The sequence below is a fragment of the Salvia splendens genome, chromosome 18 (genome assembly GCF_004379255.2).
Source record: "Salvia splendens isolate huo1 chromosome 18, SspV2, whole genome shotgun sequence".
NCBI classification, from domain to species: Eukaryota; Viridiplantae; Streptophyta; class Magnoliopsida; order Lamiales; family Lamiaceae; genus Salvia; species Salvia splendens.
In genome coordinates this window covers 8,378,135-8,448,123 of record NC_056049.1, presented here as the reverse complement: position 1 = coordinate 8,448,123, position 69,989 = coordinate 8,378,135, and the positions used below count along the sequence as shown (strand labels likewise).

Sequence of the window (69,989 nt, the reverse complement as noted above, 5' to 3'; positions counted from 1 at the left end):
ATGTTAACATATTATAAATATAATTAATTTTCATTATTATGTATTGAATTGATCGCATATTAATTTTATCGGTAGTAACTCGATTAGCTCGTTGGGTTACCTCAAAACCTGAACCTTTAGGGTTAGAGTTGAACTTTTATAACCCAATAAAAATACAACTCGATTAGCCCGCACCTGATTAACCTGAAACCTGAGTATGGTTGGTTAGAAATCCATTAAACTGACCCAATTGACATCCCTACTATATGATATTATACCAAAAATAATCAACTATGCATGTAAGGTAAGATTTATTTGGAGATTTATATAGGTATGATAGTTTTCAATGAATAATCCTAGATTTATGAAAACTTTTCATAATTTTATAAGGTAAGGCAAGAATTATGAAAACTTTTCATAATTCTAGGATTGGTTGTTAATTGATTATATATATATATATATATATATCTAAATTAACATAAAGACATCTATTAGTCAAGACTTAAAATATAAATAATGGGAAAAATAAAGTCGGATACAAGTTACAACAATATCAACTTTTAAAAAATATGACTAATATGGTATAAAGACATTATGTTAAATAATAATTATTTTTTATTTGCGTTACAACTTTATTGCGACGCAAATAGTCGAATTTTCTCGTATTCTTACATGAAACTTAAATGAAATTTTGGCTTAAACGTGAGATTTATCTCTTTCTTTGCTTTCCCAAATTTCAGTGGAAGTCATTTTCTTAATTTCTTTTGCTTTATTAGGTGAAAATTGTGTCCACTTATCTCTTGCCTTTAACTTGAACTTCGACTTTTTTTTCCTTCTAAAATTTACACATTATATTGAGACCCGCAAATTAGTGAGTTCTGAAAAATATCTAAGTAAAAAACAGGACTTATGATATAATTATGATTGATAAATCTTGAGTAAGAGTGTCCACAATGGGGGAGCCGCGGCCCGCAGCTCGGTGCGCGGCCCCCCATTGCAGAGAGCCGAGAGGCGGGGCGCAGGGCCAAGAGCCGAAGGCGAGCCTTCGGCTCTAATTCGTAAATTTGACTCTAATTCGTAACTTTATTAAATTTTGTTTATTTCCCAAATTATTAGTCTACCAAAATTTGACTCTAGTTAAATTAAAAATAACAATAAAAAAAAGAAAACAAATTAATTTTTTTAGAGGGCCACATTTGGTGGCCTAGTTATTTTTGTTAATTTTGTTACTTTTACCATTGCGGAGGGCCACATAAGAGCCACGAATGGTGATCGGGCCACATTTGGTGGCCTTCAAGGGCTACCATTGTGGGCACCCTAATTACCTTCCAGTGGCTTCCACTGTGGATATTTGAAATTTGGATTAAAAACTAGAATATTGACCAATTTCTAACTAATTAGTAATTATAAATAAAAATCAAATTTTAGCCATTAAATTAGAGGATCTAGTTTTGAAATAATGCCACCTAAATTATATTTTAAATTAAAATAATTATTAAATAAATTTAAAGGGTATTAATGCCAATTCTCTCTCATCAAAATCATCTCAAAACTTTAAATTTACATAACTCTCTCGATTTCAATTATTTTTTCGCAAAAAATATATCAATTAAAGATAATTTTGTAAGGATTGCAACGAGATCTCAATTGCATATGTTCCGACGATGTTCGGATGATGAAATTTGATAAATTATATTTCAATTTTCGTACGTGTTGATAAGCAGATTTTGTCAACAAATACAAAAAAATTATCAATATAGTGTAGGTAAAATATCAACAAAACTGTGTTGATATTTTCTTTTACTTGTGTTGATATTCTCATGTCATATTATTGATATTTGTAATATACACTATGTTGATATAAAAAAACACCCACTAAAATTATCATATCATAACATAATGACGATATTACCCCTTTGTTGATATTTTGTCTACTATTTATTTAAATTTGTGAGCTTTAATCTCATACGCTCATTTTAAAATCTAATGGTGTAGATCTAGTCTTAGTTTTGGATTATGGTATTATAAGTAGTTGACTATATACACAAAAATTTGCGATGTAATTAACAAATATTATTATTTTTATTTGTCAGTAAAATCAACTCATAAAATTCTCAAGATCTGGGATCAAAATCTCACTGCAATTTATTAAAAATAAATAAAAATACGCGGAAATATGTTAAAGGGCTCCATCATCCCAAAAACAAAAAGAACTATAAAAAAGCATTTGCTCCAATAAAGTGTAAAGTTAACTTGTTTGTCAATGAGTTGACAATAATTTACTTAAATTTTTTTGTATGGAATGTGAATTAATAAAAATCACTTCCTTCAGTATGATTTACTTGCAGCGTGGAGAAAAGAAGATTAACCATTGATCAAAATAAGCTTGAAAGCGTGTTTTTTAATGTAATATCACTCGCGAAATTCAAAATATAGTTATATACTTATATAAAGAACGAATTAAATATGTATAATTTAATAATATCAACAAAGAGTGAGGAATAATATTTAAAAATCACCTAATATTGACCTTAAAAATATTATGATGATGAGATAAAACTACTACGATAGATTTCCCCAAGAGTAAAACTAGTAGTAATAGATTTTTCTTTTCTCTTTTTACAAAAGCCAACCAAATGATGAGATTCCATTTCCATGTTAACGGGATCATTCACGACTTTTAAAAAAGTACTCTATTAAGACAACATAAAAGAACCAACTTCTAGGAAAAAATTATGAGAGAAAATATTTATTTTTGGGAGGCAAAATGGTGTTTAGGGAAAAGTGTGGCTTGCACATTTATTGTCATTTAAAATCAAAATAAAAAGTGGATGAGGTCGGTGGACTAAGTGGAATGGCTTTTAGCAGCCTATTTGCATATGGGAATCTACTAAAGTTGGTTAATTTATTTCAAGAGTCAAAAGAGGGAAAAGATATACAATTGAATTCTCAAGCAAAGGTGCATACTAAATCATTATCGTGAAAGAACCAAGTTTCGGATTATCACAAAGTCATAATCAAGTTCTCGTATTTAATTAATTCAAAAGATCAACGTAGTATAATGTGATTTGTTGCCCAGTTTTCATACTGAACACTTTCATCATCATTACATAACGCAGCTCAGTTGGAGATACTTAATTATTTATAATTACTTTATTAATACATACTAATTAATTAGTACATTATTAATACATACATACTAATTAAAAATTGGTGAACTTTGGCTAGATTATATAATTTCGAAAAAAAGGATCAACCCTACATTTGACTCTACCCAATATTTTAGAGGGCCTATTTTGTTTTATATTTATAATATTTTCCTTTGCTAATTTACTTCATGAACTAACCTCTATAGACCTAATCTTTGTACGGGTGATGCTCACAAAATAATAAAAAATCTATGAAAGAGCCACATTAAAGTAAGATACTCCATATACTAGTTTACGAAACAATACCAGTAATTTTTAACTTTGTGGTTAATTTTGAAAAATATGACAATATTTAATACTATCTATCTAATTATAAGTAAAATGGAGTAAAAAAAATAACCTTACTAAACTCAGCGTATTAACCGATTTATATTTAGTAAGAATGAATTACTTAATACATTTTGCTATATTTTGAGAAAAAAAATTATAGTATATAAAAAATATTTAAATATCGTATCAGATACACATAACAAAATATAAAAACAAATAAGATATCAAGCTATTACATAAAGCCTGAAACACACATAGAGGTTTGAGGCCATTTTGGTCCTGAAAAGGAAAAAATATTGAAAAAAATTCTCAAATGTGGTTATACCAAAGTTTAAGGACTAATGATGCTAATTATTTTTCCAAAGGACTGTATATTTGTATGTATGAGAACTCAACAGAAGGGGTATTTATGTAGCTCAAAATGACAGATATCCAAATTGTTATAGCCCACTCTGCATGCAATATGCCACTATCAAACTGTGATGAATATAAACTGATCAGAATGATAGTAACAAATTAATAACCAGAGAGTTACATCCACATCAAAAATTAATATAATAGGAGTATAAATTTTGTATTAAGAGAGAGTTTATGATTTGGGCCACCGGCCACTTGTTGGGCTATGTCTTGTTAGCTCTATTTTAAATTTACTTTTTTTTAATATATAAATAAAAATGCTCAAGCTTGGCGCAAGCTAGAATGTGATATAAAGAACATAAAAAGGAATGACAAAAGCAAGAAAACAAATAGCTAATGCAAAACCTAACTACAAAACAAAAACAATGCAACCCAAGAAAGGTCCCAACAAAAACCCATAAAAAACAAACTACCAAGAGTCCAAGACAACATCAACACAAAAACAAAATACTCACTCAAAGACAAAGCTGCCAAACCTAATAACCATTACTCAGTTTGTCTGAACAACCAAACAAGCCCTCAGAACGTCACAACGAACGTCGAACTATGGTTCCTTCTTTTGTTTTGTCCACCTCCTTAAATCGTTTGTTTTTAAGAGCTTGTTCTGGAGAGAAAGGAAAATCATGGCACCAACATCGAGTCCACGTGCCAAGCTTCTAGAAACGTTTCCTTTTTCAAAATCTCAATTCCGGTTCAAGTCTTGTAAGACCACCTATTCTAGATATTCCAAATGGACCATGTAATGACATAGAACAGTGACATCCAAATCTTCAAACTTTATGAATGGCGCCACGTTTCAAGTGAGTAGACTTGCCTTTGCTTGGTTTGGTAGACATCAAGAGAAGTTCCATTCATGACAACATTAGTACCACAAGCTACTGGAGAATCTACATTTAAAAAAGTAATGATCGATTGTTTCACTTTTGTCCATGCAAAGTGTGCACCTGTCATCACCAATCCCTTGTGCTCCATGATAGAATAATTTTTTCTTTTTGTTGATTATTTCTTGAAGCAAAAACCACACGTACAATTGCGCTTATAGCGGAACAATTTTTCTCCAAGCCAACCTTCTATCTTCCAAAGAAAGGTCTCTTGACTTTATTTGGCGATTGACATGCAAAATAAATTTAGAGACCACAATGGAAAGTGCATTGTCGAAACCCCACACCCTCGCATCCTTTGAGATTTCTCTCTCCCTACGACGATCCATGACAAGCTAAAGATCTCCAACTACGTCCTATTCCCAAGTAAAAAGCTTCCTGCTCCACTGCAACCTCCATGTCCATTCTCCTCGTTTCCATTTTAGCAAGTTAACAATAACCTCCACCTTTTGGGTAGATAAGCCAAACAGCTTAGGGAATATGAACATGACAGTCTTCCCCGACCCAAAGGTCCGTCCCTAACCTTGCTTGTACCTCGTTTCCCACCTTTACTCGGATTCCTTTTCATGCGACTTCTTGTGTCCCTTTGCTAAAATTCTCAGAGTTAGCGATTTGACACTGAAGACTGCTCATCCTCGTGTGGTTTATAGTCTGGAGTTGATGATTTCCTCCCATAACGGTTTTTGCTCGTCCGCGAACTTTCACCACCACTTGAAGAGCTCCATAATGAATGAAACTGTAACCAAACATAGTATGATATATAGGCTTTATAAACATGTACAAATTATAGCAAAAATCACGCACACACACAGCTGTACAAAGCCACGAACATGGCAGCCTCAGTGCCTCACTGTTTTTTCGACTCTTTTACAACAAGAGAAAACAACGTCTATCTTCAAATGAAAGCATGTACACATGATCAAAAGACATTCATAACATTAAGAGGAAGATTTCTTACTGCAAATAGGTAGAAAATATCGAGTCAGAGGAGGAAAAACAACTTCTATACTTAGGCCAAAAGAGTGGGTGAGGGTCACACTTGAGCTTAAAAAATCGTGTGGTTCAAGGTTATGAACACTTCAAATACTAAACAAAGATGAAAGAGGAAGTGACATACCTATTTAAGATCAAATGGAACGAATTAGGTGAGCTCCCGTTTCCAAATGAACTTGTGAAATGAAGACATGAGAGAGTGTTTAATGAGAGTTGAGGGCTACTTTAGATGCATGGCTACAAGGGGGTGGTTTCGTGGTCTCGAGATGATGCCCTAGTCGGCCGGAAGAGTTGCCCAAATAGAGGCTGTCACACACTTTTGGTGCAGGTCTGAAAAGGGTGGTCAAGTAGGCTTATTTGGACCAACACCACGTCTCTTGTTAGCCGAACCACAGAACGATACCAGGTATGCTCGGTATCCGAAGGAAAGGTCCGGTTCCATGAGGTGGATCAGCCAACTTTGAATGCTCACAAGGCGTGACAAGATTACAACTCCATTTTATTTTCAAAATATTTTCTTAAAAATCGATATACTCAATATACTCAAAAATATAAATGTGACCTAAAAATAATTTAACTAATTTATTTAACACTTTAGGATAAATCACATATTTTCAGATAGAATTATACATTAGAATTTGCACACCTGATGAAAAAAATATCACAAAATCACCCAATATAACAAATGTTCTTGCGAATAAAAATTTCACAGTTAAATACTCACATTTATAAATCACAAATGCACACAAATAAAAAAATTCGGTTCGACGTAACACCAAATAGCAAAATTTATTACCACAAAATTACCTCAAAATTTTGGGGTGTCATGACCTCTATTGTATTATTACCAAATAAATTGAGATATAAGTTAATTTAAACTTAATAGAATATTTTTTAGACCAATTAGAAGATAACATTGATTACACGCCTTAGACCAAAATTACCCAATAATCTATTTAACTTCCTCTTTCAGTTAATTATTTCTTGCGTATAAAATATAAATATTAATTAATTAATTATATTTGCTACAAAATTTGATTAATTAATACTCCCTCAGCCTAACATTACTTTTCTATATTATTCTTCAGGATTAATGGGTTATGAAAAACTTGCAGAGTCAAAGTAATAATATACAATTAATATTGTATGCTCAATAATATCTAAAAGGACTAAAAAATACCCCTTCCATCCCTTAAGAGTCCACTTTTGGTTGGACACGAATTTTAAAACATCTATAAATATCTAAGGTCATCCACAATGCTGTCACTAAACCGTCCCTTAAATTACTATTCGCGGGCCCCACTGTACTTTTTTACTCCATCCCTTAACTAAAGGACGGAACCTGCAACTCTCCGTCCCTTAACCGTCCCTTAAATTACTATTCATTCAATTTCATTTTTTATTTTTATTTCCAACCAAATTCAATTAAAAAAAACACACTTCATTAAAAATAAAATAAAATTACAACATAAAATAAAAATACAACTTAAAATAAAAAAAAGACATAATTAAAATCCCAAAAAAATGACATAATTTAAAATATAATTTTATAGAAAATAAAAAAAACTACTCCACCGGCGAATCATCCCCCGAAGGCGGTGGAGGTGCACTGAAGCCGTGAGGAGGCGGAATGCCAAGTTGTGCTGCCATAAACGTAATTCCGTTAATCCAGGTTTGGCATTGGGCGGGCGTCATGCGGGAAGTGTCCGCCATTGTGGCGGTCATGTACATGGCCATAAGGGAGTTGGGGGGTCCCCCCGAGCCCGAGCCCGCCTGGCTTGATTCAGCTCGGCCCCTCCTCCCTCTAGCCGCCTTCGCCGCATTTCTCCCTTACGGCCGACGGCGCCCACGGGAGGACCCCCCGGTATCGTCTGCCGGGGTCTCAACCTCGTGCGAGGCAAACTCTTGTGGCCCGCTGCCCGAACCGCCCTCACCAGACGAGTATTGGCCACTCGCCGTGTGCTTCGTGCGCTTCGAGGTCTAGCCCGTGCTGGACCGCACACCGCCGACCCACCTTTCCTCGTCCTTGACGACCTCCCAAACATCGACATATTTGAATTGTTTGTCAGTGTCGTCGAAGTAGACTTGTAAAGCCGACCTCAGAATGTCGGCTCCCGTGGTTCCGCTTTGGTAATGAGCCACTTCATTCTTGTGGATGGCACAAAATCGTTTGACCTCTCTGTCGACTGGGTCAAAGTGAGTGCGGAGCATCTTATATGTGCGGCGGCGGGACCCCTTCGGCTTAATCTGGTGGTAGGCCTCGATAACCTTTTCCCAGAAGCACTTCCGGGGTTGTTGATTCCCAACGATGGGATCGTACGAGACGCTGATCCAGGCGTTGTACCCCGCCAGCATTTCTTTAGGGCCGTACGGATGCCGGCCTAGATCCTCCTCCTCGTCCGCCTCCGCCCTAGAGCTTCCACCGCCTCGGCCTTCTTCCGGAGTGGGTTCAACGGAATAATCCTCCTGAATCTGGGATAATCCCTGTGAATACCGCGGGGCGGAGGGACGGACGTATGCATCCACGTCAAAATTGGGTGGTTGGTACCCCCCCGGCATCGAAGAACCCTGGGTGCCCGGCGTCGACGAACCGGAACCACCCAATGTGTTGTACATGCTCTCCCAGTCGTCGAATGCGTTGAGATCCCACCCGCCGGAGTCGCCACCGCTGGAGTTTCCATCGCCGGACATTTTGTGATGAGATGTTAGATGAAAATTGGAGAGGAAATAGAGATGATTTGGGAAGAATAGATGTGTAGTTGTGTGTGAAATGAGGATGAATTAGGAGTATTTATAGAGTAAAAAAAATAGAAACCGGCTATAAACGGTAATATTACCGTTTTCCACTTTTTAATTTTTTTTTTATTCGATTTTTTTTAAAAAATGATTTATTGCGTCAGCATGACGATGCCCCCTCGCGGGCCGGCGAGTGGGCGTGAAGCATGGCGCCGGGGCGCGCCACGTCACCTCGGCGAGTGGCGAGACGTCTCGCCATTCGTCACGCCGTGACGGAACACGGAACGGGCTGGGGACGAGACGGGGCGCCGCAATGCGTTACGCCGCTGTCTCCTTTCTTCGTGACGGAATACGGGCCACCCGCGTGACGCGTTGCGGGTGGCCTAATGGGGCAATTGTGAAACTTGCCCAGAAATTACTATTTTATCCTTTTTGTAGGGAAAGTGGCACATGTCATGTATTTACATTTTTTTATCGATGTTGTATTGTTGCTCAAAAAATATTGGGTGAATAATGGTCCAATGGAATGAAGGCTTCTTATGAAAGCTTCTCATCGAGCAGATAATAAAGCACATGAGTATTATAAGGCCACTCGCAACGCGTTATGCGGGTTTCACGAGTCCCGTCCCTCCATGACGGGGGGCGCGAGACGTCTCGCAATCTCGCCACGCGCTCCCGCGACGTGGCGCGCTCTGGGGCCATGCATGACGCCCACTCACCGGCCCGCAAGCGGGTTTCGTCAGCTAACGCAATAATTCATTTTTTTAAAATTTGAATTTAATAAAAAAAATTAAAAATTCGAAAACGGTAATATTACCGTTTTCGACCGTTTTATTTTTTTATTATTTTTTATTTTTTTACTCTATAAATACTCCTATTTCATCCTCATTTCACACACCAACACACATCTAATCCTCTCAAATCATCTCTCTTTCCTCTCCAATTTTTATCGGAAATCATCTCTTTTGTTCTTCCTCCAAATTTAAATGATCTAATGGATCCATATGAGCAAATGCGTCGAATAATGGAAGAATCACTTGATGAAGATCGACGCCGGGAGGCGGAGGAAGCCGCACCGCCCCAAAGACGCTCCCGGACTTACATCCATCGTAACCGGGAGGAAGCCGCTGCAAGGTTAGTCCGCGTCTACTTTTGCGATAACCCGGTGTGGGAGATACCTACTTCCGTCGCCGTTTCCGCATGCGGCGACCGCTATTTCTCCACATCGCAAATACATTGGCAGCCCGGGAAGAGTTCTTCCAAGAAAGGTTCGACGCCGTCGAAGACGTGCACCAGGCTTGTGAACGCAAAGCAGACTCTTTTTGTGCAGAAGCAGGAAGCTGCTCTTTTGGTTCTTATTTTGATTAGTTTTATTATGAATATTTAATCAGTACGTGAAAATATATGGCCCGTGCATAGCGCAGGTTGTGATACTAGTAATTGGTAAAGTTTGAGAGAAATAGAAAAAAAAATTAAATTTGTTAGTGGACTACCTATAGATAGGAGAAAGTTTTCAAAATTAGAAAATGTATACTTTTGTGGGACAGACTAAAAGGAAAGAGTGCATACTCTTATAAAACGAATGGAGTACTAACAATTTTTGAAACTTTCTCCTTATGTACATAGCAACAAATACTAATCTCATCGTTAGATCTACTTAGCGTTATACTTCACCATTGTTTGTTAGTTTCACAAAGTAAGAAAACTTTCGGATTAATATTGCAATCTTTCGAAATACTCTCTCCATCCAATAAAATTAGCTCCTTTCTATTTTTTGTAAGTTTTTTTTCTTTTTTATAAGATGAGCCACATTCTCCACTAACAAAATTTGTTTCTGTCGTGTAGTTGCTTCCATATCTCAGGCACAAGTGTGAGGCCTTGGGAGATGGGCTTCTGGCAGCTAATGGGTTAAGGCATCCCCCTTAACGGGCTACTGCGTACCCTGATTTAACCTCCTCACATGATGTCGGGCCGGAGTGAGGGGGCCGCCAAGATGATAGAATCGCCTTTTTGCTGCAATAATCCAATCACTTTTCTTTCTACCTCTCTCTTACTTTACCAATTCGTATTAAAACTTATATCACCCCCAAAGTTCCTATTTTTATGGGATGGAGGAAGTAGGTAGCAAAGCCTATCCAACGTCCACTAATATATGGGGAGTTTTGACCCGACATAAGTATTAAGAAATATACTAGAAAGCTGATTGAAAAAGTTAGTAAAAGGTGGTCCTGCTTTTATATATATGTTTTATAATAAAAATGTGAATGAGATAAAGTTAGTGGAATATGTAGTCTATTACCAAATGAAAAATTTATTGGTGAAATATGAAAGGGACGAAATGTTGATTGACGGAGCCACGGTGGGAGTACCCTATTATATGTATAGATGTGTGGTAGGGTTAAAGTTAATCCAACTCCAACTTTCATATCAAAACTAATGCCAAATATGGTTCATGAGATTAAAAGTGAATGGTGTTAATCTAAGTTCTTTCGTGTTCATTATATATACACGAATATAACGAGCACACGATCGAATAAAGCATTGGGGGATATAAAATAGTTCGATTGGCAATCGTATTAAATATGCATATACAATTCGAAAATACATAAATTCATTCTCTGTACAGATGCCAACAAGATTTCATTAGAATACTCGTAAGATTAATTTTAATTTGATAGTATAAAGTATACGATATAGTAAAAAATATTTTTAATCGAGAAGTTTATGTTCTCTCTATTCCATGATTGATTCTTTTCGACTGTGATTTTGAAAAAATGATAATAAATAGATTATTTTCTATATTATTTTCTATTACTTACTCTCTCTCCACTTTAGCTATGGGAAAATGATAATAAATAGGAGTACTTCTATATTATTATCTCTTTACTTTACTTTTCCTCATTTTAACTATTTATTACTAATATCATTTTCTCAAATTAAAGGCCAAAAAGAATTCAATCCTATATAATGGACGAAGGGAGTATAAAATTGAAGTATTCTTGAAAATTTTTAAGATTAACATCGTTGATATTAAAGATCCGAAAAATCAACCTTATAAACAAAGTATTAAATTCACAATCTATATTTATTAATCAAATAAATTCACATCAGCGTCGATTATTACACAATTAAAAAAAAAATTGATTCCATATTTTACCTTTATATACAAAATAGATCTTGTAAATCAGTCTCATAAGAATATACTTATTTTAATTTGTTCTATTTCCTATTCATGTCTCGTTTATTGATCAAATAAAATCGCAACAGAAACAAAAATTTACACCACTTTTATCGTGTTTTTTCCATCCAATAAACATAGCAATATAGGAATATACTCCATCATACTCTTAATTTCATTCCCACATAAATCTCAAAAAAACCCTAGTAAAATATTATTGAACGGAAACTATATACTATGCTACAAATTGAGCTCAACGGCTCCATCCAAATCCATTCACCGATTAAAAAGAAAAAAAGAAAAAAAAAATCACCACAACAGAGATTTCTTTCCACTTGAACGCATCATCAGCTTATTCCAAAACCCTCCCGTCTTCTTTTTATTCACATTAACACTCACGCCGCCGTCCCTCGCCGCCGCATAATTCACCATCGACCTACTCTTCTTCAATCCGGCAAACGCCACATAAATCGAATCCATCACATCCGACGCCACCCTCATGTGTCGCCGCCCGCTGCGTCCCCGACCCGGCGAAGATCCGGCGGAGGAAGAGGCGTAGTAATAAACCGGAGAAGCCGAAGACGGAATAAAGCTATCGTAATTGGTGGAGTATTTACCGATTATTCTGGAAAGCCTCTCTCGCAGACAAGAGGGGCAGATTCCTGGCTGTGGAATTTCGTCTGGATGATTTGCGCAGACGATTTCGGCTTCGGACCAACCCATCTCTCTCTCTCTCTCGATTGATTGATTGAATTTGTGTGTAGTTGTGGAAATATTGGGGAACTGCGTGTGTGTATATATATACATATATATATATATATATATGCGTGTGTGGTGTGAGAGATGGGAAAAGGGCGGAGACAGCGCACGTGCGGGTTTTTGGTCGTATGCTTTGAATTTTGAGGGTTGAATTGTGTGAAACGAGGAATTTGTTTTCGGACAAACGTAGAGGGTCACAACCGACTTTCTATGTTTTAAAGCGTTATTCACTCTCACAATAAATACACATGTACAATTTAATACCCAATTCTAAAATATTAAATATTAATTTCTAATTCTTAAATTTAGTCTCTAGTTAAAAATGGTAAATTGACGCTTAAAGTTTGATTAAATTTTGTTCAATCCAATAAATTTTAAATTACCCAAATGTGTCATAAGTTTGCTAGTTTTTCAATAGTCTCGTGCAAAAGAGTCTCTCACGCTACTTTTTTTTTTAAGTGAAGTCGTTTGAGGAGCAGAACATTTTTTCCGCGTAATATTTCCATCAAATCATACATAATTTCACCACAATCATAGATTATGGGACAAAATTTGGAAAAAGTGTCAAAATTATGATATAAATGACATTAAAGATCCAATTTGACCGGGATTTGACTGAATTAATTATTTTGGTGATTCAATAAAAAATAAAAAATAATAATTTTTAATTAAATTGAGCGTGTGCGTAGGGTTGTGGGGGCCGGGCCGGTTTTGTATATAGTGAGCTTTTATTTGAGCATTTATTGGTTAAACATTGAAATCTTTGATTCTGTATTACGATCTTAATTAACTATTATAAGAATTATTTTTATTTAACAGGGACTTGTATTGTTTACTCCAAACAATAAAATATGGAGTATATAATAAAATTCCAAACACGGACTGAAATACGCGGTGTGCGTGTGTGTGAGGGGACAGAGTTGGGAGGGGCCGAAGGGGTTGACTTGACGACGCTTGTACAAATATTACTTATAAATTAAGTTCATTCCCCATTTTAAAATAATTAATTTTAAAGTTATGTTTATTAACAGTTTAATTGAATTTAACAGAATTTTTGGTGAGTACGATTCTTGATTCTGGCATCATACATTTGCATTATTATTCTATTGATTTTTGTTGAATCCGCCACAATAAAATATTGGAATGTTAAGAGAATTCAAAGTCAAAATACTAGTAGAAATAAGAAATTTGTATTTTGCTTATGTAAGACAATATTAGTGGGAGATCGTGACCGTATTTTCTAATAGAATCTAACCAAATCTATCCATTCAATAATCTTCAAATATATTCCTTATGTACTATAATAAAGTTACATTTTATCTGTTTCAGTATGTCTTGTAATAAGAGTCATATTTTATTGTTTTAGTCTATACCACAATATAAATCATATTTAACTTTTATCATAAATTGTAATTAAATTTCACATTCCACTAACTCACTTCACTTACATTCTATTATAAAATCAATATAGAAAGTGGACTTCATATTCCATTAATTTTTTCTGTCTCACTATTTTTTTACATTTCGTAAAACCCGTGCTCACACCAAATATGTTTCCTATTATAGAACGGATGGAGATATTCTAATATTTAATTAATGTACTTCAATTATACGAATATAATTTTTATACTTCATATTATATTATTATCTAACCAAAATCTATCCTCCGTATATAGGAATATTTTATATGGCTTTGGCTAATGGCCCTCCCCGCTGACACTACGATCTCCGCTGCAGTAATTTTAATTTTTAGAATATTTTATTATGTATTCCCTCCGTTTAAAAAATATAAATTTTATAGATGATAATAATTTTAATGTATTATTAGTAAAGTAAGATAAGTATAAAAAATAATTGAAATATTGTTAGTGCAGAATGTGACCAACCTAATTTGAGAGCAACGAGTTACCAAAAATAGAAGTGTGTTATTTTTATGGGATGAACGAAAATAAAAAGAGCTTCTATTATGGATTGAGGGAGTAGTTTTACTATGATTATGAGTTGTGTAATTTTTAATTTTTAAGAGTTTTAATTATGTAATCTTCAGGTTATTAAGTAAGTAACTTAATTGTATTTTTAAAATAAAGAAATGAAGTAGTGAAATGTTATGAATAGTTAAAGAAAAAGATGGTGTATTAAGAAATGAGATAAAAAAGTATTTTGCGATTTATAAATGTACTGTAATGAAAATAAAAGAATACCAAGGGAAGGCAAAGTGTATGGGGTTTGTATTTCGAAACTTAATGCGACGTTGGATATTGTTATTATATATGCACGTGCGACCAACACCTAACTCGACTTAATGAATTTAACTTTATGCATGAAGCTTCTCATCATTTTCCAAGCTTATTTTATTTGGCCATGCACAATTTTATTATTTCCTACTGCGTGAAATATTATCCAGTTTTTCTATTTTGATCTGTCCATGAAAAGTTATCCACTTTACTTTTATTTCTATTTTTGGTAAATGTACGTTACTTTCCACCAACTTTTTACACTCACATTCTATTATAAAAATAATATATAAATGTGTGACCGTAATCCCACTAACATTTTTAACTCACATTTCTTAAAACTTGTGGTGAGTCAAATTTGGACAATATTTCATGGACGGAGGGAGTATTTATTTAGCAACAGTTGATTGAGAAATTCGATCAGAAATGTACATGTTCAGGCTAATATAGTAAAATCCAATAGATTAATATCATATATTTAGGTAGGTGCAATTAATTCATATGATGTTAACTCCTATAAATAAGTTATAACAAGGCATTTTCTTCTTTCCTGAAGAATGATACATTCTTATTATTTTTGGAGAAATTTGTAGGTTAATGATGTGGGAGTTCGACTTATTGTAATGAAATTGAGAAAGGATTATTAGGTCTATGTAGTAAATGACAAAAGATGATTAGGTCTATGAAAATGACCAAAGATTTATTTAGAGATATATTGATATGTTGGACTTCCTGATTGGATTTGTATTTCTATATGATTAGATGAATTATCTAAGTCTAATAGTGTGTAATTAATTATTATATAAGTTATGACTAACGTAATACAAATAAAAATAATTTATTTTAGAATAAATGGTTGGATGAATTCTGACTATGCATGCATGTATATTATTATTGAAGGCTGTGATAAACATATCGCGAATATCCTCCTCGTTTTCGGCCATAAATCCTATGGCTCGTAGCTCTATGAGTTTCAAGAGAGTCTATAATTATAATTCATCCACCCACGACAATATGCACTCTTTCCTTTTTAGTCTGTCCCATAAGAATATGCAATTTCCAATTTTAGAAACTCTTTTCACTCTAAGAGGTGGGGCCCACTATCCACCAACAATACTTTAATTACTTTTTCTTTCTACGTCTCTCTTACTTTCCCAACTTTGCATTAAAACTCATGCCGAACCCAAAGTGCATATTCTTTGGGGACGAAAGGAGTAACACATACTAATATATATTCTCTTCGTCCCACTATCAATGAGTTTATTTTGAGCATGAAATTTAAGAAAATAGTCCATTTGTCCGCGAATAGAAATCTCATTTTATCATTTCGACCGGTCTGTGAATAAGAATCTCGGTTGATTATTACTATAAATGATAATAGACTTCACATTCCACTACCTCATTATAATTGCATTTTATTTAAAGGTAATACTCCCCCGTCCCAAAGAATATGCACTTTGGGTTTGACATGAGTTTTAATACAAAATTGGTAAAGTAAGAGAGATTCAGAAAGAAAAAGTAATTAAAGTATTGTTAAGGTAGAATGGATCCCACCTCATTAGAGAGAAAAGACTTTTAAATATTTGGAAAATACATATTCTTGTGGGACGGAGGGAGTATATACAAGTGGGGTGCATATACCACTAACTTTTTCCACCCGTTTTTCTTAACTGAAAGTCTCTTATTTCCGTGTTCTTTCTCTTGATTGTGTTGAGATGATGTTTCTCTCTTCTGCACAAGCTGAGTCGTGAGTTGATCGTCCTGATTGATCAAGTTGAGGTCCCTGACTGATCCAGTTGGGTGATGTCTTCTTTTGCCTGCGGGCGCCTGTGAACCGGTCCAGTGGCAAACCTAACTGATCAAGTCGACTCAATACAACCTACTCATGTGTCTTTGGGTGCACGGATAGAAATCATGGCCTTCAAAACCTTAACCCACAATACTATGACTTAATAAAGGGAAGTAAGGGTCGAATCTCATAGAGATTATGTGTTTTGCATTTGCCGTGGACAATTTGGAAATGACTGCTGCCTCGCATTCAGAGTGGGTTAAGTTAAACTACTTGACGGGATAAACTGTGAACTAGACTAACTAAACGGATCCATTCGCTAAACTTAACTAAGACCTACAAACTCTAACTGATCAACTGGTTCGGATTGAAGAACTCGTACTGCGATTTCCTGAAATAGCCAAACAACATCGAAAGTAAATGGGTGTCAGTCCCCTGCAAAATGTACGGTAAAGCAATCTTTAATAACAACTTCATCTTCCTCAAGTGATCAGTGCAGAAACAAGGCATATACCAGATTCTCGAACATTGCCAAATTAGCGAACAACTTGTACCAACATGGACTCAACATAATGAACTCGAAACCATAGAGCTACGCTAAGGGATCAACTAAAATTACGTAGAAAGAGTGACTAAGCCATAACTATGCAGAAACAGAAAAGGAAACCCCAGATCTACGACACGAAAATTCAATTAGACTCGAATCTACTATCATTCATTGCAATCACACTCAGATCTGCTGCACCACGTTTCAACAAGTTAGATCTAAACATCTTAACATCTTCCATCCAACAAATTCTCCATAATCAATCAGTAGTCACAGACCAACAACTCAGATCCAAAACAGAATTTACTACAACGGAATTTGAATAAACTAAACACTGTCCAACGATGCTCACAATTCAAAGACATAATAAAATTAGCAAGATCATTCACAAACAAACATAACATTCCAACCAAAGTCGAAGTCACAGCTTCAAGTTTGCTTCCAGCAATAATCAATTCGGAAATACAGCAGAAAACTTAAATGAAATTGTAGGAAAACATAAATTAAAGAGATTGTATCTTCACCCCCACTTAGGGTGGCGTTACACAACCTGAAATATGAATAAAACAACCACCCAACCAACAGCTAAACCCCTGAACCAAGTGTGTATTGAACGGAAATGAAGAACTGGAGTGTAGTGAGCTTCCCGATCCTCTCTAGGAGAGAGCAGAATAATGAGAGTTGTCCTCTTCTTCCTTCTCACCTCTATTTATAAGAAGGTTTGAGGCTCTGATCCCTAGGGCAACCTTCCTCTTGAAAAGTCCGTTGTGCCCTTCGCCGTGGCATCTTTAAGTTGTGCTCCATCTCCTATTCGGGTGCCGCTGCCTCCACTTGATTTAGCTTGATCCACTGGCGAAGTAAAAAGCTCCATTCCTCTTGATCGGTTCGTTCGCCCAACTGTTTCATGCACTTCTCGATCATGGCAGACTTTACACACACCTGGCTCACAATTGCACGTTAGTTTATGGAAATGGGTGTAGTTTTATCATAGAACAAATGCATGAAACGGGCCTTATCATTAACATTTCTTAAAACTCGTGCAGAATAGAAACATGACTCCTATTCACGAACGGATGGAGTAATATTTACTGAGTAGAGTGAAGAGAATAAAGTATGAGAGAAGAAAAAGTAAGAGAGATAAAGACAGAATAAAGTAAGGAAGAGAGAATAAAGTAAGAGAGAATGAATAAAGTAAAATAGATAAAGGTATTGCTTTTGCCGAAAAAGAAATCAATCACTTAAATTGGAACAAATAAAGTGGAATGTTGATCACTTATATTGGGTCGGAGGGAGTAAAAGTTTGTAATATTTTTAACTGATCAAAGTTTATAGTTTAGAGATCAATATCTCCAAAAATATACTCTCTCTGTCCCACAATAAAGAGCTTATTTCACTTTTACTATAATTGGTAAGTAGGTCATATATTATACTAACTCAAATCACTCACGTTTTATTATAAAATTAAATAAAAAAATGTGGGCACCGTATATTATTAACTTTTCCAACCCACTATTTTTCCTTTTTTTAAAAACGTTGCACATACTAAATATGACTTCTACTGTAAGAATTGGGACGAAGGGAGTAATTTGTAAATCGAAGATTTTTTAATAAAAATATATATGCCCTCACAGTTATTATATCTGGTTAAGTCTGAAAATAGTATATTAAATAATATATCCCACTTTACTGTTAATTGAATGATGTAGTGCATAGCTATGTAAAATAATGAGAGAAATGAATAGTTTCTTCTTAAGGGGGAAATTAAAAGCTTTTCAAAAGATTATACTTAGGTGGTTGGAGTTATATATGAGGAATAAAGCCATTTGCCTTTTTTTTGTTTTCGGTCAATTTGAATAGATAAAATATGAATTATTAGTCTGTTTCATAAAATTATGATCATTATATTTTTGGAATTTTTTTTTCATGAGATGAGAGTCATTCTCCAATAACTATATGTCAATACTTTTATTTTATTTTATCTTTTTTACTTTATTAATTGTGAATTAAAACTCATACCCTTTCAAAAGTTTATAATTTTTAAGGGATGCAGGGGATAGTTTAATTTTTTTGTTGGAGAAATTCATATAGCTCATTTTGATACATATTATTGCATGTAGCTTAAATATTGTATTTCAGAAATCGTAGTGGAATAATATGACGAGTTATTATTTAAGACTCAGATTATGCAATAAGATTATTACTCTTTTGGTGACATAAAAATAATATATTTGACTAATTTTTTTTATTTTTTATTTTTTTAAAAGTTTAATTTTATGGGATGGATGGTGTAGTATTTTGTTTCTTTTATTTTGTATTTTAACGCTTGTCCAACATTTGGTAGCCCATCTGCATATATGGGCTGCTATTTCACGATTAAAGATTTACGAATTTGCCAATTTATTTTAATATATTGGGGCAGGCCTGTGCGGTTGGATTGGGTATACATTACGATCTCGGAATAATTTAATCACTTTATTATGTAACAATCAATAGCCAAAATTATACTCTTGTTTCATAACTAAATCCTCAACTAACATAAACCGACCACATACAAATTTCTATAATATGTAGGAGTATTTTTTTATAGGGTTATTTGTCTCTAAATTATAAAATTTTCTCTAAATTCAGATTTTGCATACTAGTTTCAAAATTTATTTATATATATTAAATTATTGATTTGTTCTGATTTTAAACATTAATTTGTTCTACATTTCAATATTAACATATCTAGATAACTTATTTACGTAGTTTCATTGGATGTCAACCAAAACACCACCATATTTTAAGCAGCGAAACAACATTGTATTATAGTAAATTAAATAATTTTATTTGTTTAATAGTAGTAGTATTTATACTAATAGAGTCAAAATTTTGATTGGTTACAAAAATTGAATTGGCTACAAAATCAGAATAAATTAATAGTTTGATAATTCAAATATATTTTAAAGCAGATATACAAAACTAGAATCTGGCAAAAGTTTAGGAATTTAAAGGCAAATGCCCTTTTTTTTTACCATGATTTCTTAATAATCTCTCTTCTAAAACTTTTCCTTATTTATAATGTCCAATGACACCATATGACCTTACTCGAGCGATATCTATTCTATAGAATTGTACTTTTAAAACCCTTGATTTCTAATGAGACAGAAAACCACGTCTAGTGGATGAACCATGGCTACCTTCCTAAAACGTGATTAAAAGTGCTTGGGTTATATCATGGTGTTGTAGATGATCGTTCTTGGCTTGACCTTGGCCCAGCTTATATGGCCAGATAGTTGCCTGATATACAACCTACCCAATGACACCAAAATATCAATGTCTCTTTCCCAATGATTTTATGTTTTCCTTTTTGTTGGGTACAAACTTATCTCACATCGGATGATTGATGGAAGTTGGATTAGTATTTAAGTGCTATCCTCCCCTAGTTAGTTTGAGGCTTTTTGGGTGACCCAAAAATAAATCTGTGCAAGCTTGGCTTCATCTAAAGTGGACAATATCAAATTAATGTGCAATCGATGATCCCAACCCCTTTTTCATTATTCTTTATGTATTTCCTATTCGAATATTTCCATGAATGCTTAGTACATGTACGATTATAATACTGAAGCACGGATTATGACAAAATATGCACATGCACAAAATCAATTGAGAATAAAAGTCAAATAGTAGTATTATTGATCAGTTTTATAATATCTGTATTTTTGCAGAAGGGCATCAAAATCTGAGTTATCTTCAACAAAATTTGGTCCCCACTTTTCTGAAACTCACTTTTCTACGATCATGAAATTTCCATGTGGTTGTTCAAAAAGTAGGGTTGATGTATGAAAACGTTTTGAAATTCTACATTCTCGATCACACATTAGTTTTATCATAGAAAATTTCTTCTTGCTAAATGGATAACCTTCAAGAAAAAATAACTTTCACTACAATCCCAGTTCGATAAAGATTAGTATATATCCCAATTTTATCAAAATAACTTTCAAAATACTATATCCCAATTCTATCTATCTAACAATAAAACAAAAGATACAAAAAGGAAATAAATACTATATCTTCACGCAGTTGTGATCAATATCGAACCAATTTTAAAGATCAAACAAGAGACCAAATCTGATCCATTTATTTTTATAATCTTGTGGTATCACGAAAATATTCAATTTGTTCATATGCTCTCACCAACACCATCAATAACGTCTCCAGCCCTCTCATCGTGCTGCACGCCGGTGGCAGCGACCAGCTCCGCAGCGGCGGCAGACAGCGACCGATGGAGGGATGCTCGAGCGGCGGCAGTGACGAATGCCTAGGCGAACAGCAGAGGCGGTTGCTGGACGGAGGCAAACAAACTATGCTGCGGCACGGCGAGCGGCGTCCGGCAGTGCTACGACGCTGCAACTGGCGGTGACGCTGGGGAGTGTGACAGTGATACTGACTGTCCATTGGAGGCGCAGGAGTCATGACTGCGGCTGGACCAGAAGGGGCATGTTATTGAAATACAGTAATGATAAAACAATTAACTGTGTTAAATGTTAAGCGATATGTTACGAACCCATCGAACTCGCCTGATGTAGAGCCAGCGTCGACGACAAAGACGAGTGGAGAGTTGGAGACGTCGACGCCAGAAGGGGAGGAACGGCTGGAGCAGACGGAGGAAGCAGTGTCAGAGAGAGTTGGAGAGATCACGACAAGGAACTTGAGGCCGAGGAAGCAGCTCAAACCGCCAGATCGCTATCAAGACTTCGTCGCTAAATAGGCGACGCCAGCTGTTCGATGAAAGGCCTTAGTTAGTTATTTATTTAAGTTTGAACAATTGTTTTACGTATTTTATTTTTATTATTTAGTTGGAACGTTATTTTTCGTCAAGCGGTTTATAAGCTCCGTCGGATTTTCTTTGTTGGTTCTTTCCCGATATATAGGATTAAGTGGAACCAACCCTATGGTCCTAGTTATTATAAATAGTGCTTCTCATTAATTCCGTCTTTCAATTAATGAAGACTTATTTGCCCAATTATCTTTCGTAACACTTTACAAACCCTAATCTGCTGCCAACGGAGACCTCCTCCGCGCCAGCCTTCTCGTTTGGCCGCCGACCCGAACTTCGGGCGCCTGATTATCTTGTGTTACTCTCGTAACCGGTTGATCGTTCTTCGTTAAGGGAGGAAGCCCTTAACACGGTAGTAATGAGCTATATTCAATAAATAATGAACCAAATGAAAGTAATGAAGTAAATATGACATTTTATTGAAATACAATGTTAACTATGTTAAACGTCAAGCGGTAGTAATTAACTTATTACTTCATTCAGTCATGCTATTACTTCATTCAGTTATTTTATTACTCCATTCAAATAGGTTTTTACTCCATTCATTCTTCTAGGTTGTTTAGTTTTCATAGTACTTCATTCGGATAGGATATTACTTCATTTAACTAGTGTATTGCTCCATTCAACTTGGTTATTATTTCAAACAACTAGATTATTTAGTTTATTTAGCTTTTTATATTACTTCATTCGACTAGGCTATTACTTCGTTCCATTAGTTTATTAGTTCATTCCACTAGTTTATTACTTCATAATGTGTTATGGCATGCCTCTCAGTTGAAGTAAATTCAGTATGTAATGAATGACGAAAATTCAGTTGAAGGAATTTGACTACCTAACGAAGAGCGAAAATTTTCACTACATATCATCTAATCCATCAAATTCAAGATTCTATGGTCCAAATTTGGTCTCTAGTTCGACATTAGGAAGTGGATTTGTGAATAATAGGACACTATCTTCACGACTTCATGTATGTTAAATAGAGATTTGTTTTCCCTATAACTAATATGTATTAGGACAGAGGTGTATTATAATGCTAATTTTTCTTAAATTACTAACTTGCTAACTCATCAACGTAGTGTATTAAAAATGTCAACACAATCACATTCAAATATCAACACAAATTTATGCTGACATTTAAATATCAATGTCAGCACAGTGTTTTAAAATATCAACTAAGTTTATATTAACATTTCATTGTTATCGTGTTGATATTTTATTACATTGCATTGATGAGTTAACAGGGTTAGCAACGGATCACACCTCTTCGACTGAATGACATATATAGGTAGAGTTTTCCTCTTAATCTATTTTTTTTTATTTTTACTTGTATCAAAATATGATTAGTATATAGGGGTGCATTAGGATGACACCACTCTTAAAATGACAACGTGACAACAACTAATATGCAATCTCCAATACATAAGCAAGTAATATGTAATACATATACAAACAATTCGTCATATAATTCCAAGCAATATGAGATACAAAATCAGAGCACTATGGTGACACCATAGTTGAAATGACAATCTAGGCAAGCAATCTGCAATACATAAGTAAGCATTCTGCAATACATAAGCAAGCAATACGGCATATGGTTTAAGCAATCTGCGATATGAAATCAAAGATAATCAAGCAATCTACGAGAGATATCCAAGCAAGTCTGCCACGTGGCAGGCTAAGGTTGAATATGCTCCTAAATCTAACGATTGTCCTTGGTGGTACAGTGTCATCTTAAATATTGTTCTCATTTTAACACAAACCTTAGTATATTATCCCAATTTTATCTCAAAATGGTCAGCCTAACGTTGTGATATGGAATCGTAGTAGGCATTTAAAAAAGATGAAGATGATTTTAAATATAGCTTTTCCAATAGGAAGCTTAAATTCATGATATTAATGCCAAGTTTTAACAATTACAAAAAATACTCCCTCAATCTCTTAAAATAATAATTTTGTAAATAATACGAATTTTAATACTAAATTGAGGGAATGGAAAATTTTGGATAACATAAAAGTAAGAAAAGGAAAAGAATAATGAAATTAGTGTTAATGAATTGTGAGATTTAGTTTGTAGAAAATTTTTATTTTTAGGAAATAAATAAAAAAGGATAAAAATTGGTGGGAGTACCAAATTATATTTTCATGACAATTTTTAAAATTTCGCAAATTTTATGATGTAGTTGATGAGAAAAGAAATTTTAAAAATCCGACAAGAAGGTGGGTCCAGTTGTCCCCATCTGTAATGGGGGTCCCATACCTTCGTTGCAGTGGGCCCAATTTAGGCTTTGGGGTCCAATTAAAGTTACTTTCTTTTTTAATTAAATAAAGCCCGGGCCCATATATCGGAATCTTAGGGAGCCCACCTTTCACACTACAGTCACTTTTATCTCGTCGTTATCTTCTCTCTATAAAATTCAAGAAGTTTATAAAAACAAGTGGAAATATTGACATTTATGTACTAAATGTGTACTTGAATTATCAAAATTTTATTGATTGTTTGACATATTATTTGGAATAATTAAAATCTACCACCGGCTAGGGCCCGATCCATTCCGATATGTTTCTCTTAATAATTTCACCTTAAAAATTCCATTTATATTTTGGGAACCTACGAACAATTTCATTTAATTCAAAGATAATGTGAATTTGAATCCTTTGAATTGGCTTCTCTAACCCATGTCTTGTACTCACCAAACAACCTACTACTATCTAAATTAGTTAAGTGTTTCAAAATTCATCACGATTTACTATAAAAAATACATTAGATTGTGTCTGTGTAGTTGCTTCTATCTCTCATGCACAAGTATGAGGCCTTGGGAAATGGACTTCTTGCAGCTAGTGGGTTAGGCTTTCCCTTTAACAGGCTACTGCGTACTCTAATTGAACCCCCACACATGATGCCAAGCCGGAGTGTGGGGGCCGCCGAAGCGATGACATCGCCTTTTTTGCTGCAATAAAATAAACGTGGAATTGATAGAATCTCGCATGAGACCATATATATAATTTCTTCTTCGTCTTCTTCTTTTTCTAATAAATAAAATGCTAAAATAAATTAAATACGGTGGCTTATCATTGCTTTTCTATAAATGACTAATTTTGAATCACGTTTGTTGGATCATTTATTTCCCCTATCGAGTTTGGTCAGTTAATCCATAATTAGAACTGTGATAATGGTGATCTGTTTATGCTCACGCATCTGGCAATGTCTTTATGTCTTATGATTATCAAAATTCTTACAATACTCTTCTTTCTTAATTATATCAATTTGGAAATCAATCATACTAACCATCATTGCCTAAAGTGGCAATTATGAATATGATTATTCCCATGTGTGTTAGAATGCTTAAGATCAATTTAACACCTGACTTTTTTTTCACTGCAAAACTATCTGTAACATCAAAATACGGTACAATAAGAGAATCTATAATGGGGTATACTATAATTCAAATTGGAGTAGGCAATAAGCTAGAATAGTACTTCCTCGTTCACGAATAAAAGTTTCATTTTCTCATTTTAGTCTCAGTAAATAGAAATCCCGGTTCATTTTTACTATGTATAACAATAGGGTCACATTTCATTAATGCATTCTAGCTACTCACATTTCATTGAAAACCAATACTCCCCCTGTCCCTCAAATATTGTACCATTTTAACCCGGTACGGGTTTTAAGAAATATAATGAAAAGTGAGTTGAAAAAGTTAGTGGAATATGAAACCTACTTTTATATATTAGTTTTATAATAAAATGTGAGTATGAATGAGTTAGTGACATATGATGTCCACTACCAAAAATTGGCAAAAGTAAAATGAGACAAATTTTGTGGGACGGACAAACTTTCAGGGACGGAGGGAGTAGTATATGCTAGCGGGACCAATATTCTACTAACTTTTTTCCACTCACTTTTCTTAACATCTATTGAAACCTGTGCGGCCAAGAAATGCACGAGACTATTAATAGCATACTGATGGAGTACTCTAAAACCATGCATATTTCTTGTTTTTGAGTAAAATATAGATATATTTAGGTTTACATAAAATAAATTCAAATAACTATTCAAACTTTGTACTCCCTCCGTCCCACGTTACTTGAGGCTTTTCTTTTCTGTACGAGATTTAAGAAAGTTGTATTTAGTGAGTTAAATAAAGTAGTAAGGGAGAGGAGAGAGGGTAAAGTAAAAGAAAGAATAAAGTAAGTGTGATTAGATGTTTTGTTTTTAGCCAAAAAGAGAAATGACTCAAGTAACTTGAGACAATCCAAAATGGAATACGACTCAAGTAACTTGGGACGGAGAGAGTAAATAAAATTTGAGTTTTGTGTAAATGATTGAAGTAAAATCACTATTTAATGCAATATTTACACTAAAATGGTTGGAAATAACTAAAACAGAAATAGTGAAGTATTTACTCCAAAATAATGCCCTCTTTGTTCATAACAGATGTCACAGTTGGATGATGACATAAGATTTTAAGAGAGGTTGTTTTGTGTGTTAAGAAGAAAGAGGAATATAATTTTAGAGGAATTTTTTTCTAAAATAGTAGATGTGACGTGTTTTATAGAACAAACTAAAAAAATTATGACATTTATTATGAGATAGAGAAAGAATAATGTATAAATAGCAAAATATAGTTTATGTTACCGGTGCAGTAACAAATACAAATAATAAATTTGAATTTATTTCTAATAAGATGAATATATATATTTTTTATTAACAATTCTTTAATTATTTTTTTAAAATCTATCTCCTTACAATGGATCACCTGTTACAATTCCCACTTTATCTTCTAATACACACAAATATGAGTGATGAAGCCAAATATGATAAGTGATGAAGGATCCATCACTTATATATGTGTATTAGGAGATAGCAGTAGGAATTGTGATAGGTCATCTTATTTTATGTCCAATAGAAACTTATATACTTTTATAGAAAACATAATTTTAAATTTCAATTTAATTTTTCCAATTTCGCTTAAGTAATTAATCAACATCTGCGATACAAGTTGCCCCCCTCCCTTCTTCTTCTTCTTCCCCTGTTCTGTCTAGACCCAGGAGAGAGACGCTGAGACCTCAACCTCCACAATTTTTTAATTCACATGTACTAATTCCATATTACTCCCTATACAAAATTGCCATATGAATCGGCTTAATTTCAAGGAGGGCTTTAAATTTATTTCCTAATGCTAGAAATTTTTCGTCTTTATTTATTTAATCTTCAGTTCCACTCTTCATTGCCGTACCAATGAAGTGTGGGTGGTTGATCGTCGCAAAACAAATCGCTGCACGATTCCTCGCCGAAAAAAATATACTCCTCGATCTTCACAAACTGCGCTTCATTCGGATCTCCAACAACACTCGCCTCCGTCAATCCGAAGCTGTGCGGAACCCCGCCGGAGGACGAAATCGCCGCCGCAATCGGGCTGTTGCTGTTGTTGTCCTCGTTCACAATCGCGCTCGAATCGCTATCAGATCCGTCCTTCAAATCGGCGAAAACCGCGCCGATCTTCTCGAAATTCAGCTCCGCCGCAGTGCCGCCGCCGATTTCGAGATCGCAATTTTCCTCCAGCAACGCAATTTTGCCCTCGCTCTGGCTCGCACTCATTTCCGATTTCAGATCCCGAATCTATTATCACAGTTACAAAACATTTAGTAATTCAATATTAATTAGAAAAAAACATGCGAAATTAATTAGGCAAACCTGATTGATGAAGGATTCGTTCTCTCGCTGAAGAGATTGGTATTTGCGGTTGAGAGCGTCGTGGCTGGCTTTGAGGAGGCCGTAGTCCCGCTCTAGCTCCTTGGTCTTCCAGCGCGCGCGGCGGTTCTGGAACCAGACCGCCACCTGGCGCGGCTGCAAGCCCAGCTCCTGAGCCAGCTTCACTTTCCTCTCCGGCTCGAGTTTGTTATCCACCTCGAAATTCTTCTCCAAAGCCTTGACTTGGTCAACGCTCAATCTCCTCTTCTTCTCCGAAATTTGACCGGATTCCTCTTCCTCTTCCAACATAGGCTGAAATTCCGTCGTGTACAAGCCATGGTGGTTGTGTTCATCCACATCAACTACAACACAAATAGAAATAAACATTAGCTATGTGGGGAAAAGGGGGATCCGCAACAGAGAGTTGCTAATTGGGGAAAGAAAAATGATTTCTTGATTTTCGCATTGTGAAATTGTTTTCGGGGTCACGGGAATAGGGAGTAGAGAGGGACAGGAAAACATGCCTTGACTGATTGCGTATTGGTAAAACAAAAAAAATGAAAAAAGGGAAGTGATAATGGAAAATTGAAGCACCTGTTGAGTTGGGACACACAGACGTCTCAGAACTGCTGAGTCTCTTCATGCCAAAGTGAAAACAGAAATTACTTGTGGTATTTCAGTCACTTGCTACAAACAAGAAACAATCCCAAGAAGAGGGCACAGTGTTGCTAGCTGAAATAATAATTACTACTCCTTTTCTCTCTCTTACGCACTCTGTGTTCTAAACTTTTGTATCAATTCGTCTGCTCTTTACCCATGAAATGAAACGGAAAAGATAAACGGAGGAGCCAAGAAATAAAAAAAGATCAAATCTTGGGAGACCCCAGAAATTTTCCAGAGCGAAAATCCTTGCAGAAGTGATCAAAAGTTATTTTGCATTATAGTGGAGATTCAAGAACCATTTTGCTGGCAGATGGTGGGGGTGGGGTGGGGAGACCAGCTGGGTTTGCACAATTTGTGTGTGTTTATATAAAAACATAAATGGGGTTTAATTGGAGTTAGAATTTGACTTGGGTTAAGTTGCATTTGTATGCGGTGTTGGGTTAGGTTTGGGGTTTTGGCCACCAACGAAATGAACCCGAAATTAAAGCCAAATGCAGTTTCTTGGGCTACCGGCTGAGCCTGTTGTTTTTGACCGTTTAAGGGTGGTGTGGTGTGGTGTGGCGCGGCTTGTGGGGTGATGAATCCGCGAATTTCTGATGTTTGTAAATGCTGGTAGAAGATAAAGACTACGACACAAAGAATTTACGTGGTTCGATTTACTGAAGTAAATCTACGTCCACGGGAAGAAGGGAGGGCAAGATTGTATTGCTTGATCTGGGATTACAGCTTACAACACAGACTTGCTATATGATCTTTTATCTCTAGAGTTAGTAAATCCTGGTCTATCAGATCTAAGTTCTATTTATATATTGAACTGAGATCGTGGCTTGCATCACCACCCTAAGTCGTGGAGGTCATGGAGGTCATGAGATCCTGCATGGCCACTAACTAGGCAGTGGCTTACATCATCAGTAATTATGTCGTGGATGTCGTGGAGGTCATGAGAGCCTGCATGGGTCCACCACTAGATAGATCGTGTAGTGGAGGTCGTGGCTCCCAGTTCGGTATTGCCGAGCAGCTTTTGCCGATGCTGAGACCGAACTGCTGAACTATTGCCGAGCAGCTTTGTAGAGCTTGATTGGTCGGCTTTTACCGAGCTATAGGCTGGGGCCGAACTCTTTGGTAACGCCGAACTGATACTCTTTCTTGGGCTTTAGGCTGATGGGCTTTACTGCTGTTGGGCTTGTTTAGTACATACTCCATCACTACCCCCCCCGAAAAAGCGAAGTGAACCACTTCGGCGAAGCGAGTCACTTCAGCATTCTGGATAAAGGTACGGGTAAGTTGATGTTTGTCCTCGGTCTTATGAAGTAAACTCTTCTTTGACCGGACTTGGTTTGTGTCCTAATTTGGCGAGTTTTATCGCGTGGATCGGACTTTCCCTTGTCCTAATTCAGGCAAGTTTTATCGCGTGAATCGGACTTTTGTTGCAGTTCGTTTCAGACGAAGTGCTTGATTCTTAAGCTGAATTGTGGTCTTGTATCCTCTTTAGAAGCTTGGACTTCACAATCGTTGGCTTATTGCAGTTCATTTCAGACGAACTGCTTGTTTAAGCTGAATTGTGGTCTTGTATCCTCTTTAGAAGCTTTGACTCACAATCGTTAGCTTATATATGTTCTAAAAAGGGGATCAGCCTTCGAAGAACAAGATACCTCAGCAACATTTGTAAGAGACGACACGCACATAGACAGACAAAACGCACATAGACAAAACGCACATAGACAAAAAGACCAAGCAAACCAAAGAAAGCACATTGACCGAACAGGACTCAAGACTGACTGACTGACCGGACTGTCTCTTACAAATGGAACTTCTTGAGGTTGGAAATGTGCCATGTTCGGGGTACCTGTTCTCCTGACATGTGAGCCAATTTGTAAGACCCTTTGCCGAGGACTTCTGACACCCGATACGGACCTTCCCATGTGGGTTCGAGTTTGCCCAGCTTTTCTGCTCGGCTTACTTCGTTGTTTCTCAAGACGAGATCTCCCACTTGAAATTGCAGCTTTTTCACCCTTTGGTTATAATACCGGGCTACTTGCTCCTTGTACTTGGCTGCTTTTATGCATGCCAATTCTCTTCTTTCTTCGGCAAGATCTAGCTCGGCTCTCAGTCCGTCGTCATTCATTTCTGCTGAGAAATTTAGAGTTCGGGGACTGGGTATGCCGATCTCCACCGGAATCACGGCTTCAGTGCCGTACACAAGACTGTACGGAGTTTCACCGTTGGAGGTTGTGGGTGTAGTTCGGTAGGACCATAGGACTTGAGGGAGATTTTCTACCCATTGTCCTTTGGCTTGTTCTAACCGAGCTTTTAACCCTTTCACCAGGATACGATTTGTTACCTCCGTTTGTCCGTTTGCTTGTGGATGAGAGACCGAAGTGAACCGCTGTTGAATATTCAGCTCTTGGCACCAATTCTTGAACGTCTTGTCGGTGAATTGAGTCCCGTTATCCGAGATGAGGATGTGGGGTATGCCAAATCGGCACACTATGTTCTTCCAGACGAAATCCAATGCCTTCGAGCTCGTTATCGTAGCTAATGGTTCAGCTTCCACCCACTTCGTAAAGTAGTCCACGGCAACGATTAGGAATTTTATTTGCCGAGGAGCTTGTGGTAGTGGTCCTACTATGTCTATACCCCATTGCATAAAAGGCCAAGGGCTTTGCATAGTGGATAAATCGGTCTGCGGCATCCTTGGGATATTTGCATGGACGTGGCACTTCGGGCATGTCTTGACGAGCTGCACTGCTTCTTGTACCAAGGTTGGCCAATAATATCCCCATCTTAGAACTTTTTTAGCTAAAGCTCTAGCTCCGATGTGGCTGCCGCACGATCCTTCATGAACTTCTCTGAGGATGTAGTCCGTCTCTTCTGGCCCTATACATCGTAATAACGGCTGAAGGTAGGACTTTCTGTATAAGACTCCTCCATGAAGTTCGTACCGAAGTGCTCGGCATGTGATTTTCCGAGCTTCTCTCTTATCCTCGGGCAGTTGTCCTTGATCTAGATACTGTAAGATCGGCGTCATCCAGTTCGGCGAGCTGGTTACTGAATGTACCTCAGCTTCATCAATGCTTCGATGCATCAATTCCTCCACCTTTGAGCTTGGACATGCGGCTAACTTACTTAAAGTATCTGCTCGGCTGTTTTCTGCTCTGGGAATGCGGATTATCCGAAAATAAGAGAAACTTCGGCTAATGCTTTGCGCTTTGTCTAAATATTTCCTCACCCTCTCATCACGGGCTTCACTTGTACCCAACATGTGATTCACTATGACTTGTGAATCACAATGGATTTTGAGAGACTTGATACATAGACTTTGCGCTAGCTGGAGTCCGGCAAGGAGGGCTTCGTATTCGGCTTCGTTATTAGTGGTTGGGAATGAGAACCGAAGTGAATAGGTTACCTCGTGTCCATCGGGAGCGATAAGCAGAATACCAGCTCCACTTCCCGTTTTATTCGAAGCTCCATCTACGAATCCGCTCCAGCAGTCCGGCGGCTCTTCTTCGGATTCCAAGGGCTGTGCTAGTTCGGCATTGGCAGAATTTTTCTGTTCGGCAATGACAGGGATTGCTTGATCGAACTTGGCCTCTGCAAGAAAATCTGCCAAGGCTTGTCCCTTGATGGCTTTCCGAGGTAGGTACTCGATTGAGTGTTCTCCCAGCTCTATGGCCCATTTGGCGATTCTGCCTGATGCTTCTGGCTTGGTCAAAACTTGCCGAAGAGGCAGATTGGTTAAGACGCATACCTTGTGAGCATAGAAGTATGGCCGCAGTCTCCTTGCTGCATTTACTAACGCCAGAGCAATTTTTTCCAGAGGTTGATACCTTGTTTCTGGACCTCTTAATGCTCGGCTTGTAAAGTAGATGGGAAACTGCTTTAGGCCTTCTTCTCGTACAAGCACCGCGCTAATGGTTTGATCGGATGCCGCTAAGTATAAGAAAATCACTTCGGCATCTGTTGGAGCAGAGAGAATTGGAAGCTCGGCTAAATAACTTTTGAGCTCGTCAAAAGCCTTTTTCTGCTCGGCTCCCCACTCAAACTTTGGTGCCTTTTTTAACACTTTGAAGAACGGCAGTTGCTTTTCGGCTGCTTGGGAAAGGAATCTATTCAATGCGGCTAGACATCCAGTTAGTCTTTGCACATCGTGTATGGACTTCGGCATCGCCATGTTCTGAATAACCTGAACTTTTGAGGGATTTGCCTTGAGTCCGTCCTTTGAAACCCAACAACCCAGAAATTTTCCCGAATCTACCAAAAAGGTACATTTTTGGGGGTTGAGTTTGAGGTTGGCTTTTCGGAGCACGTCGAGAGTGGATTTGAGGTTGTCTTCGTACTCCGAAGTGCTTTTGCTTTTGACAACTATGTCGTCGACATACACTTCAACCTGTTTTCCGATTAGGTGCCGAAAAAGCTTGTCTACCATCCTTTGATAAGTGGCTCCGGCATTCTTTAAACCGAATGGCATCTTTTTATAAGCGAAAATGCCGAAATCGGTAATGAAAGCTGTTTTCGGAGCGTCACTCTCATCCATCAACACTTGGTGATATCCTTTGTATAAATCAAGAAAACAGAAAATTTCGAAGCCGATCAAAGCTTCTACTTTTTTATCTATATTCGGAAGGGGATAGCAATCTTTAGGATAGTGCTTGTTTAGATCGGTAAAATCTATGCACATCCGCCATCCTCCTCCTTTTTTCTTGATCATCACAGGATTGGCCACCCAAGAAGGATATTTCACCTCGAATAGTACATCCGCTTTTAGTAATTGGCGGACTTCGTCATGGATGACTTGGCTTCTTTCTGCCGCAAAGAGTCTTTGCTTCTGTTTTACTGGCCGAATTGAAGGATCAATATTTAACCGATGAGTGATTACCTCGGGGGGCACTCCGGTCATGTCCAACGAAGACCATGCAAAGACATCTTTGTACTCCTTGAGGAGCTGAATGGTCTTTTCCCGGAGTAGAGGCGTTCCTGTGAAGCCGATCTTGACCGTTCTGGATGGATCATCTTCGTATAACTGAACGGTCATTGAGTTCGGCTCTGAAGTGACTTCGGTCATCTCGCTTGCCTCTGACTCCGGTTGCTGTGATTGCTATGCTTGATGGTGCCGAACTGATTGCTCGGCACTTTTAAGCGCAATCTGCAGACATTCTTTTGCTCTCTTTTGATCACCTCGGATGACCGCTATCCCACCTTTAGTGGGGATCTTGATGGTGAGGTGATAAGTAGAGCAAACGGCCCGAACTGTGTTGAGCCAGTCTCTCCCCAGGATGATGTTGTACGGGGACCGAGCTTTCACCACAAAGAACTCGATCATCGTATTGGAGCTTGTAGGTGCTTTTCCCACCGTGATCGGAAGGCTGATAATACCTTCAGGGCGGGTGTCCTCCTGGGCGAAACTTTTCAGAGGAAGTGGAGCCGGACTGAGCCGAGCTGGATCCACTTCCATTTTATCGAAACATTCTTTAAAAAGAACGCTGACTGACGCTCCTGTATCCACAAATACTCTGTGGATCAGTTTGTTTGCCACTCCGGCTTGAATGACAATAGCGTCTTGGTGAGGAGAGATGGCTGGGACGGGATCGGCATCTGAAAATGTAATCACTTCGTCTTTCTTCAGCCTTTTATGTGTCGGCTCCTCTTGATTGGAACCTCTGCGTTCTGCTTTTAGGGACGACTTAGTCTTCCCGGCAGGGAGAGCATCAATAGTCTGGATTACTCCATCATATTGCGGCTCGTCGTCGTCTTCGGGATCTTCATGCCTTTTCGGATCCTGAGGATTGCAGTTCGCACCTCTCTGCTTTTTGTTCTTTTTCGGCTGCTTGCTTTGGTATTTTTTTAACGTTCCTGTTTTCACAAGAACATCAATACCTGCAGCCAAATTTCGGCACTCCTCAGTATCGTGACCGTGGGCTTGATGGAAGGAGCAATATTGATCCTGAGGTCGCCGCGCGGCTGATTTCGTCATCCGCTTTGGTTTTTCGAACATATCGGAATGTAGTTCGAAAATTTCCGTTCTTGACTTGTTTAATGGTACGAACTGAGCGGGCGGCTTCTCAGGATTGAGACGTGGCCCCAATCTGCCTTGTACCGGTGCCCTTTGAATTCTTTCAAAAGGAGTTCGGCGAGGAAGCACCTGGCCGCTTTGATCGGGCTTCTTTTTCTCTTCTCGGGATGAGCTGTCTAAAGACCGTTTTCGACGGTCTGCCTCATCCGCACGGGAAAACTGGTCCGCAATGTCCCACATTTCTTGAGCTGTTTGCGGACCGCACTCCACGAGCTTTCTGTAGAGAGCTCCGGGCAGGATTCCATTTTGGAATGCCGAAATGACAAGTAGATCATTGAGATTATCTACTTGTAGGCATTCCTTATGGAATCTCGTCAGGAAGTCGCTGATCTTTTCGTCGCGACCTTGACGTATAGAAAGCAGCTGAGCCGAAGTAATTCGGGCTTCCGCTTTCTGAAAGAACCTCCTATGGAAAGCATCCATTAGATCTCGGTAGGATCTAATGCTGCCTTGAGGAAGGCTGTCGAACCACCTTCTGGCGTTCCCGATGAGCAGCTCGGGGAACAGCTTGCACATATGGACCTCATTGAGACCCTGGTTCGCCATATTATATTGATAGCATCCCAAGAAGTCATGAGGATCCACTAGCCCGTCATAAGTCATTGACGGTGTCCGGTAGTTCCGCGGCAAAGGAGTTCGGGTGATATCGTCCGAGAACGGAGTCTTTAATGCTCCGTACATGGCGAACCCGACATCTCTTCGGTACGGAGGAGATGGAGTTCTCCTGTGGTTCCGGTACCGAGGAGGAACAGGAACATGTCGGGGTTGAGGATTCTTTCTCCTGGAAGACACGTCACTACTGCGGTAGTGACTTTCATGTCTGGATGAGGAGGGAGAATCCGCCGTTGTCTTCTCCGGCTGTTGGCTCTTCTGCAGGAAGGTTAAGAACTCCTCCTGCTTCTCGGCCAAGAACAGCTTGACAGCTTCATTTAAATCGGGCTGCTGGGAAGACTCGGTGCGATCTCTCCTGGAGTGGCTTGTTCCTTCTTCGTGAGAACTGGAGACAGATTTCTCACGAGGCTGCTTTCCAGGCCTATGGGCTGCTGGATTAGCTTCCTCATGGTTATCACGGACGGAGGCACGGGTGTTATGTGATCTGGTATGCATTTTTTTTTTTTTTTTTTAGTGGTGGAAAAAGGATCAAAAATTCGCTTTATCACAGATTTGGTTCTCTGGTTTCCCACAGACGGCGCCAGTGATGAATCCGCGAATTTCTGATGTTTGTAAATGCTGGTAGAAGATAAAGACTACGACACAAAGAATTTACGTGGTTCGATTTACTGAAGTAAATCTACGTCCACGGGAAGAAGGGAGGGCAAGATTGTATTGCTTGATCTGGGATTACAGCTTACAACACAGACTTGCTATATGATCTTTTATCTCTAGAGTTAGTAAATCCTGGTCTATCAGATCTAAGTTCTATTTATATATTGAACTGAGATCGTGGCTTGCATCACCACCCTAAGTCGTGGAGGTCATGGAGGTCATGAGATCCTGCATGGCCACTAACTAGGCAGTGGCTTACATCATCAGTAATTATGTCGTGGATGTCGTGGAGGTCATGAGAGCCTGCATGGGTCCACCACTAGATAGATCGTGTAGTGGAGGTCGTGGCTCCCAGTTCGGTATTGCCGAGCAGCTTTTGCCGATGCTGAGACCGAACTGCTGAACTATTGCCGAGCAGCTTTGTAGAGCTTGATTGGTCGGCTTTTACCGAGCTATAGGCTGGGGCCGAACTCTTTGGTAACGCCGAACTGATACTCTTTCTTGGGCTTTAGGCTGATGGGCTTTACTGCTGTTGGGCTTGTTTAGTACATACTCCATCATGGGGATTTGTGTGGCGTCAGCGGATCGTGGAAGCAAGAATTGAGTCCGTGGGTTCGGGTAGGATCTTGTTAAGGAATATGCCGATTCATATTTGTATAAGTTGAATTTTCAACTAGAGAGACACTTAATAATCACAATTTTGTGATTTTTCAAATTAAAAATCATGAGAAACTTGATTTCCTAACTATTTGAAAAGTAACAAAAAAAAATGATTTTTCGGTGTGTAAGTCTTGGTAAATGTACACTCCCAAATACTCCATTTACGAAAAGTGTGCACCTTTGTTTAATGAAAAGCACTTATTTATAATCTGCGTATGCCCACGAACGTTTTCCTTTTAACTTTATAACCGTTACACGTGGTGGTGAAATATATAGTAGTATATGAATTACTATTGACTATTCCTCCGTCCTATTTTTTTTATACTTTTAAACTATTGACTATTCCTCCGTCCTTAAAAAAATACTTTTAGTTGAATTCAAGTTTTAATAAATAATAAATAAAATAATAAAAAATAAAAAAAATTAAAATATTATTAATAGAGAATGGATTCCATCTCAAAAATAGTTCGCGAATTAGAAAATACATACTCCTATGAGACAAACTAAAAAGAAAAAAATGCATACTCTTATGGAATGGATGAAGTATACACAAAACAAATCACAATCATAGGATATGCAGATTGGATGGATATGATTTAAACTATCCGAGCTGCATTATTCGGCCAATTTCGTACATTATCGGGGTAAAATTGGTATCACACAATAACGTGTAGCAGTTTTGAAACTGCAGTTATGAGATTTTAGCATAATTAATTTGAGCGACGATTTCAAAATCCAATCTTTCTCCCTCTCTCCGTGAATTCAACTCTCATCCATTCTCTCTTCCTCCCAATTCAACTCTATCCCAAACCCTAGACGCCGCCAAATCTGAAATTGAAACTGAATTCATGCTTGTTTTTCGCCGTCAACAAGACATAAATTGTACATTATTCCAACGTAACACAACTTCCCGTCATTAGACGACCGATTTCGGTGTTTCAGCGTCGGGGAACATAACTCACGATTTGCAGGTATTATTCACCATAAATTGTTTGTTTTTTGCAAATGGTTATCTGGTCATTAGTGATTGTTTTGGTTTTTGGTGATGATCGATTCCAATTGTTTGTGTTTTTGTTCGTTACTTATAGTTTAGTTTTTCATTAATTATATATTCCAATTTTCTGGGTTTGTGTTCATCGGATTATTGTTTCTATTCATTAGACTGAATCGTTTGTGTTTTATCTCCCTCATTGTCAAAATTGATTCTTGATAGCGTAAATTTGGTCATTTTGCAGTGAGTAATTGTGTTTTTGTGCTTAATACCGAAAATGGTGAAAAAAGAACGCCCTTCCAATAGCCAAGCAATTAAAAAAATATGTGAGTGAACTATATGTTACAACACGCTTTTGTACATTATTAAAACTAATTTGTACATTATTTTCACTGGTTTGTTACATTATCTTGTGTTACATTATATGCTTCATAAGGGTACATTATCAACTTACAGTAGACTATGATACATTATTTGAGCATATATGTACATTATTATTTATTAATCTGCTACATTATTGTGTGTTGTTGTTTGCTTTGTCTACATCAATATGATTATTGAGTTACATCGTATGCCTCTTAAGGGTTCTGTATTTGCTTACATTAGGATTTGATACATTATCTAAGCAAATGTTTACATTATTTCAAAACGATATGCTACATTATGTGTTAGGCTATGGTATGTTACATTAATAAATTTGTTCAGTTACATTATCTACTCCATAGTGGTATAATAAATAAGCATACATTGCGCCTTTACACATCATTGCAACTGATATTTATATTATTTTGCACTACTGTGTACATTATAGTTTGTTATTGCTGGTAATGTAATCATGTGTTTACTAGTAATGTAACATTATAACTAATCAATGTAAAATTTTACGATGATTACTTTGATGATGACATTATAACTAAACCCTAAAATTTTCTGAATAGGTACAAACAGGGCCAACGCCGATTACAATGATTACTTCGACGATGACATTTGCATCAGAGCATAGGCTGCGGCAAGAAATGCATGAAGAAATATTTATTTTCTTACATTAGGATGTAATATATTGTTTAGGAAAATGTTTACATTATTTTTATTAATGTGCTACATTTTTTGGTGTTGTATTACATTCTGTGAGATTAATACATTTTTTAAGGTTACATTATATGCTTCGTAATGGTAAATTATCTGTTTGCATTAGGTTGCGATACATTACGTAGACAAATGTTTACATTATTTTGTACTAATGTGCTACTTAAGTGAGAATTGATGTTAGTTGACTGTGTGAGTACTATACACTAGCCCAAGGATAAGTTAACCCCACGGGGAATGAGAAATATACTCTAGGTTATTGGGTTGGTACTACATTCTAGCTAGGGCTGGCAATTTTTGACCCGACACGATAATCCGACACGAATCCGCACGAAATAATCGGGTTTGGATCAAGTCTTATTGGATACGGGTCATTATTGGGTTGACCCAATAAGAACACGAAAAATTCGGGTCGGATGCGGGTCGGATGCGGGTCGGATACAGGTAACCTGTTAAAAATTAATATTTTATTATTTTATTATTTTTATTTTTAATTAGATTTAATTTAGCCACTATCACATAAGAAAATAATAAAAAATAGATTAGGGTTTTAGAATTACCCCCTCATGCGCCGCTGCATTTCCATTTTCCAGATCTCCCCTCCACTTCTCCAGTCTCCTACACTCGTCGCTCGATTTCTCACTCAGCCACTCATAATTAAGAAGCTTTTTACTGCCGTTTGTTACCGCCGCAATAAATCGGTCGTCGCCGGCCACAATCAGTCACTTCTCATTCTTCCAGTTTCTCTCTGCATACCTCACACATCCACCATCCGCATCGGCCCAGCTCCGAGGAGTCAAGGTCGTTGAGTAGTTTTCTTATTTTGCTCGATTTTGCGTGTTTCCTTTTGGTTTTGGTTGTATTTATGTTTATTTGTGCGTGTGGTTGTCTCTCGCGTTTGTGAAATAATTCATCAATCGATCTTAAAACGTTTGTGAAATAGTTTCCTTTTTGGTTTTGGTTGTATTTATGCTTATTAAAACGTTGTTACTTGAACGGGTAAAACAAATAAATTTGTAAGCTTATGTTACAGTTTGGCAGCTTATGTTATAGTTTCCTTTTACAGATAGGTTATTCTTAATTTTCATATTCCTGTGCAGATTTCTCTTCAGTAGGATATTGCTTTATCTCTTTGCTGTATTGCTGACTCCAGTATTTTTCAGTGCTTGTTATTGTTGTAGTGTTTACACATGTATAGCTGGATTTGTTTTTGAGAAATAAAACGATTCTGCATTTTTATTCTTGTATTGGATTGGCTGCAGCTTTATTCTTTCATTTTCTGAATGTTTTTTATATTGTTGCAGACAGAGATTAATTAGTAATCATGCCAATCAACTTTGGAGTTGGGAGTACCAGCAGCCGCGGTGAGTCTCCAACATCAGCAAGTGAGACCATAGGAGATCTAGCCATTGAGGTTGCAGAGAGTCCTAATCCAAGTAATGCTAAACCACCAAAGCCAAACCTGAAAAGAAAACAAAGGTCAGATGTTTGGAATCACTATAGAGTCGAATACGATGGTGCTGGTTTAAAGACATGTCATTGCATGTATTGTGGCCATAAATATCACAAAGTTTCAAGTAAATCTGGAACTGGAAACATGCTACGTCATTTGGACAATTGTCCTAGAAAAAGCACAAAGGATGTTAGCGAAATTATAACGGGGGGTAAATCTAAGTTTGATTCTGAGCAATTTCGTGCGATGCTATGTTCTGCTATAGTTGTTCATGATTTGCCATTTCGATTCGTAGAATATGAACGCATTGTAGCTTGTTTTGAGTACCTCAAGTCTGATATTAAATTGGTTACTAGAAACACAGTGAAGGCTGATATCTTGAAAATGTATGAAAGAGAAAAGATTAGGATGAAGTCAAAATTAAGTAAAATACCTGGTAGATTGAGTTTGACTTCAGATTGTTGGAGTTCCATTACCTCTGATGGTTATATTTCACTGACATGTCACTTTATTGATGAAGAGTGGGTGTTACAAAAGTTTGTGTTGAACTTTTCCTTAATGCCATCTCCGCATACTGGCGCAGCATTGTCTAACAAGTTATTTTCTATGCTTTGTGATTGGGGAATTGAAAATAAAGTGTTTTCTTTAACTTTGGATAATGCTAGTGCAAATGATTTGTCAGTGGAGTTGTTGCTCACACAGATGAATATGAATAATTCACTTCTTTCTAATGGTGAATTCTTTCATATCCGTTGTTGTGCACATATAGTCAATTTGGTTGTTCAAGATGGTTTGAAGGATATTGAGCAATCTGTTGTGAAGGTTCGTGATAGTGTCAAATATGTGCGAGGTTCACAAACAAGGAAGCAAAATTTTCTGGAATGTGTCAGCAAAGTTGGTTTGGATCGTAAGAGAGGTTTGAGGCAAGATGTGACTACTAGGTGGAATTCAACCTTCTTGATGCTTGATAATGCATTATATTACAAGAAAGCTTTCATGCATTTTCAACTATGTGATTCCAACTATAAGTCTTGTCCTTCATTAGAAGAATGGGTCAAAATTGAGAAGATTCGTGGTTTCTTGAGCTTGTTTTATGACGTCTCTAATTTGTTTTCTGGAAGCAACTACCCTACATCTAATCTGTATTTCCGTCCAGTTGTTATGTGCTATAGTTCATTGAGACAACATCAAAACAGTTCAGATCCGTACCTCAAAAAAATGGCTGAATTGATGCTACCAAAGTTTGAAAAGTATTGGTCAGATTTCAGTATGGTCTTGACTATAGCTGTAGTCTTTGATCCACGCTATAAGCTTCAATTTGTGGACTTCTTTTATAAGAAGCTATATGGCCCCAACTCTCGTCAGTTTTCGTTGGTGAAAGAGAAATTGTTTGCATTGTTTGAAGATTATTGCAAGTTCTACAATGACAAATTTGATATTGATAAAAATGGGAATTCTACTGCAAGTGGACAGAATTGTGACTTCACAAATGCTGATTCAATGGCAGTGGTGGAGGTAAGTTACTCTAGAGTTATTATATGTTTTCAATATTGTTTGATTTTAATGGGTTTTCATTTTTATTTGCATCTTAATTGCAGGAGTTCAATTCATTGGATGTTGAGTTTGGATTGAGCCAACAAAAATCCCAATTAGAGTTGTACATGGAAGAGAAAAGAATGGATGTCAAATCCAATCTTGATATACTTAACTATTGGAAAGGATCACAATTCAAGTATCCACATGTTGCTTGCATGGCTCGTGACATTTTGAGCATTCCCATAACCACTGTTGCTTCTGAATCTGTGTTTAGTGTTGGTGGAAGAGTTCTTGACCAATATCGTAGTTCACTCAAGCCAAGCAATGCGGAGGCAATAATTTGCACTAGAGATTGGTTGTTTGGAAAAAAAGGTATTAACTTTTTATTTAGTTAATGTCAACTTTTATGATTATTATAGTTATTTTATTAATTCTTATTTTCTTTTAAAGGTATTAAAGGAGAAATACCAACAAATGACTTAGCCGAGGACTGTTTAAATGTTGATGATGAAGCTCATTGTGGAAGCTCCACAACCTAAACAACCTTGACTTTTGCTACTTCTTGAAAGCATCAAAGGTTAGCTTATTCTCTATTAAATGGCTTAGAATAGATTTGATATGTGAAATCTATAATTTCTACCTTGTGAATTTACAGGTTAGGGATTTGAGGTTATCAAAACATGCTGCAGAGTGCCAATGAGTTCTTCTATTATGTCTGCAGAGTGCCAAGGAGTTCTTCGTTATCAAAACATGTATTTTGTTGGGTTTTTTGGATTTTGTTGGAATTTTATTGTTATTATGTTGAATCTAAGTGATTGTTTGAAATGGAACATCTTCAATTCTTCATGTTACATGACTTTTTAAAGTCTTGATCAATTTTCTAAGCAATTTGTATTCTGTAATCATGTAAATATGGTAGGTTCGTGTATCACTACCGGGTCAACCCAAAGTGGTTTGTGTCGTTATCGTGTTTAGGTTGTTGTCGTGCTGTTATCGTGTCGGGTCAACCCAAAGTGGTTCGTGTTGTTATCGTGTTCAGGTAGATATCGTGTTGCTATCGTGTCGGGTCAACCCAAAGCGGTTCGTGTCGCTATCGTGTTTGGGTCGTGTCCGGGTCGTGTTCGGGTTTGGAGGTGGCGGGTCGGATTCGTGTTCGGGTTTGGGGTTTCCTTAACAGGTTGGGTTCGGGTTTGGCCTTATTGGGTTGGGTCGTTATCGGGTCAACCCGATAACGACCCAATCCGCACGATTTGCCAGCCCTAATTCTAGCCCCATGGACTACTAAACCCTTGGGGAATGAATTTAACTTCCGGCCATTAGTGAACAAAAAAAATCTACATTACTAGCTAAGTGACGTATTCGTTAAATAATAAGTTTGTACATTACAAGCAGTATGAATTCTACGAACATTCAGTCAAACACGAATTTTGATGCATACAAACACTAAATAAACTACATTACAACTAGAAATAATGTACATTAAACAAATAAATTCGTACATTACATACTGCAAAATTGTGACTTGTCCATTAAAAATCTACATTACAACTATACATAATGTACATTAAACAAATAAATTCGTACATTACATACTGCAAAATTGTGACTTGTAAATTATGAATCTGGTTTACATTGAGATAGAATCATGTTAAAGAACTTATTAATTCCCAGAATATATTTCGCATTAGATTCTGACATTGGAAGAAACAAATAATGGAGTATTAACTAAAACAATTGAATTTGTTTAAAACATTATACAAAAGCTAAAATTTCATTCGGACAAGTTTGATGGTTCCAGCAGTGGTGTATTAATTTAAGAATATAAAGATTGAAGAAGACTACTACCGTATATTAAATCTTAATGGAAATTCGTGAATAATTTAATTTGAGATGTGACTTTTTTAGATATGATATGTAATTAAGGAAATCAAATCATGATAGGCGTTAATTTAGGAGTCAATAACCGTGTAATGTTGTGCAAAATACCCAAATTGCACTTTTATGATTTTTTATATTCTTCGAGTAATTCCACATGGCAAATTTAGAAGCATTAGATTTTAATATTCAACGGTTTTAATTAGTTTTCTCTTTTACAAATATTTAGTGTAATGACCTGAATACATCCCTATATTTACATCTACAAATATATAAAGACACGTACATCTGTAAATAAATATTATTAGTGGAAAGATCTACCTTGGAATGTAGTATTTATTTATGTATAAAAGAATATAGGAAAGTAATTACTCCAAACTCTTACTATGCTTTCCTGAATCAGATGAAGATAATAGACACACTACCAAACTAACCTCTCTTCTGGAGTACTTTTATTTGTTTGTTTTTTTTATTTAGTTTGTGGGCATGGTCAAGTTAGTTAATCTATATATGTTGTTTTTTAAATATGTTGCAATTGCAATTAGATTTGGATGAATATATAAAGTCATGGTTTAGTTTTCTTTTTTGTGTTCAGTATTCAAAAGAGAATTAATGAAATTTCACTCATGTATATCGTCTTTTTTGGTAATTTGTTCATTTTGATTTAATTTAACCATTGAGTAATGCTTACTATATAATTTTGATAATGTACGTATGAACTTTTGCGATCTACTAATATTTACGATGGATATAAATATCTCAAATTAAATAAATAATCAAGAGCTATCGAATAATATCCCAATTTTTAAATCTATATCAGGAAACGATAAATTAATAGTACTACTACTACTATAGTAGTGTACTACTCTGAATTAATCTGAATTGTAAATATATGTCCCTTCGACAAAATGAAGATGGACAATAACTAACATGTATACACGCATTATATATAAATATATATAGTATTTTAAGTGAAAATGCATGAACAAAATTATGGAAAGTTGTGCATGGCAACATGAAAATGAAAAAAAATGGGGCTTTATTTGGCCCCTTAAAGGAAAAAATAGGCGGAAATGTGATGATGAATTTATTAATGGTTGTAGTTATCACAAAAGCAAAGTTCCCATTTCATAAAATGTGGTCCATTTAGTTACTACCTAGAAAAATATTGACCATCCTTTATGACTACTTTTGCCAAATACTTTGTGACATGGTCACAATCAATGATTATAAAGAGCACTGCATAAACTTTAAGGATAAAAGCAGATTTTTATAATGTTAGTAATCGGGAGTATAGTTTAACACTACAATCACGTAGAAGATTATTTGTTGATTGCGATAAAAAATAAAAAAATAAAAAAGTTACCGTACCTCATTGCTCATTTCAATTACAGAAAAAAGTGACAACTTAATCTGGATTAAAAATGAGGCATAATGCATGGACATGGTGATATACTAGAGGTTCGGAAGATTGTCTTTCTGAGAAGGAAAATCCAAAACCATTGGATAATTGGTCACTAATATCATGAATTTTAACTACATTTCAAAATTTTCAACAAATTTAAAACTTGATTGTAAATATCATGAATTTAATTTGTCGTTGTTTACAAATCTCCAAATAAAAAACTAACGTGGTTGTGTCCATCGACTTGAACACGGCGGGAGAGGAACCAACCAACCTCACCTCGTCTCCCAACACTTAAAGCCGTCCCCACCCAGAGCCGCCAAGACTCCCGATCACATTGCGAGTGCTATTGACAAGATGAGTAAAACTCTCTAGTTCGGTAGTTGGAAGCACTAATGGGAAAAGATACGCCGAGGATATTCGAATTGGCTTTGGAGGTGCACAACGACATTGTTGCTCTTACTCCGCTCCGGCTTGAAGTTGATGTAGTTTTTTATTTTTGAGAATTTAAAACTTTTAATTTCTAGGAATTTAAATTTTATTTTTTTGACTTGTAATTTTAATTTTATAATAAAGTATTTTAGTTATTTATGAAGATAGATACAAAATAGTTATTTTTTTTTTGCACATATGCAATTATATTCTTCATTAATTTATCTTTAATTTGTTATACATTTTGTAAAAATAATTTAAACTAAGAGAATTACGTGAATTTAAAGTTTTAAACTATTTTTTAAGAGGAAGAAACATGGTTACTTACCCGTCAGCTGTATTTATCAATTTTACCTTAACACTAAAAAAACTTGTTTTTTAAAGACATAAAAATTGAGACTCAACTAATAAAATTTAGGACGCAAAAGAATAATTTTCTAAATGAAAGACAAATTAACTTAATCTTTTGTTTTTTCTAGGACGTTTTCATTTGCGTTCTTTAATTTTAATTGGGTCGCCAACAATAAAAATACTTTCTGAAGCACTAGTGGCATATTTAGAAACACAAATTAGTGTCTTTAAGTGTATTAGAAAATATTCTTAATGACTTCATCTGCAAAACTAATGTTGTCTTAACTACCAACTTATATCCGGAAGTGAATCTCACGTGACATGTGTATGAATTATTAGATTCAATATCCAATGAGATTGCTTTTTGGTTATCATTTAAAAAAAATCTCCTCAAATTCTAAATAAAAATCATATCTATAATGGGAATTAATAATCAATTTATTATTTGGATATCAAGATCAAAGGGAATTAATAATCAATTTATTAATAATAATAAAATATATGTGGCCCCATATCCACATTTTCATGAACAAAATCAATGTACATTGGCCTATATATATATAGGACAAAATCAATTTGTAATCCTACCATTTTTTTTCTCCATGTAGGAACATGTGAACTAAGGATTTCTTTACGTACGGAACATAATTATAGTAGTGTCCTTCACTTTTTTTTTCATTTTTACTGATTAAAATATATTTTCCCTAAAATTATCCCAACTAAACTTACTCAAAAATTTCGGAATTACTTCAAGTTATACATATAATATTGGAGAGAGATTCTTTTCTTAACTAAATTAATTTTTTCCCATAGAATTGTGTAAGTATATGTAGAATTTTTTTTATTTTTTGTTTTCATTTATATTGAAACAAGATCCGCATGTTTAGCTGTTTGCTGGTGTGTAAGTAGGACCCCGCAGTTAATTTTACTATTCTTTTCTAAAGTAAATTCGTAAATAGTTTGCAACTGTTTTTTATCTTTGGAAATATTAAGATTGTATTATGTCGTATCTTATGAATTAATTTGCAGTAATTTCTTTTAGGTACTCGTTTTCCATGCAAGAAAAAGTTACTCATTTTTCCTTTTTTTAAAGAAAATGTTACTCTTTATTACATATATAGTAAATGGTTACCTACTAAAGTTTCGTATGTCAATAATATCATGCACTCAAACACAGGAATGTTCTTAAATACTATCACTACTTTTCAAGTTTATTTTATATATTGATATTGATTTCGACCACTTAATAAATAAATTATAGGAAATGTGTAGATCAAAATGAGAAATAAAAAATAAAATTCAAAAATAAAAAAATAATACTCTATATATATATATATATCATTGGTATGATATTTGGTATAATATATTATTTTAAATAGATAGAAAACTATTCGACTATAGAAAATCAGGTTTAGTAAAGCTCTTACTAACATTTTTTTTCTACATCCGTCTCGTATATATATTTTTTTCGCGTCAAATTTCCTTGACAATCTTATTCAGCTTTTTGAAAATTCTCTAGCATAATCTCATTTTCATTCGATCTGAACTGAAGTAGCCAAAACTGTATTAGTTGCTATAATCATGATTATATTTAGGGAGTATATATTAGCACCTAACAAGCTAAACTAATGAATTCTAATTTGTAGCCATTGCTCTCCAGCTATGGTATAGTTGTTAGTTGCCGACTTTCGACAGTTTCAAAAATTAAAGGGTAAAAGTCAATATATCATGATCTGTCATAACCATTATAAATAGTTTTCGAATTAGTTTCATGAAAAATCGCTCATATATTTACACACTTGCTAGCTAGGTCAAGGTTGTTGATATCAATGTTTTTTTGGGTCGTGTTGAATTTAAACAATTGGCACATGTTAGGTTTTACTACACTTTCCAAATATGTAAATCGGAACTAGTAGAAACAATTGTTGTACTATAGTACTTTTTAATTAGTTTTATGCTACTATAAGTTAAGGGAATGAAAATGATTTCTGACATAATGCTTTAATGCAATACTAGTCTTATTTTTATCTCTATAATTATATACTTATTTCTCAAGAAATATGGGAATTAAATAACTCAATATATAATTATCCAATATATGGTTTCTGTAACAATATAATAGTGTAGTTAAAACAATTAATTAAATTATCACTTCTTACAAGTCGAAGAGCTACAAGATTAGTTGTTTTAATTTGAATATTACTGGACTCAAAACACATAAACTTGATTTCCCACCCCCATAGGCCATAGCATGTTATTATCAATTTTTAATTGTGCAAAAAATAAAAATTTAAAAAGTCAAATTCACGAAGGAAGATTTTAAAATCTATATGCCAAAATTATCAACATTAAAAGTAGTACACAAGTCTTGAATATAATTTGCAAACCAAAATTTAGAGAAATTTTGATTTTGTAGAAATTAATTAATGTGAATATTAAGGATTCAAGACACATATATATGTTTGCCCCGGACTTGCTCTTGTAAATATTTCAACAACCCAATAAATCCAACAAGAAATGAAATAATAAAAAGGTGGAAAAGGAAGAAGATGAAGGTGTTATGATTTAGATAGATGCTTGGAACCTATGGACCTTCTACAAAACAATGACGACAGCCCAATACAACTTTCACCAAAATAAAAATCTAATGGCTCCACAAAACTAGCAACGCAAGAACTAGAATTGCATACTTTAACATTTAATATAAGCCTGACAATAGATTGAAATGCAAACATAAGGGATTTTGGATAAACCTTCAAAGATGAAGGGGTGCTCAAATTTGAGTCTTTGTTATTACAATATCATTCAAAGCTGCCATAGAAAAACCCTAACATGTCTATTTATATTAGGAGTGAAAAAGGGCAAAATAAAACAATTATTGGTCAAAAAGACACATCCCGGACAAAACACCCGCCCAGACGTTTCTTTCTGCGTTGCGCGACTTTCTTAAAACGACCATAGCTTCCTCATCCGGGCCCCGATTGAGGCATGCAAGATACTAACGCGAAACTCTTTCGACGATGAAGATATGGTGATCCGAGGAGAGCATTTGGACTTTATCTTCATAGGGAAATTGCTGTTTGAATCAGACCTCCACATTCGGCTTGGCTCCTTGTCATGTCTCCACCATCTTCTTGGACCCCAATCAACTCATGGCTCTCGACATCGTTTTATTATATGATTGTAAATACCCAGATTCACATTCATTAATATAAACTCAAAGAAATTAACCTCACCGTAGGAATGAATTTTGCAAAATTATCTGATCAAATTTTATTAATAAATAAATAAATAAAGTAAGTAACATTAATTGTTCAAAGTATCAACATTCACGAATCAGTTAAAATAAAATCATATTTAGCTTATGAATGATCTATTACGTAGAAGGTTAAAAACATACTACAAAAATTAGTTGAGCACGTTTATCATTTAAGGAAAAGTATCATTTTTAATTGTTCTAGTTACATCACTTGCATGATTGATTGTTACTGGTCAAAAAACCTGTTAAATAATCATATTGAGAGTGTGAACGACTTTCAAATAAAAAATTCAAATCATATTATAATTTATAAGTTAAATAGGTAGATGGTGAGAAGGTAAACAAATAAAATATTTAAATTTAAAAATTAATAAAAAAATAAAAATATATACTAATTAAACCCGATTATAGTAAATACATTATATCTCAAAATCATGACCCCTTATAAAATACCTAAATATGTTTTTACAACTAGATTAGTCTCTTTTACTCTAGAATATTACAAGAATACATTTTGCAAGTGTAACTCATGAATTTAATTGATTTATATAGGAAGGAAAATATTACTAATCACAATACACATATTCCAACATGTAATTATCGTTCTAGAACGCCAGAAATTAAATAAACTTCATATAGAATATGGTTATTTAGTAAGTTACCTACCACATGGCACACCCAATAGCTTATGTTAGTACGAGTAGCATTTTACAGACATACATTGTGGTTTAAAAACAACAAAAATCGTTTCTTTCCATAAAAAGAGTTGGGTAAAAAGTAGACCTAGGATCGTCTCGTATATAACCCAAAAGATTTCATACATGGAAATCGATTTGAAATTAAACAATATTAATCCTCATATTTAAACTAGTAGGCTTTAATCAAAATTATCACACGCTATATTTTTTTTATAGAGATTGAATTCGTATCTATATACACTAAGGTTTGACTTCCAAAATATATTATTATTACTACTACTATCAAAATTGGCTTCTTATATTAAAAACTAGTCTGAATTTATTCTGTTTAAAAATAAATATTTTCCATATATCTATTTAGTGGTAGCCCTTGCAGTCGGCTATCTGCTGCAATGAAGAGCCAAAAATTCACATTAAATTGGACCTCAGATGTATTAAATTGAGAAAGCGATGGAAAACTGACGCATCACACAGTCTCCCCAGAGTTGCTATATTGTGAGAATAGGGTAAAAACATTGTTGTTTCCTTGTATTGGTTTATAAGGCTACCCGGGTTACGCGGGTGGCTCGAATCCCGTCCCTCCGTGACGAGACGGGCGCGGGACGCGTTGCAGCATCCCGTCTCGTCCCCAGTCTGCCGAGATGCCCGGCTCGCCGCTACGCCCGCGCGACGTGGCTCCCTCCGGCGCGATGCATGACGCTCACTCGCCGACCCGCGAGTGGGTTTCGTCACGCTGACGCAATAAATCATTTTTTAAAATGATTTATTTAATAAAAAAATTAAAATTCGAAAACGTTAATATTACCGTTTTTCGACCGTTTTCCCAATTTTTTAATTTTCTTTATTTTTTTTACTCTATAAGGCCATCCACAATGGGGCGCCCTAAGACCATCCACTACGCTGTCTCTATACCGTCCCTTAACTACTATTTGACCACTATTTGAGGGCCCCACTATCCTTTTTTCCTCCATCCCTTAACTAAGGGACGGAACCTGCAACGCTCCGTCCCTTAACCATCCCTTATTCCGTCCCTTAATTACTATTCATTCAATTTCATTTTTTATATTTTTTTTACAACCCAATTAAATTTAAACAAACACAATTCATTAAAATTAAAACAACATTACAACTTAAACTTAAAAAAAAGAAAAAAAGACATAATTAAAATTCTAAAAAAATAAAAATGACATAATTTAATCTTCTCCGCCAAAGTTTTCCCAAGTGTGCTCAATTAGATCCTCTTGGAGTTGGGTGTGGGCTCTAGAGTCGCGTGTCCTTGCCCGAATAGCCAACCGTTCTTGTATAGACGGATGCGCTCCACTTCGCGGCGGACTACTTGCGGTTGAGCTTCCGGGGGATTCGGGGTCAAACCAATTTCCCGCATTGGGTCCTTCGTCTCGGACAATCATGTTGTGCAAGATTATGCACGTATACATGATGTCGACCATGCTCTCCATGAACCACGAACGAGCCGGGGCTTTGTAGATGTTGAAGCGCGCTTGGAGAACCCCGAACGCCCTCTCCACATCCTTGCGCGCAGCCTCCTGCTTCTGCGTAAAAAGAGCCTGCTTTGGGTTCGCAGGCCTGCTGCACGTCTTCACGAAGGTCGGCCACTTCGGGTAGATGTCGTCGGCGAGATAGTACCCCATTTTATACAGCCGGTTGTTGGCGACGAAGTTGATGGCCGGCGCTTTACCATCCAAAACTTCGGTAAAGAGATCGGACTGGTGGAGCACGTTTACGTCGTTGTTCGAGCCAGGGACCCCGAAGTACGCGTGCCAGATCCAAAGCCGGTAGTCGGCAACGGCCTCGAGTACAACGGTTGGGTGGGTGCCTTTGTGGCCGCTCGTGTAGGACCCCTCCAAGCCACCAGGCAATTCTTCCATTGCCAGTGCATGCAATTGACACTGCCAAGCATCCCGGGGAATCTGTGCACTTGTTCGTGCATGTTGAGGAGGAACTGACAATCGTCCGTGCTTGGCCTCCGGAGAAATTCGTCACTGAAGGCTGTCCGGACGCCTCTGCAGAAGTTGAGCAAGCACATGCGTCCAGTGGTGTCTCCGATGTGGAGGTATTCGTCGAATATGTCGGCTGTTTGTCCAGTCGCAAGCTGACGGATGACTGCAGTACATTTCTGCAGCGTCGTGTGGCTGGGACGGCCGACCGCGTCGAACCCTTCTCGGAAGAACTCTTCTCGGGCCGCCAAAGTATTCGCTATGTGGAGAAATAGCGGTTTACTCATCCGGAAACGGCGACGGAAGTAGGTATCTCCCCAAATCGGGTTATCGCAAAAGTAGTAGCGTACTAACCGTGCAGCGGCTTCCTCTCGGTTCCGGGAGCGTCGTGGGGGTGGCGCGGCTTCCTCCGCCTCTCGTCGTCGATCTTCTTCAAGTGATTGTTCCATTAATTGACGCATTTGCTCAAAAGGATCCATTTGTTTGAGTTGATTTAAGATGGAAATTGGAGTGATAGAGAGGATTTGAGAGGAATAGATGTGTGTTTGTGTGTGAAATGAGTATGAAATATGATTATTTATAGAGTAAATAAATAAAAAAATTAAAAAAAGAAAATAAAAAATTAACGGTAACATTACCGTTTGAAAAATATTTTTTTTAATTAAAATTCGAATTGTTTTTAAAAAAAATCGATTTTTTTTTTTAAAAAAATGAATTATTGCGTCATCCGTGACGACGCCCACTCGCGGGCCAACGAGTGGGCGTCACGCATGCATCGGGGGCGCGCCACGTCGCCCGGGCGCGTGACGGGCCGGCGCGTCCTTTGTCTCGCGGATACGGGCTACGGGACGGGCTGGGGACTGGCTACGGGACGGGACGAACGTTGCAACGCGTCCCGCGACGGAACCGTCCCTCCGGGACGGAACGCGAGCCGCGCGCGGGACGCGTAGTGGATGCTCTAAGGTTCGCCCTATGCATTTTCTTTTATTTGAATATTTAAATAACTACAAAAATTGGGAAAAAACTTCATTTCATTTATAAAAATTAATACTATACAATACGAATTAAAAATTAATACATTTATAAAAATTAATACATTTATTAAAAACCTTCATTTCAATCACACAACATAATCATCTTAATAACTCGAAGAAGCAAACGACGGATGTGTTCGACGAATACCTCCACATTGGAGAAAGCACTGGGACAATGTGCTTGATCCAATTCTGCAAAGGCGTCCAGACAGCCTTCACCGATGAATTTCTCCGGAAGCCAAGCACGACAGATTGCCAGTTTCTGCTCCACCTTCACGAAGAAGTGCACAGATTCCCCGGGATGCTCGGCAGCGTCGATTGCATGCACTGGCAATGGAAGAATTGCCATGTGGCGTAGAGGGGGTCGTACACGAGCGGCCACAAAGGCACTCACCCCACCGTTATACTCGAGGCCGTTGCCGACTACCGGCTATGGATCTGGCATGCGTACTTCGGGGTCCCCAGATCGAACAACGACGTAAACGTGCTCCACCAATCTGACCTCTTCGCCGAAGTTTTGGATGGTAAAGCGCCGGCCATCAACTTCATCGCTAACAACCGGTGGTATAAAATGGGGTACTATCTTGCCGACGGCATCTACCCGAAGTGGCCAACCTTCGTGAAGACGTGCAGCAGGCTTGTGAACGCAAAGCAGACTCTTTTTGCGCAGAAGCAGGAGGCTGCTCGCAAGGATGTGGAGAGGGCGTTCGGGGTTCTCAAAGCGCGCTTCAACATTATCAAAGCCCCAGCTCGTACGTGGTTTATGGAGAGTACGGTCGACATCATGTATACGTGCATAACCTTGCACAACATGATTGTCGAAGACGAAGGACTTGAGGCGGGAAACAGGTTCGACCCTAAAGCCCCCGGAAGCTCTACCGCAAGTAGTCCGCCTCGCAGTGGAGTGCATCCGTCTATACAAGAACGGTTGTCTATTCGAGCAAGGACACGTGACTCTACCGCCCACGCTCAACTCCAAGATGATCTAATTGAGCACATTTGGGCAAAATTTGGCAACCGGTAGACACACATCATCGCCGTTCTTCTGCTTCTTTGAGCTTTAAAGATTTTTAATTTAGTGAGAGTGAGCGGAAAAAATTAAATTATGTATTTTTCATTTTTTAGGATTTTTAATTATATTTTTTAATTTTTTTAAGAATTTTATGTTGTAAATTTATTTTATTTAATGAAATGTGTTTTTATTAATTGAATTTGTTGGAAATAAAAATAAAAAATGAAAATGAATGAATAGTAATTTAAGAGATAGTTAAGAGACGGAAAAGAGATGGAGGGTTGCTGGTTCTGTCCCTTAGTTAAGAGATGAAGTAAAAATTACAGTGAGACTCAAGACTAGTAATTTAAGAGACGGTTAAGGAATATATAAGAGACAGCGTTGCAGATGGACTAATAACTTGGAAAACTTATTTGGGTACTATAAAACTATAAATGATCTTGTTTGAATTGGGAAAAAACTGAGCTAACTAATTATTTTAATAATTTGTTGATTAAGTGACTAGGTGTTGGACAGATCGACTGGACCATTGGCTTTTCCTTTTGACTATAGTATCTTTTTTATTCTCTTATCTTTTTTTTCACCACACTGTGGGTGCTCTCCAAAAGTTTAGTTAAAGACTTTAGTCTTATATAGTTAAATTTACACACAAAACTAAAAGTACGCCAAAGATGAGTTTAAATCTTAAAATGAGTGTCACTTAGAATATTTTGATATGCTACATAGTTTACTACTGAGTTCTTTTTGCGGCAAAAAGGTCCATAGTGCAAAGAATAAAATATATTGTATCCAAAATAATAATAAAGTATTAAAATGAAGAATAATTTGTTAGGTTGGAGCTATGTAATTGGTGAATATTAGCTCAAAATTATCCTCAGAATTAGGTAATAAAACTAATGTACTGCTGCCTCGATGGTTTCGGAGAACTAAGCCCAATAACGAACAGTCCGCCTCTTTCTTTATTGCATGGGCCGCAGATCATTTCTTTTTAATCTCAGTTAAAAAAATAACTACTCTTTAAAATGTAAATTATAAAAATCCACAACGTACAAAATAAACATGAATTAAAAAAGTTGTGGATTCAATATAATGATACCTTCAGGTTTTATCCTAAAGTAGGGTTGTACGATTTTTCGTACACAATTTTGTTGAGGAATAACCACACGATGGTGGAGAAACAAGATTAGTGATTGAACACCTTAGGGGTTGGCTTCTGGCAGGATAGTGGTCACAACCGTCCACCTAAGCGGGTCACTGTATATCCTAGGGAGCCTTTGGGGTTGGGGATTCAACCTTTTACAAGAACAACATTAGTTAATGAAATCAAATAATATTTGAAATTCAATGAGGATTGTGCCAAAGTTAAAATTGGTCCAATTTATCGAAAGAGTTTTTGGGTGAATATGATTTTGTGGGATGCCATGCAACCATTGTAAGAAAATTGTTCTTGTGATATCAAAGGAAAAAAAAATGAAAAGACCTGATTTTCAATTGAATTTCACTCAAATGCGTGAAAAAAGTATTTATGTGAGGGTTTTCATTACAAATCTCAAGAGTTTTGAATATTGTGTGAGTAGTAAATTATCAAAGCTCTAAATCTAGTAGAAGAAAAATATCAGCTTGGGTGGGAGTTTCTAGAAAGCTTGGAAACTATGTAAATTTCGATCCTCGATGCCTTGTTAGGACATGGGATCCAATTATATCTTCTTTAGCAGATGAAATTTTCACATATTTTATTCTCATGTGTATTTTCATATATATATATATATATATATATATATATATATATATAGGGTCATGATAAAATACAAACCCCCTAAGATACAAACTATGCAAACTCTAATCCTACACATTTATATAATATAATCTACGGTTATTATAGATTGTTAATCTAATGTCAACAGTACCTATATAATTGTTCACTAAGGGTAATTTAGAGTTCTAACTAAGCTGGCCACATAATTAGGCGTGTAGTTGTGATTATAATCCCGTTGGTTACGCCAATTCAACATTCACCCCTAATTGACTTTTCATCTCTCTCCCCTTTCCTCCACTCGAAGTCATCGACGATCTACCATTCTCAATTGCCGAACTTCAAGTATCCGAGCCCACGGGAAGTCTTCGTCAGTGTTGTCGCTGCGAAATCTCCGGTGACATGTGTTCTACGAGGAGAGCGGGTCAAGCGGCAGGACAGTGTTCCGGAGGTAAGGTTTCTGGCTGAGTATTAGGGTTTTCAGCCGGTGACATTATGAACCTTTGGGTTTTTTGCTTAGATTGTGTCAGGCACTAGATTTCGCTTTATTTTTTCCTGAATTGCGAGGTTCAACATGATGCATGTAGTGAACCTCTCAGAAAGTGGTGTCATTGTTGTCGGATTTTTTGGTATAAATTGTGTTATTGACATTTTGTATAGTATAAGAGCATTTGTTTCTGCTGTTTAAATCTTTGGGTTTGTGGATGATGGTGGAGGTTAGGTTTCCGGCTGTTGACATTGTCGACTGTTTTGTCGATTTGGGTATTTGCCGTTGACATTGTTCTCAGCCATTGTGTTTATCTAGCTAGTTTGTAATTGTTTGGCGGATCCTTTTTAGGGTTATCAAGGCTTGTTCTGGTAGACAGGTTTGAAAGTTTGAGTGACATATTGTATGTGTTTGGTGGAATGGTCTGATGACCTTGCTTCTATAGTGGTTTTTATTTAATGCCCATGGTCATAATACGCATGTCTGGGTGTTGATGTGCGTTCTTGCTATGTTTTTATAGGTTTTCATTTTTCTTTATGTTCATTTACGTCACTGACTGACGGTTGTTATTTGATCAGCGAAACGTCTACGAAAAGGGAAATCTGTAGACGATGGGGAGTCGAATGGAAAGAGGACAAGGCTGGCAGCAAAGCATTCAACAGCTGCTGTCGGCGTCCCTGTACCAGTCAAGAGACCTCAACTGAGGATCAAGAGGACCACTCGTTTTTTCCAGCGCATCCTGAAGTCGTTGAACGAGAGGCAGAAGACTGCTGTTAGGCAGCTCGGCTTCGGTGGACTACTCGACTATGATGTGGCATCTGTTCCGGGAACATTAGCGTATTGGCTATTAGAGCATTTTGACCACCGACGGTGCAGTCTTATGCTTCCTAACGGTGTTGAGGTAGCTGTTGGCACAAAGGACGCTGAGCTAATTTTTGGTTTCCCAAATGGTGGGACTACAATTGATCGATGCGACAGAAACACAGGCATGAAATACCTGGAAACCGTTCCACTTGATGAGGAGGCTGATGTGAATGCTATGCAGACCAAGGTCCTAGAAACGAGGCTGCTACAAGAAACTGGGGGGCGCTCTTTTTAAGAAAATATTCCTGTTACTGCTGGAAACGGCTCTCATTGAGACCTCCCCTTGTGGCTATGTGAGACCCCGGATTGTTGGCATTCTCGGAGATTTACAGAAGGTAAAGAAGCACAATTGGTGTAAGTATTTGCTAGACAATCTGGTGAGGACGCACGAGCTATGGAAGAATAACAAATCGAAGGTTTTCAGCGGGCCAGTAGTTTTCCTAGTGGTATGACGTTTGTCTATTCAATCCATGACGTTGAATTGTTGAAATTATGTTGACATGGTTTTGTGTGTGAATAATTATTTGTTGTTGACATTTGGGGTTGAGCACAACGTTTTGGGTTTTTTTTTTTTCTGATTTTAGGGGTTAGTGATAACAATTTTGATGAAATGATTTAGTTATTTTCTGTAGTCCTTCTACGTCGATCGAGTAGTGCATCGCAGGAGATGTGTGGCACGTGCCATTCCTAGAATAAAGGGGTGGACGGCCGAACTATTGAAAGAGAGAGAGGAAGTTGAAATGAAAGAAGCTGATTTTGGGCTTGGACGAGTGACTTCACAGCTGGATGAGAATGAAATGGGTGGTGCAGAAATGACAACAGAAGTGCAAAGGTCAGCTGATGAAGATGTTGATGATGCGCAAGATACTGGAGACTTTGTTGAACCGCCACCAACTGAGCATGGTGAACCGTGGTCCACTAAAGATGTTGTCGAAGAGATATATACGTCGGATGAAGTGGTGTATATGAGGGGTGTTTGGGGGGCAACCAAGCACATCGGCGATGGTCTGAAGATGCTTGCCAATGAATTAAATAAAGCTCCGCCAGAAATCAGGAAGAAGGACAGCTTTAGAATAACTTGTGACACTCTCCGGAGGGCGTTTAGGTGCAGAGTCCTTGAAATCAGGAAGAAGGACAGCTTTAGAATAACTTTTGACCCTGTGGAGTCAATGACGCAGTCACAGACCGCGAATTATAGTGCAGCTGAAGACTGGTCAGAGTCCTTGAAATCTCTGTTGGACGCGGCTGATAAAATTGAAATTCTAGAAAACAAGGACGATTACCCCAGCTTCAGCCTTGGGTTCGATACAAGCCAGGTTAACTATATATCATACATAGATGGCTGTTATACAAACACTTCCAAGATAACATGTATGTTGGTATACTTAATCAAAGTGTGATGTTGTGTACACTGTAGGATGATGACGCTAGACAACCTGAAACAGAACCTCAACCTGAGGCAGACAGTGCAGCACGTTATGAAGAGGTTTGATGGCCACCGTTTTTTGTATTTTTTATCTTTTATTTTGATTGCTTACTACATCATCTTATCTTACTCTCCATGAAGGGAGATGCGTCGGAGTACGAGCTTAGGGAACCAGCTGACCTTTTTTTCAGTGGGGATGATATGGTATCCCAGGAAGGGGAGAGAGTTAACACTGGCGATTTGGGAGGTTGCGGACTGGATTTGGGTGATGCCGGTGACATTGGAAGGGAGTTTGCAGACAAAGAGCCCGTGGCTAATGTGCAAGTAGGAACGGTTGTGAATGAGGAGAATGCAATCGTAGTGGCTAGTGCTATTGCGCGTGATGTTGCGTCGGAGGTAAGCAATTTAATATCATCAAACTTGTTGGCTCTAATGAGGGGTATTTACATTTCCCAACATTTAGTGACGTTGTATACTTCCATGTTTTCAATGATCCAGCACGACGCCGTAGACGTAGCCGTTTGCTCTGCCGTGGAAGCAGTCCTGGAGTTAGGTGATGCTGCCTTCGAAACACAAATAGATACGGTGGGTGCTGATGCATGTATATTATCTGTACGTCGAGATACAGAGACGAATCGTGCACAGGGCACGTATGCTGAAATACAACCTGCTCCAGCAAGGAGACTCAGACTCCCTACCGGGAGAAGAGTTGGTGCAGCATCAAAGCGTATCAGCCCAACATGGACTCAGGAAGAGAGGGATTGTTACCAATTCCTTCTTGCGACGCCCTACATGTGGACGTAAGAAAAAATTGTTATGCACTTTTGTTGTTTTAATCAAAGTGACCGACGTGAATAACCTATGGTTGAAATGTAGGGATCATGTTATTTACGCTGACGTGGTTGTGGAAGTTACTAAAAAGAAGTTTAGCTCGTTGAAGCCACATGAGGCTGTACACCCTGAAGTTATCGATGTTTGGGCTTCTTATCTGAATGGCGTGGGGGTGCATAAACCAACACAGAAACCCAAAAGATTATTTGTCACAACAGCTGCGACAGTGAGTGTACTGTTAATGTGATGTACTTTTTTGATTTTGGCTACTGACAATGTGTAACGATTGCAGACATACAATGTGGTTGAACGGAGCTCTAGTTGGGAAAAATCAGATGCCGAATTAACATTCTGCGATGAAATAGATGGGCAATTCAACGGTGCTGGAACGTTTGACATCACACGTTATGATTTGGTACTTGTTCTCTTGATTAACCAAAAGCAAACTCAGTGAAATATGAAAAGCTCATAAATTGTATTGTCGTATGCAGATTTTTTCCCTATATATTCACAGAGACATTACTATTTGGTGTGCTTCTCATTGAAGACTGGGGTTGCCGATGTTCTAGACCATGTTGTGCCCGAGAACGATACTCCAGATCGGGCCAAATATGGGATTGACCTGGACCTACTTGTAAGTTTACTATGACGTTTAATTACATAGCACTGTTGAAGTACCGACTCTTGGATCCATATCATGACCTTTTTTTGTTGAAATGTCATCACGGAATGTCAACCACCGAATTGGCAGATTGTCATCGCAAACTATATCAGATAAACACATTGCATCTGTTTAGACATTCGTTTACATATGTTGACATTGCATCTGTTAACATCTCTCATCGCATCTGTTAAAATCTGTTTAGACATTTGCTTACATATGTTGACATTGGAGAAATATGTGCACTGTGGTGGTATGTGGTGGTAGGTGTCGACATTGGTGGTATGTGTTGACATTGATATGAATTCATCGTCTGCTGCAATATGTTTACATCTGTTTACACATTTGCTTACATCTGTTTACGTTTGTAGCTTTGTTTTGTCATTGGCTATTAACATTTGGATTGCATTGACATTTAAAAGTTTACACAATTCTTCAATGTGCCAAAGCTGACACAAATTATCTAACTTAGCACTTGCACTGTTTTACAGAGGGATTGTCTTGCTTTTTATCTCAAGTCAAAGGGATTCAACAAACTGACTGGTCTCATAATCAAGGAGCGTAGCATGCGCTTGCTGGAATTGCCATGGAAAACGACTCAAGCCACTAATGATTCGGGGATATTCCTGATGCGCCACATGGAGACTTACTTGGGAAACCCGGCCAATTTAATGACAATGGGTCTTCAAGGAGTTAGTGTGAGGCTTCTGCAGGTTTTGAGGGGTAGATATTGCAAGGACATGCTCCTTGCACCGTTCAACGAGTACAGAGAAAGCTTCTCGTCTTACATTAGTCATTACATCAGCGTGACTCCCAACTTCCGGACAGATTATGCGAGGCAAGTTAATGGAATGTTGAACATGGCGCCCCTCAACGAGCAACCCAACCAGCCGGCAAGGAAGAAAAGTAAGGCAATTTGAGTAGATTTTGAATTCCCTTGTTGCCGTTTAAATGATACTTGTTGTTTTGGCCTGTGGATGTTTTTTTTGTTTAGTTTAGCATCAACATTAAGAATAACTTTCAGATAAGGAAACATGTACTCCAACGGTTCTGGGGTTTTATTGGTATTGCATCTTTTTTGTGCTTGTTGTTTCGTATCTTTTTCAGCATGTTTCATGCCGCATCGTGTTACAGCTTACATGAAGTCAATTTATTGAGGATTGTTGTATTTGGAATGAATTTTGTCAGTGTAAAAGTGTGTAAATTGAAGCCGAATTAAATATGGGGTGTTGACATCTGGAATGAATGGTGTCATTAGGATATATGAACCTCATAACACACTTGTCAAAATATTGTACATCAGAAAGTAAAGCATCCAGGTTGAAATAAATCAACAAAAACTGAAAATACATCCTAATAGATCGCCCAACATCCAGGCTTTAGAAAACAAAAGAAAACTGATAAACTTAGCTAAGTCAACTAGAGCCCTCTCAATTGGAAAGCAATACAATCTATTTAGTTTTGAATTACTGAATGATGGTAAAGACATTGGCTTTTGAGAAATGAAATCATTAGGACACAAACACTCACACATTACTCAATGCAGGTAAAGACATTGACTTTTGAAAATGAATTCATTAGAAAACAAAAGCAAACTGATAAACTTAACTTAGTCAACTAACATTTGATGCAACACGCACAATTAGAACGAAGAAGGGTGACAATGTGATACTTAAACCTTGAGACTGAATAATTAGAACTAAGACCAAACAACATACGATCTCTTGTACTGACTTTCAATGCTGGAAAAAATGGCTTACATTTAATTGCACTATTGTTATCAAAGATTAGGATTAAAAATAAAACCGAGTTACAAATGAACAGCAAATCCACATTTTGCTACATATTTGACTTTCCTTTCTCCCTGCCATAATTCCTTGCATCGTGATGACCCATTTCTCGACACTTTGCACATCGCCTCTTAGGTTTGTTCTGTAATATGATAGCCTTCTCTAAGGATGATTGAATTCTTTTTCCAGATGTGCTGCCGGATCCCTTTGTACTCACTACATTAGGAGGGTGCACAGTAACAACATTCGGTCGAGCTAGCCCATACAGGTTCTCAATACTCTGTGCTTTACCCATTGAAGACACGGAAGGTACTGTATCACCAAAGAGTTTATGACTTAATTCCTCCATTCCGTTGAATAATGCAAAAATGTCGTCTGCATTGCTCTGCGCTCGTTGAAATAAACGAAAGTATAACGAATGTAGTTTCGTTGCTACAACACGTTTTGCATCGACATGTGAATCTGCGTAAAGCCAGCATCAGTAGGATAGCACCATGGTGACATTACATATGAACGAAGCAATTGGAAAAAAAAACAAATGGCATTGAAAACGAACCTGCAGATGTTGATGACTCCTCACTCAGATTATTGTGCACTGATTTCAACAAAGGCGTCTTCAACCACCTTGTACCAATATATGTTGATGGTATTTCTTTCACGTCATGGTTTTTGAACAACCAAAAAATGTGTGAACATAATATTCCACGACGCAGAAACAACTTGCAATCGCATTGGTACGATTCGGTGCTAACTTCATGACGGACGACACCTTTGTTTCGATGGCTGTCCATTATCGTGTAAATCTCAGTGTTGTCCTCCAACTCAAAGTGAGACATTCTGCAACGACGATGAGCCTCGGCGATCTCATCTTGAACTTGCTGAAAGATGCGATCTGTATACATAGCAGCTGCGTGTTTCTCGAATAAAAGCTCTGTTGACAGGATGGGGACTTTTGAAGCATCAGAGAAATCGAGCCTCTCAGTTATGTTACGCTGAGCATCCAACGCGCTATTGTAGTGCATCACAAAGTCAGCGAGATTAAAATGCGAGTTTGTGTACCTTTTGAAAAAACTGTTCTCGGATTCAGAGAATGAAGTTGTCTTCAACAACGACCCCATTGGGAAATCCCTAAAATATGCTGGAATCCAATACTCTCGATGTGCGAACATGGTAGTGAACCAAGCTTCATTTTGTAAACCATATTGGTCGACAATAGTCAGCCAAGTTTCTTCAAATTCCTCTGGCTCCAACAATTCAGACCATATGCAAGAGTCCAAATCCTTCTTCAACTCTTCGTTGGCAAGTATTCTTTTGGGAACCTTTTCAGGAAGCTTCATCATTATGTGCCACATGCACCAACGATGCCTGGTACTAGTTAGAACCCGTTCTATAGCAAGTTTCATGCCCCAATCTTGGTCGGTAATTATCAACTTAGGTGCGAAACCCATACAATCGACAAACTCACTCAGCAACCAAGAAAATGAGTCAGCTCCCTCATTTGACACGAATCCGGCACCAAACGTAACAGGGCATCCGTGGTTGTCTTTTCCAGTGAATGGCCCAAACACCATGCAATACCTATTCAACCAGCATATCAAGAAACGATCATTACCAAACTGTGAAGAGGAACAGTTTATGAAGCCTTGAGTGTGAGCCTAATAAAAAGATTAAAGAAAATGCTAGACAAGGGTTATTACTTGTTTGTTGAGTAGGTAGTGTCAAATGACACAATGTCACCGAACATCTTGTAGTTCTTTCTCGACACAGCGTCACACCAAAAGAGGCTATTTAACTTTCCATCAGTATCTTTTTGGAATTTGTAATGGAAACCATCACATGTGTTCTTCTTCACCTCCATTTGATTTAAAATCATTTGGACGTCAGCGCCTTTCATCTCTTGCAATATGTCGCGCTTGCAATTCCGTATGTCAGTAACGGTGCAACCCACCGCATCGTACCCACCCAAGAACTCCTTCAATAAATTGAAAGTCCTTGTAGGTCCAATGTTGGCCTTTGAGCAGTCCTGCATGAATTTATAATGGATATCCCCAAGGTTGCGGTTGGATTTCATGTATCGGGCGTGCTTTTTATCAATCATCTCGTGATTGTGTAGGTCTACAAAGTTGCTGACAACATAGCAAGGACTGCCAGGATCGGTCGAATACTTCAAAGTAAGTTTGGCATTGCAATTACACCTGCTAGAACGGCGTCTACGTTTGGTAGAACTCGCCTCTTCGTCGACATCCCACTTTTCACCTTGCCGGCTGCATACAATAGTCTGCCATGTTTTGATGTCGTTCGAGTATTTGTGTCCGAATCTACGAGTATCAAAACGACATTCGTTGGCGTATGCTTCATAAAATGAAATTCCTTCGTCCAAAGTTTCAAACACCTGGCCAATGTAAGGCTGCATGTCGGGTCTGCAATTTGGGATAAGTGCATCTATAAACAAAAGAAATAACAGTCCAAATGTCATCACAAAATGTCAGTGACCGAATTGGCAGATTGTCATCGCAAACTATATCAGATAAACACATTGCTGGTAGTTTATGTATAGAGCATCATAATAAGCATAAACAAGTAGACAAAATTGAACTAATTTTTCACCAAAAAAAAAACGTAACAGATTCATCACAGATTCAAATAGGGAGCGAGTATTGGACAAATTCTACATTGCAAAAACAGATTCATCCACCATTTCGAAATATAACCTAACGCTCATGTCTTCTACTCTACCTGTTTTGTCTTCTCCGGTCAAGCACAAGAAGTTCTACACTAGATATTCAACAATTTTTTCAGCAAAACACCGACAGCAAACTCATCAAATGGAAATCAACTATTTCAAAATATGCCCTACTACTCAATCTCATCCATCAACGAACGTAAAAATGTCGAGCATAATCGTCATTGGTATCAACATTATAATACACCTATATTCAAATTAGCAAGTAAAACACGACAGCAAACGCATCACATGGACATCAACCTTTTCGAAATATAACCTACTACTCAACCTCGTCGATCAACGAACATAAAAACATCGAGCCTCCTACTACTCAACCTAATTCATCAAACAACACAAAAACATCAAACATAATCGTAATTGGTTTCAACGTCATGATACACCTCTAGTTCAAATTATCATGAAAATTACCTTGAGCTTCGTCAAACATCTCCATTTCAAAAAACACGTGGACTTTGAGCTGACGCCGCACAAATATACTTCGTATAATATCGCGGAAGAAGCTTTGTTAGATCAATTACAGTAGGATAAATTTTATGGCTGAATGAGAAAAAGCTTCGTATGCATTAAATCTCGGTCAAACTTGGAGATAATGGTAGTTTGGGATGAATGGAGGTTAATTAGGGAAACATTGTTGACCATTCACGTCGGTTAGGATTTACATAATTATGCTGACAATGTTATGGAATATTTGGAGAGAAATGTGGGTTTTCTGTAACTGCCGAATGATTCACATTCCATAAACACCCCCAGTGACTTGATTTGTGTTAATCGGTGACATTGACATAAGTATTTTATCATGAACCGTTGATCAATGCTTATAAATGTGTAGGATTAGAGTTTGCATAGTTTGTATATTAGGGAGTTTGTATTTGATCACACCTCTATATACATATATATATTTATATATATATATATATAAAGTATAATTATAGAGAAGATAGGACACTGCAAGCGAAACTTACCCCAAAACTCCATTGTTATTTATTAAAATTTGAAGAACGTAAGCATTGGGAAACTGAAGATATGATAGCGGTGAGGAAGAAGAGAGGGTTTAGGGAGGGTTTTATAGGCGGCAAATATTAATCATATTTTACAATATTAATATCATAACAATTGTATAATTAAGTTTAATTGATACTCCTATTTTGGTAAATAATGCTGTGTTCTTAAGTTCGCATCTAACGGTATTTTACAAAGCGATATTCAATTTTTAGTGGGCCTGTCATAAAAAGCCCAATATTCAACAAGTCATAATTTATAAAAAAGGAAAAAAAAATACAGCTACACTCCTACACATACATTCCATTCACAATTCACAATAAATATACATAGGGGTGCATTATAATGATAACCCCAATTTCCGTAATAACCCTATAACCAAATCTGGACCACATATTTTTAAAATCACGCGGTTGATATTCAAACTTAGATTTACTTCATAAAAAAAAGCGCGGGGGTAAATATGTCATTTCGCTCATGCTAAAATTTACGTATCCAAATTTCGCTCATTTTATCAGTCAGCCAAAAGTATCATTTTATCAACTCAGAGTATCATTCTATTCGGGAAAACTATCATTCTATGCAATAAACCTAACATATATCATTTTATCATTTTATCAGTCAGTCAAAAGTATCATTTTATCAACTCAGAGTATCATTCTATCCGGAAAAACTATCATTTTATCAGTTTTATGTCATTTTGTCACGTTAAAGTATCATTTTATCAGCTTATATGCAATTTCTTCAGCTAAACTATCATTTTTATAAGGTTACTGTCATTTTATCCGCTTAGATTATCATTTTATCAGGTAAAAGTATAATTTTATTAAACAAAAATGTCATTTTATACACCAAAAATACCTATCATTCTATCGGCTGAAAGTATCATTCTACCCGACAAAACTATCATTTTATCGGCTGAAAGTATCATTCTATCCGGAAAAACTATCATTTTATCAGTTTTATATCATTTTGTCACGTTAAAGTATCATTTTATCAGCTTATATGCAATTTCTTCAGCTAAACTATCATTTTTATAAGGTTGCTGTCATTTTATCCGCTTAGATTATCATTTTATCAGGTAAAAGTATCATTTTATTAAACAAAAATGTCATTTTATACACCAAAAATACATATCATTCTATCGGCTGAAAGTATCATTCTACCCGACAAAACTATCATTCTATCGGCTGAAAGTATCATTCTATCCGGAAAAACTATCATTTTATCAGTTTTATGTCATTTTGTCACGTTAAAGTATCATTTTATCAGCTTATATGCAATTTCTTCAGCTAAACTATCATTTTTATAAGGTTACTGTCATTTTATCCGCTTATATTATCATTTTATCAGGTAAAAGTATCATTTTATTAAACAAAAATGTCATTTTATACACCAAAAATACCTATCATTCTATCGGCTGAAAGTATCATTCTACCCGACAAAACTATCATTCTATCGGCTGAAAGTATCATTCTATCCGGCAAAACTATCATTTTATCAGTTTTATGTCATTTTGTCACGTTAAAGTATCATTTTATCAGCTTATATGCAATTTCTTCAGCTAAACTATCATTTTTATAAGGTTACTGTCATTTTATCTGCTTATTACACTATAATGGTGCATTATTAGTCGATGTGCATTATTCAACTGAAAATCTGTATTATTAAATGACACGTGGCACCAATCTAACCGTCAGATGATAAAATCGTGGGGATGAGATTAAAAAGAACAAAGAACAAAAGATACAAAAAGGAAATGAATACATCCCTATATATATATATACTATTTTTTTGCCCTTTTTTTGCAGATTTTTTTATATTTTTATTTCCTTTTTTTCCCACATTCATCTATAAATAACCCAATTCCCCCACCATTTTTTCCACACACAAACACTACACTTTCACATCCTTCCCGCACGTTGAACATGCTTCGGAATCACCATCAGCGGGTGTGAAGGAATGCCGCAAGTTCAAGACCATCTACGTGGCCGAACATGCTTCACAACGCCGAAGCCAACGTCGTGGGTTTGCACAAGTCGTTGCTATGTATTTCGTTGCTCAAAATAAATTGTAATATTAGGATTTCAATTATGTATGTTTCGTATTTCCCGATGATGTAATTTCCGTGGGTTTTAATAAATTTATGAAATTATTAGTATTAATTTAATATTTCAGTGAAATATTAATTGAATTTGTTGAAAAATAAAAATAAAAATGAAATGGGATGAATAGTTAAGGGATGAGATGATTAAGAGATGGAGGGTTGCAGATGTTGTCTCTTAGTTAAGAGATGAGGTAAAAAGTGCAGTGAAGCATATGAATAGTTAAGTGATGAGACGGTATTGAGAGATGGATGTGGATGACCTTATTTATATATGGAAATTTCATGAACATAGATAAATTAAATTTAGGTAGCCAAGATGGTTCCATGCATATGTTATAAACAATGCATATACTGCTAATATTTAGCACTAAACTCTAAAATATCGTTAAATTTAAAGTTATAGAATTACATATCTTATAATTTTTAAACTTATTACTTGCGCATTAAAAATAAAATGATGAAAACAAAACAAAGTTACTTTACAATTTTTAATTAGTGTTATATAGTAGTATAAATTTTTAAGAAAATAAAAGCAAAGGTTTAAACGTACCAAGCTCCATCGTTGCTTTGGCTATTACACGAGTATATTGTTATGCTAGGCGCCCCTATGTGGGCGCTTGGTGAGCGACCAATGACGTGGCAATTGTCATCAGCAATTTCCTATCTTCTTCTTTAGTTTCCTTTCTCCTCTCCCCTCTTTCATCGTTTCTCCTCAATCTCTATCCCCCTCTCTCACTACGGACCCAGCAAAACTAAAATTCTTCTCAAAATCTATTTTTCGAATTTCATATATCCTCATTATAGCAATCCCTATTTTTCCATTCAACCGACTTGACTTCTCAATCATCGCATTACTATCTATAATTTTTAAATACTAAAATTTTTGAACCATGGCTTCATTCTCTCTCGTATGTAATTTTCTCTTTCTCACCAAATTCTCCAACCTTATCAAGGAGCTTTTCACCATAGAATCAATACTTCTAACTTTAATGCATACAAATCGTTCCTCTACAATTCCCATGGGCTTATTTTTGCATCTATCAAAAAATTTATGCACTTAATGTTTTCATCAAAATGGGTTTCTTCAAATTTTTCCTCAGATTTTGTGAAATCAGGTATACAAGCTTTTACGTATGTTTTCATTTAATAGATCTATGCAAGGAAAAAAAATTCTTGCTCTGCATTTAAACTCGTATGAATATATTTTCTTTTACTACAATAAGAAAATTAGATTTTCCAATTACATCCACTATAATAGTAATCCATTATCAGTCTAAGCTAAAGACTGAGAAATTGTTTTCAAGATCCAAAAAAAAGTTGCAAATAGAAAAAGTAAGTTACAGAAAGGAATAGAGGAATAGGTAAAATGACAGAGAGATTTTGCCGGGACGATAAAGCATATCAAATGAAAGAATTTTCAAATGACTCTAAAATTGCACCACAAAATTGATGGCAGATCACAGATCGGAAAATGAAGATGGACACGGGAGGAGAGAAGGGGCGAGGAGGAGAGAGAAGGAGAGAGAACGAGGAGATACAGGAGAAAGGAGAGAGGGAATTAAAAAATGAAGGGAGAAAATTGATAATGGCGTTGCCACGTCACTAGTCGCTCACGAAGCGCGTACATTGTGTCGACCAACAGATCAATCCTCTCTATATATATAGAGTGGCGAGTGTTCATATCCATAACTGAAATTATGTCAAAAATCAAAGCAAATCACAGTCATTGGATCTTGTGATATAATTGTTAGATTAATGTCACGTGTCATCTAATAATGTAGATTGTGTAGTCTAATAATGTAGCTCGGCTAATAATGTAACACGTATTTGTCTAATAATGTCGATTGTGTAGTCTAATAATGTAGGTCGGCTAATAATGTAACGCTTCTAGTGTAATAATGTAGCTCGGATATTATTATCACAGCCATCCAATCTAAGGATCCAAGGGCTGAGATTTTCTTTGATTTTTGACAGGATTTCACTTATGGACCATAGTGCACCCTTAGATAGAGTTGTGATCAATGTAAAACCCTTCTTAAAGACCTAACTAGAGACCAAATTAGGGTCATCCATTTTCTTAATCTTATGAGTAGGATTAATTTACAATTAATTTAATATTTTATTCAATAAATACTTTTTTTTAATTTGTAATTTTTTAAAAAAATAAATTTTTTCTATTCAATAAAAACTTGCTGGAGTAAATAATGAACTATATTCACTAAATAATGAACTAAATGAACGTATGTTATGAAGTAATTTTTCGCATTCATTACATACCGAATTTACTTCAACTGAAAGATAATTATGTCATAACACATTATAAAGTAATAAACTAATGGAATGAAGTAATAGCATGACTGAATGAAGTAATAAGTTCATGACTACTGCTTGACGTTGAACACAGTTAACATTGTATTTCAATAAAATGTCGTATTTACTTCATTACTAATATGTCTGTCAAAATGAATATTGGGTATTGGATACCCGATATCCAAACCCAAAAAAGTCAGATAATTGGATACCCGAAACTCGATTTTGAGGGTATCGGATTGGGATTGGGTAGTGAGAATTTTGGATGATCGGGTATCGGGTAACATGATACCCAATCGCGTATACCCAAATTATCCGATTTGTTTTTTTAAATTAATAAATTATGTTTTTGTTATAATTAAATGTAATTTAATTTTTTTAATTACACGTGGATGGATGAAAGATGTTAATATGTTAATTTCTTATTGAGGATGTATGAAAGATGAAATTTAATTTAATTTTAATTTAATTTCTTATTGTGGATGGATGAAAGATGAAAAATGTAATTTAATTTCTTAATTATTTGTGGATGGATGAAAGATGTTAATATGTAATTTTTAATTTCTAAAAGTAATTTATTTTCTTATTGTAGATGGATGAAAGATGTTAATATGTTATTATAACTTATGAATTTTGTATTTCTCAAAGTTTGTAGGTATTTTTCTCTTAAATTCAAACTACTATAAGAATTTCGTATATCTAAAAGTTTGTAGTTATTTTCTCTTGAATACTACTTCAACTTTGTATTAAATTCGAACTAAATAAT

At 36.6% G+C, this 69,989-nt stretch overlaps 3 protein-coding genes and 1 long non-coding RNA gene across 4 annotated transcripts; 1 reads left to right on the top strand and 3 right to left on the bottom strand.

Moving 5' to 3' along the window:
• Positions 1–21,019: 21,019 nt before the first annotated feature.
• On the bottom strand, positions 21,020–21,985 carry LOC121776355. Its single transcript, XR_006045278.1, has 2 exons — positions 21,539–21,985; positions 21,020–21,455 (listed from the first exon to the last, which is right to left on the bottom strand). It is a non-coding gene; the product is annotated as an uncharacterized LOC121776355 (long non-coding RNA).
• A 4,762-nt stretch (positions 21,986–26,747) lies between these two features.
• LOC121777624 (homeobox-leucine zipper protein ATHB-6-like) lies at positions 26,748–28,510 on the bottom strand. Its single transcript, XM_042174939.1, has 3 exons — positions 28,098–28,510; positions 27,507–27,865; positions 26,748–27,431 (listed from the first exon to the last, which is right to left on the bottom strand). The coding sequence occupies exons 1-3, from the start codon at positions 28,144–28,146 to the stop codon at positions 27,024–27,026; spliced, it is 816 nt and encodes a 271-aa protein (XP_042030873.1). The 5' UTR covers positions 28,147–28,510; the 3' UTR covers positions 26,748–27,023.
• An 11,053-nt stretch (positions 28,511–39,563) lies between these two features.
• On the top strand, positions 39,564–41,623 carry LOC121776686 (zinc finger BED domain-containing protein RICESLEEPER 2-like). Its single transcript, XM_042173869.1, has 2 exons — positions 39,564–41,207; positions 41,291–41,623. Exons 1-2 carry the CDS (start codon positions 39,564–39,566, stop codon positions 41,621–41,623), a joined length of 1,977 nt encoding a protein of 658 aa, XP_042029803.1.
• Positions 41,624–61,110: 19,487 nt separating this feature from the next.
• LOC121776685 (protein FAR1-RELATED SEQUENCE 5-like) lies at positions 61,111–64,240 on the bottom strand. Its single transcript, XM_042173868.1, has 4 exons — positions 64,216–64,240; positions 62,759–63,503; positions 61,618–62,639; positions 61,111–61,523 (listed from the first exon to the last, which is right to left on the bottom strand). The coding sequence occupies exons 1-4, from the start codon at positions 64,238–64,240 to the stop codon at positions 61,111–61,113; spliced, it is 2,205 nt and encodes a 734-aa protein (XP_042029802.1).
• Between the last annotated feature and the right edge of the window lie 5,749 nt (positions 64,241–69,989).

Excerpts from the sequence above, each read along its gene's own strand:
- LOC121777624 (XM_042174939.1), bottom strand. The coding sequence starts at position 28,146 with ATGAAGAGACTCAGCAGTTCTGAGACGTCTGTGTGTCCCAACTCAACA. Across the intron at positions 27,866-28,097 it reads TGTGTGTCCCAACTCAACAG|TTGATGTGGATGAACACAAC; the intron begins GTGCTTCAATTT and ends TTTGTGTTGTAG. Across the intron at positions 27,432-27,506 it reads ACGAATCCTTCATCAATCAG|ATTCGGGATCTGAAATCGGA; the intron begins GTTTGCCTAATT and ends CTGTGATAATAG.
- LOC121776686 (XM_042173869.1), top strand. The coding sequence starts at position 39,564 with ATGCCAATCAACTTTGGAGTTGGGAGTACCAGCAGCCGCGGTGAGTCT. Across the intron at positions 41,208-41,290 it reads ATTCAATGGCAGTGGTGGAG|GAGTTCAATTCATTGGATGT; the intron begins GTAAGTTACTCT and ends TCTTAATTGCAG.
- LOC121776685 (XM_042173868.1), bottom strand. The coding sequence starts at position 64,240 with ATGGAGATGTTTGACGAAGCTCAAG. Across the intron at positions 62,640-62,758 it reads ACTACCTACTCAACAAACAA|GTATTGCATGGTGTTTGGGC; the intron begins GTAATAACCCTT and ends CTGGTTGAATAG. Across the intron at positions 61,524-61,617 it reads GGAGTCATCAACATCTGCAG|ATTCACATGTCGATGCAAAA; the intron begins GTTCGTTTTCAA and ends GGCTTTACGCAG.